At 44.6% G+C, this 72,089-nt stretch overlaps 1 protein-coding gene and 1 pseudogene across 2 annotated transcripts; both read left to right on the top strand.

Annotated features, from left to right (window-relative positions):
• Window positions 1-20,826: 20,826 nt before the first annotated feature.
• On the top strand, window positions 20,827-24,003 carry LOC309665270 (WW domain-containing adapter protein with coiled-coil pseudogene; annotated as a pseudogene). Its single transcript has one exon. The product of its transcript is annotated as a WW domain-containing adapter protein with coiled-coil pseudogene (transcript).
• Window positions 24,004-27,156: 3,153 nt separating this feature from the next.
• Window positions 27,157-43,492, top strand: LOC309665276 (NUT family member 2G-like; the record flags this gene model as incomplete). The annotated part of the gene is made up of 8 exons (XM_082478912.1): window positions 27,157-27,251; window positions 32,954-33,730; window positions 34,684-34,812; window positions 35,859-36,031; window positions 36,485-36,615; window positions 41,280-41,420; window positions 41,812-41,928; window positions 42,450-43,492. The coding sequence occupies 8 exons, from the start codon at window positions 27,157-27,159 to the stop codon at window positions 43,242-43,244; spliced, it is 2,358 nt and encodes a 785-aa protein (XP_082335038.1). The 3' UTR covers window positions 43,245-43,492.
• Window positions 43,493-72,089: the final 28,597 nt, after the last annotated feature.

Raw genomic sequence — 72,089 nt, 5'->3', positions numbered from 1 at the left:
TTGTATATGCTCTGAATTGGAGTCCAATATATGGTCCTCTTTCTTCCATAGCCAGCATTCTCGGGTCCAGGAATTTTAAGGGACAAAAATGAGAATAGTTATTTTCAACTCTTCAGTATTATCCCTAGTGACCCACTATCAACTTTTTGCTTTTTGTTCCTGTGACCTTATGCTCTGCTGGTCTGAGTTCCAAAGGGGAAAATGCTTCTACCAGGAGACACAGCAATGATTCCAAAGAATGGGGAGTTAAGACTAACACCCAGCTACCTTGGGCTCCTCATGCCTCTGAATCAACAGACAAAGAAGGAAAGGAAAGTGTTTTTTGATACAAGGATACTACCTGCGGACTACTCTTCCACACGGAAGTAAGGAAAAGTGTATCTGGATATAGTAGATCGCTCAAGGCATCCCTTAGTATTACCATGTTCTTTGATTAAGCTCAGTGGAAAACTACAACAACCCAGTCTAGGCAGGGCTACTAATGACCCAGACTATTCAAGAAGGAAGGATTTGGTCACCCACCAGGGAAGAACCACGATCTGCTGAGGTGCTTGCTGAAGATAGAAAGAATACAGAATGGGTATAAGAAAGTAGTTACAAAGACCAGCTATAACTGACCACTTACAGAAACGAGGACTGTAATTGTCATGAGTACACCATTTTTTTTTGCTATGAATATATTTGTGTTAAGTGTGTATTTGTTTTTTCTCTCTCATATTCCCTTATTATGTAACATGAGTTGTATTGATTTTATATCATAATATGGAAGTACTCTTAATTTTACATTATAGTACTTTAAGTTATATCACAAGGATTTACCTCCTCTTCTGGGGATAGGGTTAGTGTATTTTGATTGGACTCAGAATTGTTGTATCATATTAAGTGGAATTAAGACCTTGTTATTGTCTTATTTGGGGATTAAGTAAGATTTGAGGAGCTGCATATGGGTGTCATGTTGACACAGGGTCGACTTGTGATGATTAGTTTCATGTGTCAACTTAACTGGCTATGGGGGACCCAGATTAAAAATTATTTCTGGGTATATTTAGTGAGGGAATTTCCAGGTGAAATTAGCATTGAAATTGGTGGACTCAGTAAAGTTGATTGCCCCCCCCCAATGTGGGTGGACATCATCCAGTCTGTTGAGGGCTTGAATAGAACAAGAGCTGGGGGAAGGAAGAATTTGCCCCTTTTTCCTGCCTCATGGTGTGAGGTGAGATATTTCATCTTCTCCTGACCTCAGACTGGAATTTATATCACCACCTCCCCTGGTTCTCAGGCCATTGGACTAGGATTGAATTATATCACTAGCTTTCTGGGGTCTCCAGCTTACAGATGGCAGACTGTGCGATTTCTCAGCTTCCATTATCATAAGAGCTAATTCCCTGTTACAAACACATGCATGTATTCTATAGGTTCTGCTTCTTTGGAGAATTCTGACTAATACAACATGTATCCACCACTGTAATATCACACAGAATACTTTTACTGACCTAAGAATCCCCTGTGTTCCACCTATTCAACCTACTCTTCCCTTCCTCCTCCCAAACCCCCAACAACCACTGATCTTTTTATGGTCTCCATAGCTTTGCCTTCTAAAATATCATATAGTTAAGAATTATACAGTACGTAGCCCTTTCAGATTGGTTTATTTCACCTAGTAATATGCATTTAAGTTCCTCCATGTCTTTTCATGGGTAGTTTATTTCCTTTTATTGCTGAATAATATTCCATTGTATGAATGTGGAACAGGTTTTTGTTTGTTTGTTTGTTTGTTTTTAATCCATCCATCTATGGAAGGGCACCTTGGTTGCCTCTAATTTTTGGCAATTATGAACAAAGTTGCCACAATCATTCATGTGCAGGCTTTTGTATGGACATAAATTTTCAGCTCTTTGGGGTATATACCAAAGAGCTTGATTGCTGCATTTTATGGTAAATGTATATTTACTCTCTTATTAAACTGCCAAACTGTCTTCCAAAGAGTCTGTACCATTTTGCATTCCCTACAGCAATCATGAGAGTTCCTATTGCTCTGCATCCTCACCAGCATTTGGTGCTGTCAGTGTTCTGAATTTTTGTCCTCTTCATAGCTGCATAGTGGTTTCTCATTGTTGTTTTAATTTGCAGTTCTCCAAACACATAAGGTGTTGAGCATCTTTTCATATGCCTATTTGATATTTTATATCTTCTTTACTGAGGTGTCAGTTTAGATTTTTTGTCCACTTTTAATCAGGTTGTCCTCTTTTTTTAGTGGTAAGCACTAAGTGTTCTTTGTATATTTTCATACCAATCCTTTATCTGATTTGTCTTTTACAAATTTTTTCTCCCCATCTATGACTTGACTTCCCATTCTCTTGATATTCATATCTTTTTTAAGTTTTTTTTCTTTTCTTTGTGTGTTTATTTTGAATAATGTATATTGCTTTTTGTTCAGTTAACTAATTCTTTTCTGCAATGTCTAATCTACTGTTAATTCTATCCAATGTACTTTTAATCTCAGCTATTTTAGTTTTAATCTCTAAAACTTTGATTTGCTTTTTTAAAAATACCTTCCTCTACATGTCCAATCCCTCCTGTAGCTTCTTGAAAATATGAAATATAATTATAATATCTACTTTAGTTTTGTTGTCTACTAATGCTTTAATTTTTCTATTTCTGGGTCAGTTTTAATTAGGTTTTTTTTCCCTTCATTGTGGTTCGATATTCCTGCTTCTTGATATACCTGGTAATTTTTTTATTGGATGACAGTCACTGTAGATTTTCCTTTTCTGGTGCTAAATATTTTAGTATTTCTGTACATATTCTTGAACTTTGTTCTGGGATGCAGTTAAATTACTTAAAAATAATTTTATCCTTCTGAGTCTTGCTTTTAAGCTTTTTAGGTGGAACCCAAGTAATGTTTAGACCATGTTAAGTTTTTCCCCACATTTCAGGATTGAAAACTATTCTGAATACTCATGTATTAAACAGTTTTCCATTCTAGCTGGGAAGACCAGGCTTTCTTTTTTTTTTTCCCTTTGTGAGTGTTAAGAACTTGTTCCTTCTGATACATCCAGGTGGTTCTTTCCCTGCCATGAGTAGTGTTCTTACATGCATATGCCCATCTGTACTCATAGGCCTCTGTAACCTACTTTCCATTCACCTATCCTGCTTCTCATCCCTTCATTCACTCTTCCACATTCACAGTGGGGCTTGTTTAATTTCTAGAACAAGCCTGGCTCTTTGCACACAATTTTTATTGCTTCTGCTTAGAATGTGCTTCCTCAGCCTGGCTTGACTGGCTCCAAAATGGCATTCAACTCTGAACAGGAATATCACCTTTTCTTATGCAAGTAAGGTTCCCCAATTTTCTCTCAAACACTGTTTCTTGCCTTCAAATCATTTTGAGATTCAAAAAAACTTGTTCATGTGTTTTGTAAAATTTTGCTTTCCTAGGCTATCTTACCCAGGAGTTGATAACTACATGGGGACAGAAACTCTAGAAAAGAGATAATTTAATGATGAGCTTTCTTTATTCATCATATTTTATACTGTTAGAAGAATGAGGCTAGCAACTGAATTCTGTCCCCCCAAAATTCATATATTCAAGCTCTAACAAAGTGATGATATTTGGAGATGAGGCCTTTGGCAGGTAATTAGATTAAATGATGTCATGAGGATTAGGCTCTATTAGTGCCCCTGTAAGAGGAAACCAGAGAGTTTTTTCTGTCTCTCTCCACCATGTGAGGACACAGTGAAAAGACAGTTGTCTCCAAGCCAGGAAGAGAGCCCTCACCAGGCACTGAATTGGCCAGCACCGTGATCTTAGACTTCCAAGCCTCTAGAACTGTGAGTTGTTAAAGTCACCAAGCCTATAGTATTATGTTATGGCAGCTTGAGCTATAAGAGTACTAAATGGAAGAGACATGGAGGAACCCTAAACACATATTGCTAAATGAAAGAGGCCAAACTGAAATGGATACATACTGTATGATTTCAGCTATATGACATCCTGGAAAAGGTAGGGCACTTAAACTATTCTGTATGATACTGTAATGGTCAATGCCTGTCATACATTCATCAAAACCCATAGGATATGCAACAGAGTAAACTGTAATGTAAACTATGGATATTAGTTAGTAGGAATGTATGAACTTTGGCTCATCAATTGTAAAAAATGCCCCACACTAATGCAAGACGTTAATAACAGGGGAAACTTTGGTTTGGGGAATAGATGTGAGGGGGTGTATGGGAACTCTATACTCTGCTCAAATTCTCTTTAAACTTAAAACTACTCTAAATATAGGCTACCAATTTATTTAAACAAAATAAATCTAAGTTGCCTCATCATACTGTGAGGTTATTACCATCTTACAGTTTTTCTATTTGACCTACTTCTTTAATGTTCATTTCTATCTTCTTTTATCCTTGTAAAAAATATATCAAATGTTTTGTACTATTTCACCTCCCAGCCTATTATCTTTTTAGTTATATGTCTTTCACAAACTGTCATTGGAAACTACATTAGATATCCTTGACTTATTACACTCTATGCCCATTACTATTTTCACCACCTCCCTAGTAATGCTTGAACCTTGGCTATGACCCATTGTCATATCTGGACAAATAGTTTCTGCTCTATTTTCTGTCTTCTGTCCTTCTGGGCCACTTCTATCTACCATCATTACCCAAAGAACTGACTTTACAGATTCTATATGCCAGTGTGTAAGACTTGCAGTGTTTTAAGAAGTATCCCAACTTCATGATGATGATTTGGGGTCATTACCAAAGCACTCGGGATCATACATACTATCTTAAGGTAGTTTTATAGGACAACGCACATTGGTATTTTCCTCCTATTAACAGAGTAGGAAACTGTGGGTTGATCTGCAGCTATTTTGATTAAGAAAGCAGGATATGAACTCTGCTTCTTTGCTGGGGTACTTGGCACTGCTCCTTCTCTTGCTGGGACATATTTTGCGCCTTTACAGCCTGGCATCTAGGCGTCCTGATCAGACTAATGTTTGGCTTCATTGGATACGTTGACCAGTCTGATTGATATTCTGGTACATACAGGGTACTTGGTCATGGTTGCTCACCTCTGAACCTCAGCTTCATCACCTGCAAAGTGCAACTAATAGCACATCCGCTTTGTGGGGTTTTTACGGATTTGGCAAGCGTCATAGTGCCTGGCACGTGCTAGAGACTCAGGTGATGCAGTAATTACCCAAATTTGCATTTTCAGTGGATCCTTCCCACCTGGAGAAGGTGACTCACGGCCTTGGGGGAGGAAGAGCAGGACAAACAGCAAGGGCAGCAAGGGCCAAGGCAAGGAGGTGAGAACTGACATGCAGGGGGGCCTCATGCTGGTATCACCAGAGGGCCCAGAGTGAGCCAGGATGTGGGGAGAGACTGGCCGGTCAGTAAGACCAGGCCAAGAAGGGCCGTGTGAGGGGGCTTAGCTTTTACCTTGTGGTAGAGGGCATCCAAAGGAGAAAGTGGAAGATGGGTAGGTATAGACTTCTCCCTTAGGAATTGTCCTCGGGGTCTGTTTATCTCTTGGCAGGGTCCGTTCAATGAGTTGGCCCCTCCAGCACATTCTAGAGAGGACTGGCCATGTCTGACCCTCTGGAGATACAGCCCTGACCTCCTGGCCACCTCACTGAGGAGAGGGCTCACGGGGGAATCAGCCTCACTCTGCATCTGTCCACCAGTCCTGCACCCTGGACTCCAGGACCACTCACTTGCAAGAGACACATCCAGCTGCCAGAGGAAGTGACATTTCCTGACTCATCTGGCTAAGAATGAGCAGAGTATTGCTGACCATTCCAGGGGAGTAGCTGCCACAGAAGATCAGGATGGGTACAAGCCATAGAAGGTCAGAAGGAACAAAGTCAGTCCACGTGGGAGTTCACATGGGCGCCTCACAGTCACCAACATGCCCTCGAGTTTCCCTTCCAGCCCAACACACACTCCACCTGCCCACAGTCGCCTGTGCCACCATCACACAGCCCCACAGAGCTCCAAACATCCTCAAACACACAAACTCCCTACCTATAAGAAGATGCCTGTGTGCCCAGAACCCTCCTGCTCCAATATACATGCACTACAAACCCCAATAAAATCACAGCCACAGTCTTGAATACAAAAACACACCCCCAACGGCCCCCGATAATCAAACACCTAAATCCTCATATCCCACAAAAATCCACCCAACCCCATATAACCTCCCAATGCAAACACACAAACCCTTCAACAATAGCCAAATACATTCAAACCAAACTCACATACTTCTTAATATAAGACACAACCCCCCAAATCCAAATATAACACATACAGTCCCCCCACAGCTGTGAACATCCACGTATGTACAATGCCTCAGAAGCTGAGACAAACACAAAATACCATCAGAGAGACACAATGTTTCCAACCTTCTCCTAAATACTCCCCCCACAACACATGATGAACTCACACCCCCAATACAAACATACACCCATCTCCCTCTTGAGATACTATAAACAGCCTCTGTCACATCCCCTGATTATACACACACAGCTAGCAACCCCAATTTACACTGACAACCCCAGTCTCTGCAAATTCCTCCACACCAAAAATACACTCCCTAAACTCTTACCCTACAGGATGAGCATATGTATAACCCCTATACTCCGAATACACACAGATCCAACACACAAAATATTAAAATGCATACCCCTACCTCTTCTCAAATGCCTGCATACACAGCCTCAAAACACCCAGAACCAGCCCCACCACCCAGCCGCACCATGCTACACCAACCGTACACTCATAAAGGCACTCAGGCCCCTCATCTCTCCCCAGATCACACATACACAGTCTCTACACAGCTTTACTATTACCCCAAACCGTCCTATACCCCAAACATACATCCATGAGTTCCCCACACAGCCCTAACCCATGACAGAGGCAGCTCTACCAGGGGCATCATGGCACCCCGAGCGGGCAAATGCCGCTGAGGTAAGTGCCTCCTATGTTGCTGCAATTCTTGCTGCTGTTGCAAATCATCCCTTGACCCCACCGAGGCTGACTGGGACACCCTAAACGGGAAGTGGCAGCATATGAGTCAGGGAAGAGGAAAACTCCCTTCCAGGTATTCCCTGTCACCATCCATTGCACCAAAACATCGGATGACCAGCATGAACAAGAAACAGAGACATGTAACTATACCATGATAGAAATGCAAATTTTTCTAGAAAAAATTTCTCCAAGGGAAGGGGGAGAACTGTGTTCCCCCTAATTATAAAGCCATGCTGTTACAATTCAAAGAAACGTCAGATACAGTACAACAGGCATTGGACTGCATCCATGTTGTAGCTAGATATGAGAAAGATAATTTTTCTGAAGCCCCAAATCTCACTTGCCAGTAAAGGCACATGGGCCCCGCTGCCCCATCGGCCAGGAACCCAACAGAGGACCCCTAAGGGATATAGGGGCTTCTGGGGCTCTTACTGGTCTCCACAAAGGGGTGGTGCTTCACACAGCTCCATCCTTCATGGGATGACTAACAGACCTCCCTGTATTGGCAGCTCTGGAGATCGGGGTCCCTAATGACGTAACCCTGGGACAGCCCAAGCACAAGGTAGAAATTTTTGCTCAGGCGTTACAGACTCTTTAGCAGAATGGAGTGATGGGCAGCTGTCACCTCTCCGAATCCTGTACCCTGACCTCTGCCAAGGCCTCTGCCTTAGGGACCTGACAGATCCCTGGAGCGTGGCCCTCCTCTGGGACAACTGCCCATATACTTCTCTAATTATCCTTGGGACACACATAAACAACTTTTCTTATGGCTCTCATTGACAACTGGAGCTCAAATTACAGTGCTTCCTGGGAAACCCTTCAATTATAAGCAAGGGCCACACGTTAGATTACAACGCATAATAGTCAGGGGAGTAGAAAGCATTCAACTTCCATTGAATGTCACTACTGAAACAATCTTTATTAAAAATCGTTTAGTGGTGGTAGCCCCTTTGGCCCTACCCTTTCCCGTTACAGCTATGGATGCCCTGATGTACCGCAACGCCATTTGGAACAAACCCAAATCCCTGGTCTTCCTGGTGGAAGCTGAATATTGGGAGCCCATAAGACTGCCATCTAAGACAGCAAATATCCCCCAATAACATGTATGACAGGGGGCTGTGGGATTGCAGCCCAAAATTCAAAATTTATGGCAAGAAGAAGTCATTAAACACACCATTTCTCCTTTTCAATTCCCCCATTTGGCTGCTATTAAAGCCTGCTATTAATGAGTGGTGCCTTATAAGCAACTACTGAAATATCAATGCTGATCCCCACTATTAAGGCTCCCATTTCCAACACTGTCCAGTTAATTAAGGATATCCAAAGGGCTCCAGGGAATTACTTTGCTGTGACAATCTAGCTATTATGTTCTATTCAGTACCAGTTATTGAGAAGTCCCAGCTGCAGTCTACTTTTACTGCAGAAGGCACCCAGTGTGTTTTAACCTGTCTGCCTACTGGCTATCTTAACAGCCCAGCTATTTCCCACAGTCTTTGCTGGCAAGACCTGGTGTCCCCTTGCACCGTCTGGCAGTATACTGATGTTCTAATCCAGAGCCCCTCAGGAGATTGGTGCACGAGGCCCTAACATGGTTGGTGACCCATCTATAACATCCAGGTGGGCTACTGCCCCACAGAAAATTCAAGGGCTCTCCACAACTATTACATTTCTGGGCATTAACTGATCCTCTAAAAGCCAGGAAATTCCTCTTGCAGCTAAACCTCAGCTGTTAACTATTCAGCCCCCCAACACACTATAGCAAGCCCAACTCGTCTTACTTAGGTCTCTTCACACTCCGGAGGCAACAAATACCACACTTGTCCATCATTCGTAGACCCATTTATGCAGCCACGTACAAACCCTCCATATTTTACTGGTGAAGAGCTAAACAATAAGCTTTATAGCAGGCACAAAGGTCAATTAGTCAAGCCCTCCCACTGGTTCCCCCTGGCTGCTCCTTCTGGGCTGAGAATGGACTATGTGTCCCTTTGGACTAACACAGCTCCTCCTAGCTGCCTGTGGGCTTCTGGACCAGACGGCTGCTCCCTACACCACTACACCCCCTCAGAAGCGATTTGGGAACTGGTTCGTTGGTTTTGGTCTTGGTTTGGTGTGCACTGATGCCAGAGTTTGCTTGCGTCTTTTGCGTTTTGGTGTACACAATGGGAAATACTCCATCTACCCTGAAGGAGAGCCCTTTGGGGCCTATATTAGATAAATGGGTGAAACGTAGCCCTGAGCCTATGACTAAGAAACACATGATATACTATTGTAATAGGGTGCGGACCCAAAATATAGGATCAGAAGGGCGGTAGCCCCTGAATGGCTCACTCAACTTTTATAGAATCTGGCAGTTACAAGTGTTTTGCAAAACAGCAAGCTGAACCGGCAGTTGTTCCAACTGCCCATCCTCCCCCCATGCCGCCATCATATTCACCACCTCCTGTTTCCCCTACCCACGGGGATCAAATAGAAGTTTCTGTGTTAACCCCCAGAGCACAGGAGCCGGATTTAGTATCACCATCTAAGACTCCACAGGCCACCCAATTTGGACCGGGAGCCACTTCCACAGCAGGGCAATTTCCCTTGTGCTGACAACCTATAAGAGGCCTGGCGACGCCCTTGGACTTGAGGCGTCCGATGCTAATTTCCCCACAGGAGCCCCAGGGAACTTTGACAGTGGGGAACGAGTTGATTGACTCTCCAATAGATACCACTCCCCAAACCCTCCCTGTTTATCTTAAGAGGCTTGTAAATATTAAACAAAGGGGAAACAAAGTCATCCTAGGAAAAACTTGCCTGTATCTTTGAGATGCAAACGTCCTTTCTGGTCTTCTCCGGAACCCTCATCTCTGTCATCTTTTTAAAATGCATCTTTTTAAAAGAGGGTAAAGTAATTTAGAACTTGACTTATCAAGGATAAATAAAAAACCTAAGTGTCTTTTCTGTAAAAATTCAGCCATCTAGACAAGTGAGTTTGATTTTTTCCATCTGTCAGAAACCTAATTTGAATCCAACCTCTTTTTGTAAACGGAGGGGTTTCACGTGGCTGTACCTGACTCCCTGCTGAAATTTGGAAATGACAACTATGACGTCTCTGTATGTTTGTGTCCTCGTATGTGTCTTTGTCTTTGGATAACATTGCTGAGGTTGATTTGTGGATGAACTCTATTTAATTGGCTTAAAGAAAAGTGAGCACTTACAAACCAAACTATTCTAAATACAAGAGAAGTTGAGCTAAATGAGCTTCAGGTTCATGTGAACTGGGAAATATTCAGTATTAATTAAGACCTGGTACTAACGTTCGTTTGTTGATCTAATTAATATAGACATGCTGTTAGAGTCATCAACATTAAGTATAATACTTTTATTGTGCCTAGGTTTAATATAAGCTAAATAAAATCTTGTTATATCTATTGCAAATTTGTCAGCAAGGAAATAACCTGATGTGAAGAAACTTTTAAGGAAAGAATATGCAAATGAAATAAGAGCTTTAGGTGAACTTTTAAAAATACTTATCTTGGCCTTCCCTGGTGGTGCAGTGGTTGAGAATCTGCCTGCCAATGCAGGGGACACGGGTTCGAGCCCTGGTCTGGGAAGATCCCACATGCCGCGGAGCAACTAGACCCGTGAGCCACACCTACTGAGCCTGCGCGTCTGGAGCCTGTGCTCCGCAACAAGAGAGGCCGTGACAGTGAGAGGCCCGCGCACCGCGATGAAGAGTGGCCCCCACTCGCCGCAAATAGAGAAAGCCCTTGCACAGAAACGAAGACCCAACACAGCCAAAAATAATAAATAAATAAATAAAAATTAAAAAAAAAAAAACTTATCTTTTAGGAAGGTCTATCTAAAATTAGTCTCTCCAGATATTTGACCACTTGAAAGTCAGAATTGTGCTAAAATAAGTGACAGAAGGTTTATGGAAAGTGGACCCTGAAAAAAAGAGTTCTGTACGTGGTCAGGATTGACTAAGTTTAAAATAAGTTTAATTGAGTCAATAAATTTTAAAAGTAAGCTGGTGCAAAACTTGAATTTCGCTTTTCTCTCTGTTAAGAAGACAAGGTTTCTTAAGATTTTGGACTGCCTTTGATACCAGATTTTAAGTTTTTCTACCTTTTAAGAGATCTGTTCTGTACTTGCCTTTGAAATCTTTTATTGTTACTTTGGCTAACTGAATAACTATTGTTTCACAGTGACATGTGATCCTATCTGACTGTTTTAAACCCTTTTCTTATTTTTCGGACAAAACTTCCCAAATCAAATTATAATGAAGTTCCTTGGAGCTCTAGCTAACTTTGGGGTGCTTCAAAGGGCCCCTGAAACATCCCAAAGAGAGATATTAACTAATTCGGTTGACTTGGTATGTTGAATTACACGGGAAGTGCTGTCAAATAAGCAATAAATCTTCTTAGGTTACATTGTATGCCAAATGATACAGGTATTCTACAGATTATATGTAGTTCCTAAAATTTGGTATGTCCTGGTAAAATGTTACCAGTCAGAATTCTCTTTATTATCGGAAAGTGTTGCATGTCACCGCAGTAACCACCTTACTTTGTCAATTGCATCGTAATCAGATTTAAACGTGCCTTCTCTTTGTTTCTTTTCAAGTAGCTAAATGTATGTCTCAGCCCACTCATCTTTGTAAAAATAGACATAGAAGTCTTTCAAATGCTGTTTTAGCAGGAAGTTACTGATGTGTATGTGCCGTTTACAGTGATTCTGTATATACTCCCCAGCTTCAAAAACACTTAGAACTGCTGCTGTGGTTTCTGGAAGAGTCAGTTGTTGGTTCCTCAATTACACCTGTGCAGCTCGGGTCTGAGTTTTTAAAGAATAGTTAACTTTTAAAAGAGTTTCTTTATCAAAAGAGCAGTTTGATTATATTCATGGTTTTTGCTGGGTTAACATTGGCTTCAGTTAAATCGATTCAATTATAAAGTAAGTATAACTATGGTGAAGAAGCTTGTCTCATTTTAAAATGCTGAATCACATTTTATTTCTTGAATTAATGCGATAGAAACGTCAAAATTCCGGACCACTGGAATATGCCAACTTTTTTGTTTTGGGGTTGTGTGTATAGTTTTTGTTGTGCTGATTTGTTTGCTTGTTTTTTAAAGAAACTGAAACTGCTATGTCTGCTATTGGAAAAAAATGCTTTGTTTTGCTCTGAAGATTCTGAAATTATTCAGGCATATCGTGGTTCATAGATTACAAGGAATAATGCTAGTTAAATGCCAATGAACTATTTTTACTCTTTTTATACAAAATGTACAAATTTCCGGGGTGGGGGGGGTGATGGTGGCAGCGGTGCCTCTTAACTACCTTATGTAAAACACTTGAACATTTTCATCAATATTGCCATCATCTGTTTAATACTCCGAGTATATTTTCTCAACGTGTTTACCTAAAGTTGTATGGAATGACATAATAAGCAATAAAATCTGAATTACACCCCCCCCCCAAAAAAAGTGCCTTTTAAGTCTTTCGTCATTGTACACAGTTATGGTTTCACTCTGATGCTTTTGCAAAATTGCTTCCTCTTCAAGAAGATTTATAGAAGGGACCTTCGGATAAATACAAGTTTCTGGTTTTCAGACCATAAAGGTGAACTGGGTAAGATCTTGAAGAATTCTAATGGGAAACCTGATGGCTTCATAAAGCTGTTAACAAAAACGATTAGTTGCACATAACTGGGTAAACTGGTGACTATGGTTATAATTTTTATGGTTTCTATCTGAAAAATGACTGTTTTAAATCTGTGTTTTCCAGGTGTAAGCAAAAGTCTCCCCTTAAACTAATTATGACTTACAGTAATTTGTTAAATTATACCCTTGTAAGCAGAATTGAAACATTTATCTTTTTCTCTCTACCTGGTTGATCCTGCCAGTAGCGTATGCTTGTCTCAAAGATTAAGCCGTGCATGTCTAAGTATGCACTGCTGGTACACTGAAACAGCAAATGGCTCACTAACTCAGTTATGGTACCTCTGGTCGCTCGCTATTGCAATTGGATTACAAGTAGTTATACTGATCATTGTTCTTTGTTTCCAGATTGTTTGCTCTTTGTGTCTCCCTGCTGCACTGTGTCTTTGTTAACGTTACTAGCTGCATTACTTATATCCTGTCTATTTTATAAGATTGGTGTCTCTTACAGTACCCAGTATGTAACCAGGCCTCCAACAATACTTCTATGGCTAAACATCTTGAGGAAATAGATCACATTTATAACATAAAATAATTGTAATAGTGTGATTCTAGGTATGGGAGGAAGCAACAAGGGAAAATGTCTCCTGGGTCATAATTAGATAGAGGATCCAGAGGATCTTTAATTATCAATAGGGCCTAATCCAAAAACTAGCACCTGGAGTGGCATATCAAGAATTCTCCCCTGACCTGGGATGAGCCTCCCAGCACCGTGGGACAAAATTTGATCCTGAAATGTCTCCCAAATATTGGTCAAAATCCTGACCAAGAGGAGAGGATCTGAGAAATGGAATATTGCCTGACACATCAGTCATTAGCGATTGCAGCCCTCCAACGTGAGCCGGTGAGCCCTGACGAAACTCAGGATATGAGAATATAGGATACAGGCCCCGGGTAGCTGAGGTACATATCAAATGAATGATTTCAGTGAGCCCAGACTCTTGCATCTTCCCATACATAGAAAACTGCTAAATTCCTTAACTTGAGATGCTGCTTTCCAGGCTTGAAGCTCTCAAAATTCCCGTCAAATAGATCGTAACTCTCAACTTTTAGGCTGAGAATATTTTTTTAAGGCTACAGGTGTAAAGGAGACACTTTCCAGAGAGGAACGACAACAACAAAAAAAAACAACGTTTGGAACACTGGCACCGATGGTGGACACTCCCGGAAAGTTCCATCTGACGAAGCAATTAGAAGGGCCGTCACCCCTTTTTCCACAAGACTGTGGAATGGACATTGACAGTAGGGAATTGGAACAGGGAGGAGCCAAATCTGACTACACGTTGGATCTGTTTCTTTGACTTTAACCTTTGCCTTCCGCTGCTTTTGTTCACTAAAAGGATACTGTCTGTACATAATGGCCTGCCTCGGGGAACCCTGTTCCTCTGCCTGAATGTTAAACCAAAGTGCCTTTGTTCAGGGAAACACACGGACTCTGTCCACCTGTGGATGGCTGCAATTAAGAAGAAATTAACACATCCCCTCCGTGAGGCTGGCCATTCCAGAGGATATTCGCAAAACTTATGGCCCTTTTACTTTACCTCCTCATCTCTTCCCCATCTCTGTGCTATAAAACAAACTGGCATCCAAACCCCGATAAGATGGTTATTTTGAGACTTTAGTCCGCCGTCTTCTCGGTCTGCTGACTTTCCGAAGAAAGTCATATTCCTTGCCTCAACACCTCATCTCCGACTTATTGGCCTGTCGTACGGCAAGCACAGCAAGCTTGGACTTGGTAACATCTTTACTCAGGACACGGTGTCACAAAATGGGACATTGTTTTCTGTTTGTTTTGTTTTTGTGTTTTGTGTTTGTTTTTGTTTTGGGCTGCGCCACGTGGCTTGTGGGATCTTAGTTCCTCGACCAGAGATCGAACCCGCGCTCCCTGCAGTGGAAGCTCGGAGTCCTAAGCAATGGCCTACCAGGGAATTCCCATGGGACACTGTTACCTTGCAGTCATGGTCCTCACCTTTGTGAGACAGAGGTAGTAGTGTAGCAGGATTGAGAACGTTGTAAAGTTTAAGATAAAGATTAGGTGGTGAAAGCAGGATTTCACAGGAAGTGAATCTAGTGACACTTGCAGTGAAACGTTGTCAATTCAGAGTTAAGAAGACTGTGGACAATGTGTGGAGTTTGCAAATAAACTTCATTTTCTAGAGTCAAATCTGCCAAGGCTTCCACCAAATTTGCAGTTGTGGCTATAACCTTAAGACAACTGAGATAGGCATAAGCAACTGACTCAAGTTGCATGCTATAATAGGCAAAAGGCCTATGTTTACTACCATGCTCACATAGTTCCGCGGGGCCTGATTATGCCATTCATGAACAAATCAAGTAAAAGGTTTTGAATAACCTAAAGTTAATCTATTAGGTAGAGATCTCTTTGCTAACTTAAAAGGGCTAATATATTTTGCCTCCAATGGAGATCTCACCTTAAAGTTTCCGGATCAACCTGAACCTGATCATTTGGGTAACCCTAAGGCAGGCAGCTCTTGCAGTGCTTGTTTTAGCCTTATAAAAGCCTGCTTATGTTTATCTTCCCAAGCAAAGGATTCAGGGACTAAATCTTTAATAAGTTCATAGAGTTGAAGAGGTAACAGAGAAAAATTTGGAACCCAGAGCTTGCAATAACCAGCTAAACCTAGAAATCCACAATGCTAGCACTTAGTTTTGAGTCTAGGAAGTTCCTGTATCAGCCTAATTCTCTCTGGAGATAGCTGAATTCCTTCAGTGCTTAGATTATGTCCTAGGTAATGAACAGTGTCTAGAGATAATTGTAATTTTTCCTTTGTGTTCTTTCTCAGCTAACTGTTGCAGCAAATAAATAGAATCTTTTATGCATGCCTTATGGAATCTTTACAGTAGCAGAGTACAGCAGGAGGTTATCTCCATATGGTAAAAAGGTTGATTTCTCAGGGAACTAGAGGGTACTTAAATCTTGGTGAGGTACTTGGGAGAAAAAAGAAGGGGTCCCAGTGAACCCTTGAGGCATAAAAGTGCAGGTATATTGTTGATTGTTCCAAGTAAAGGCAGATAGATATTGGCTGTTGGGTCTCCGGGATGCTGAAGAAAGGTGAACAAAGGTCTCCAACAGTACACCATTCCAAGTCAGTTGAATCTTGTGACAGAAGGGTGGCTAAGTTTGGAACAACAGGAAAACAGGGAATAACTATTTTTATTAACAGCTCCCAAGTCCTGGACAAATCGCCATCCTGCCAGGTTTCCAACCAGGCAAGATTGGCATGCTGCAGGGACGAGTACAGGAATGACTACCTCCCGGGAAATTAAGTTTTCTACAATAGGTGTGAGACCTTGTATGACCGCAGGCTTTAATAGTTGTTGAGGAAACCTAGGGAGAGGTTTAGCTACATCTATCTGAATCTTTATAGGTTTGCATTTTTTTTATTCTTCTGATGTTAACACTGTCAGAAGTAGCCCCCAAATTTGCAGGCATCTCCACCAAATTAGAGAACTTGTGCTGAACTTCCTCTTTTATGTCCAGGACAGATTGTAAGGAACATAAATAATCAGGTTCAGGTTGATCAGGAAATTTTAAGGTGAGATCTCCACTGGAGGCAAAATGTACTGGCCCTTTTAAGTTAGAAAAGAGATCTCTACCGAATAGATTAACTGGGGCTATATTGCATAGCCAAAAGGAATCTTGGTTGAGATAAAAATTCTCTCTGAACTTTATTAGGTACTCCCACTATGGAAACATCCTCTTGACTCAGAGGGACCTGTTGTTCTTTGAGGGTGGGCTTTAGAATAGAAAGCACAGCTCTGGTTCGGGCTAGGGATAGGGTGTTAAAGGGTTAGGTAATTATGTTTACAGTTAGGGTTAGGGTTTAATGTAGATTTCAAAGTAAAATATGAGAGTGGGGTTTAAAGTAGAAAGCATAGCTCCAGTATCAACTAAAATTTGGCAGTTTTTCATCAATTTTCATTCTATTTTCCTCTGGGCTGTTTCAGGTAATTGCTGGTAATAGTTTACCAGAGAACGTCTGGAGTTCTGCCAACTAGGGGAGAGGGTCATGGGGGGGCCCTCCCTTTGAGACAGATACGAGAGCATTTGTGAAGAGTTTGCACAGGACCTTTGAGGACACCTTTTTTTCTAGCGTCCTCACTGATTACAAATGAAACATCAACTTTGGGTCATCGAATTGATCATGGACCCCTAGGAGGTTGTAATGGGGGAGGCCTAGGTGTTATTTTGTGTCTCTTGCCTTAGAGCTGTTGTAACTGTAAGGCTATGAGCTTGGTGGATTTCTGTTTGTGATCTTGCTCCAAGGTCCTTTCAAAATGCTCAGCTATAGTCAGGAGTTCAGTCAGGCCTACAGCCTCCCAGCCTATTTTCTGCCCTTTTATCAATCCACTAATCTCAGAAGATAATCCATTTACAAAGAGGGCAGTTAAAGTAGGCTGAGTGGCCTTTTTGTTGCTTGCAACCCCAAATGCTGTAAAAAGAGAGCCTACAATCTGGCTCTAAAATCTTCCACAGATTCACCCCTCTTTTGTTTGTATGAGTGAATAACAGGCCAATCATTATTAGGCCAATTAATAATAGACCAAGTGTGAGCAGGGAAGATTTTAGGAATAGCTTATAAAAGGTTAGTTGTTATTCTGCAAGCCTTTTTAGGTTGAGGATCTTGAATATCATCCTAGGGATTATGTCATTTTGCTTCCCGCGTCCATTCTGGGGCTTCCCCCAGTCCTACCAACATGTGTACAAGCGGATAAAGATCTAGCAGTTTGGGGACATAGGCCGTGACAGTGACTCTAAATTCTTCAAAAAATGTTGGGGGTTCCTCCCTAGGTTTAGAGAATTCTTTGACTATAGCTCTCAGTTCAGTCTTTGACCAAGGGGTAAAGGACACATGAGGGGGCTCACCTGCAACCTCAGCTAGTTTGACTTTAAATGGCAATTGTTAAATATTCTCTTGGGAATAGAAAAGTATTTCAGACAGAAAATGAGTAAAACAAGAGTACTCAGGTGAAAAAGGAAAGGGGGGGACAGTAGGAGTTAAATCTGCAGTCACATCCGTCCTATGGTCTTTTGTTTCAGGTACCTTTTGTCTCTTTAATTTTTCATTAGCTTTCTGTTCTAAGTCTCTAAACGAAGCTATGTTGGAATCTTGAAACCTTCTGTAAACTTTTACATACCAATTAAAGCAGGCATCTCATTCTCCCTGTCCAATTTGGGAACCCTTGCTCTCCAGTGTTTTCCTCAAATGAACAATCTTGTCTAACTGGAACATTCCCCACAATGACCATTGTAATTCTAGATCAATATTAGAATAACTTTGCCATCTTTCTAAATATCTACAGCTTCCAGGACCATAGTTCTCAAATATAAAATAAGCAGGTGTGGCAGAAGCTGGCATTCTCAACTCTTTGGTGATAAAGGATCTCATTTCCTTAGCTAGCCTTTGTCAACCCAAAAGAACACACAAAAGAACTGCGCCTTAATATATCAGCAGTAACAAAGAGATGTTACTATGTCCTGGCCAAAAGAAGGCCTGGTATGCACCACCACCAATTCCCAGGGATCCCTGGACTGAGGAAAAAGATCCAACCAGCAAATCCCAAGGAATGGGGACTGCAAACTGATGCCTAACAAAATGGAGAACTATAGCCGCCACCAACAGTTCCAAGCATGGAAACTGAGGGCTGATGCCAAACAGATGGGGAAGTGCAGATTACACTGCCAGCAGTGCCCGATGTGGAATCCAGGGAACAAAATTAGGGGCTAGGGTTTACCACTCAAAAATATACTGGCAATAACCAAGAGATGTTACTGTGTCCTGGGAATTTCCATCTGAAAGGCTAGGGGTTTGGCCTCAGGGAGAATCCTCTACCAGCCAAACTGACCTGCCCTGTAAAGGAAAGCCAATTAGATTGCGAGCACAAACTCAATCAAAGAGAATGGAGCTCAAACCAAGAGGAGCTTACCAACAACCTTCAGGGATGGCAAGAAAGACAGTGAACTCAAAGCAGTTGTGGGCACCACACCTGTTTCTCCTTGTCCCAAATGTTATCAGAAATTTGCTTCAGATCCCATCACTGCCACCAATATATTTATCTTTTTCTTTTTAAAAAGATAAGCATTTAATCATAAAATCATCCTGTTAGCAAGAGGAATCATAAGAGTGGATTTTAGAAAAGTGCACATACATATTTTTATACAGAACATTTCTGGAGGGATACATATTCAACTGTTAGTGGCCACCTCTGAATGCCACCAATGTATTAAAAAACAAAATTTAACTGAGTAAATTTGAAGATTTACTTTGAAGTTTGAATAAATTGGCTTTATTAAACGATTCATGAATCAGGCAGCATCTCATCTGATAGAAAGGGAGATACTCCAACGGGTTACACAACATGGAAGGCTTTTTGTTTTTTGGCCACGCCACATGGCATGTGGAAATCTTAGTTCCCCGACCACGGATCGAACCGATGCCCCGTGCATTGGAAGAGCAGAGTCTTAGCCCCTGGACCACCAGGAAAGTCCCAGAAGGCTTTTAAAGTAAAGAGGGTGGGACAAGGAAAGAAAGTCATCATCAAGGGAAAAAATGAAAGTTCACTGGAGGAAAGTGAAACTTCAGGTGACAGTGGCTTCTCATTGGCTAAACTGCGGAATATTCTATTAGCTATTTCTATTTTCTATTTCTTGTTGCTGGCCAGGAAGGAAGTCTTCCCTCCTCCAGCTGGGGTAGTAAAGTGGTTGCACTTCCTGTTTGGGGTCAGTGAATGACCTCTTCCTGTTGGGGTAATTGATGATGAGTGACACGGCATGAGAGCTCCCTCTACGGGCCTTCCAGACTCCAATTCTAGTTGAGGTTTCCTTTTGTTAACATTCACAGCATGTTTTATTGGCAGGAGGATTCACAATGAGGGAGAAAAGGCCACAAGACTCACCATAAAGAAGGCTCAGAAATTCCTGGGTGGGTCCAAGGGAGGCACAAGGTGGCTGTGGGGTCAGCTGGTGGCCACAATGATCACGTGGTTCCATCTGATGGGTTTGCAGCTCGATGTGGAATAGTGAATAAAAGGGTCAGTTCATCCTATCAGAGAAACATGAAACTGAGATAAGCTTCCCACTGCTAGAAGCATCATGAGCCTTCAGAAAAGAACAGAGAACATGTCTAAAGGGTTTGGGAACATCAGAGCCATATCTCCTCAGAGTGGGACTCCCCAGGCTCTCCAGGTCTCAGTCCCCAACTCTCCCTCAGGGACAAAGCCTCCTCACCTCTGTCCTTGTCAGCTCACTGATCCCTAGAGGTCCTGCCTATCCCTGAGGACTTAGGTTTCCATGGAGACAGGTTGGTTGAGACCTAGTGATACAGTTGACCAGCCTGATATGCAACAGTTCCCACCACCCTGGGGCCGTTGCGCTCAGGGACACGTGGCTCTGGACCCCATGTGGAGGGTGTCCTTGCACGTCAGCTGTGCCCCAGAAGAGCCAGTAACGCCTGTAGCTGTCCAACTGATTCTCAGGGTATTTTCCTGGGAGAGCCCTTGGTCATCTGACCTCCTATCCAGGAAGCCCCGTGACTTTCTGACTGCTGCCTGTCACGCCAACAACACACCTGTGAAGGTTCTGCTCTGCATGGCCATCTGTCCACCAGGCCCCCCCTTCTAGGGACCCAGATGCTAGGACCACACAAATGCTGAAGGAGTGTCCACCTGCCTAAGGTACAGACACCCTTGTATCCATCTGCATGATTTCTACTGGGAATCAACAACATTTATGGGGATTCTTTGGCCCTAAAGAACAGACCAACCTGATAGGAGCAATGCAATGATTCACGATTACCAGGGTCAATGCACATATACAGGGGCCCATAGCCCCAGATGCCCCACTCACAATTCACATGGGTGTCCCATACGTACCCACCGATGCCCAAATATTCTTGCTTCATACATACATACATCCAAACACGCACATCAGTGGTGTGCTGGTAAGTGCTAAAAAACTCTCCGAGAAAGGTGGGAAAGACTTCACCTGTGCTATCTACGTGGTATAAATATTCCCAGCATGGGAGGAGGACGAGGCGGCGGAGGAGGAGGAGGACCCGGCGGCGGCGGCGGCGGGGTGAGGAGGCGAGGCGGCGGCGGAGCGGGAGGAGGCGAAGGCGGAGGAGGCAGTCGCTGCGCGCGGGGCCGAGCCGGACGCGTCTTGGTGCCCCCTCCCCCGGTTCGCCGCTGCCCGGCCTGAGCCGAGCCGAGCCGAGCGTGAGCGTGGTGCGGAAGGAGGGGATGGCCCGGGAGCGCCGGCACCAGTGACGGGGAGGTGCTGAGCGTCGCCGAGGGCGCGCCGGGCCCTGCGCCGCCCGCCGCCTGCGCGCCCGCCCGCCGCCCGGCTCCGCGGCCGCTCCCTGTCCCCGACACACGCTCACAGGCCGGGCATTGATGGTAATGTATGCGAGGAAACAGCAGAGACTCAGTGATGGCTGTCACGACCGGCGGGGGGACGCGCAGCCTTACCAGGCACTTAAGTATTCATCGAAGAGTCACCCCAGTCGCGGTGATCACAGACATGAAAAAATGCGAGACGCCGCAGATCCTTCACCACCAAATAAAATGTTGCGGAGATCTGATAGTCCTGAAAACAAATACAGTGACAGCACAGGTCACAGTAAGGCCAAAAATGTGCATATGCACAGAGTTAGAGAGAGGGATGGTGGGACCAGTTACTCTCCCCAAGAAAATTCACACAACCACAGTGCTCTTCATAGTTCAAATTCACATTCTTCTAATCCAAGCAATAATCCAAGCAAAACTTCAGATGCACCTTATGATTCTGCCGACGACTGGTCTGAGCATATTAGCTCCTCTGGGAAGAAATACTACTACAATTGTCGAACAGAAGTTTCACAGTGGGAAAAACCAAAAGAGTGGCTTGAAAGAGAACAGAGACAAAAAGAAGCAAACAAGATGGCAGTTAATAGCTTCCCAAAAGATAGGGATTACAGAAGAGAGGTGATGCAAGCAACAGCCACTAGTGGGTTTGCCAGTGGAATGGAAGACAAGCATTCCAGTGATGCCAGTAGTTTGCTCCCACAGAATATTTTGTCTCAGACAAGCAGACACAATGACAGAGACTACAGACTGCCAATAGCAGAGACTCAGAGTAGCTCTGCGCCAGCCCAGCACCCCATCAAACCAGTGGTCCCTCCAGCTGCTGCCCCAGGCTCTGTGCCTTGTAGTCCATTCACGCCGCAGTCTGATCACCAGCCAAAGAGATCATTCGATGCTAACGGAGCATCTGCTCTCTCAAAACTGCCTACACCCACATCTTCTGTCCCTGCACAGAAGACAGAAAGAAAAGAATCTACATCAGGAGACAAATCGGTGTCACACTCTTGCACAACTCCTTCCACGTCTTCTGCCTCTGGACTGAACCCCACGCCTGCCCCTCCAGCCTCTGCTTCAGCAATGCCTGTCTCTCCTGTCCCACAGTCACCAATACCTCCATTACTGCAGGACCCAAATCTGCTCAGACAGTTGCTTCCTGCTTTGCAAGCCACGCTGCAACTCAATAATTCTAATGTGGACATATCCAAGATAAATGAAGTTCTTACAGCAGCTGTGACCCAAGCCTCATTGCAGTCTACAATTCATAAGTTTCTTACTGCTGGACCATCTGCTTTCAACATAACTTCTCTGATTTCTCAAGCTGCTCAGCTCTCTACACAAGCCCAGCCGTCTAATCAGTCTCCGATGTCTTTGACGTCTGACGCATCATCCCTGAGATCGTACGTGTCTCCGAGAATAAGCACACCTCAGACGAACGCAGTCCCTGTCAAGCCTTTGGCTAGTACTCCTCCTGTTGCATCACAGCCAAAGGTTAGTACTCCGGTAGTTAAGCAAGGACCAGTTTCACAATCAGCCACACAGCAGCCTGTAACTGCTGACAAGCAGCAAGGTCATGAACCTGTCTCTCCTCAAAGTCTTCAGCGCTCAAATAGCCAGAGAAGTCCGTCACCTGGTCCAAATCATACTTCTAGTAGTAATGCATCAAATGCAACAGTTGTACCACAGAATTCATCTGCCCGTCCTACGTGTTCATTAACACCTACGCTAGCAGCACACTTCAATGAAAATCTCATCAAACATGTTCAAGGATGGCCTGCAGATCATGCAGAGAAGCAGGCATCGAGATTGCGAGAGGAAGCCCATAACATGGGAAGCGTTCATATGTCAGAAATTTGTACTGAATGAAAAAATTTAAGATCTTTAGTCCGAGTATGTGAAATTCAAGCAACTTTGAGAGAGCAAAGGATACTATTTTTGAGACAACAAATTAAGGAACTCGAAAAGCTAAAAAATCAGAATTCCTTCATGCTGTGAAGATGTGAATAATTGCACATGGTGCTGAGAACAGAACTGTAAATCTGTTGCCCAGTCTTAACATTTTTGAGCTGCATTTAAGTAGACTTTGGACCCTTAAGCTGGGCAAAGGAAATGACAAGGGGTGGGGGTCTGTGAGATTCAATTCAGGGGAAAGATACAAGATTGATTTGTAAAACCCTTGAAATGTAGATTTCTTGTAGATGTACTCTTCACGTTGTAAATATGTTTTGTAGAGTGAAGCCATGGGAAGCCATGTGTAACAGAGCTTAGACATCCAAAACTAATCAATGCTGAGGTGGCTAAATACCTAGCCTTTTACATGTAAACCTGTCTGCAAAATTAGCTTTTTTAAAGAAAAATTTGGGGGGTTAATTTATCATTCAGAAATCTTGCATTTTCAAAAAATTCAGTGCAAGTGCCAGGCGATCTGTGTCTAAGGATACAATTTTGAACCATATGGGCAGTGTACAAAATACCATGAAACAACCGTTTCCACACTTGCACCTGATCAAGAGCAGTGCTTCTCCATTTCTTTTGCAGAGAAATGTTTTTCATTTCCCGTGTGTTCCATTTCCCTCTGAAATCCTTGATCTGATTTTATCCATTTTTTAAGGCTCCTCTTTTCCTCCTTTCTTAAGGCACTGTTGCTATGGCACTTTTCTATAACCTTTTCATTCCTGTGTACAGTAGCTTAAAACTGCAGTGATTGAGCATAACCCACTTGTTTGTGTAAATTATTGAAATCCATTGGCACCCTGTAAGAATGGACTTAAAAGTACTGCTGGGCATGTGTGCTGAAAGTACATTGATGGCTCAAATATAAGGAAATGGCCCAATGAACATGGTTGGGAGGGAAGAGGAAACAGCTAGTCAGATGTGAATTGTATCTGTTATAATAAACATGTTAAAAAAATATTCCCAGCATGACCAATTTCAAGCTACCCACCTGACATCACTGAACACAGAGCTGGGAAGAGATATGCACCATTGACTATCCCAGGATAGTATGAACCAGTTCCAGCACATCCCGTACCTTTTCCTATGAATTTGTGCACACAATCCACTTACACCCCAAGTAGAACCCTCAACTCCCATCACAGATATATAACTAAAAGGATACCACATACACATATGTGTTTGTACATATACATATATATATATATATCCTAAACACGCACGTACATTTCTACCCTCACCCTGAATAAATACACAAACAGCCTACCTCTTACTACCTAAATTTTTACAGACAAAACCTTACTCACCCTGAATATTCACATTCCACTCTCACAACTATATATACACACACAACATGGGCCTGAAAACAAACATGTGCAACCAATATGCCATCCAGATGTACACACTGAGTACCTAAACACACAGGCTCACCAAGTACACAACTGTCTCATGGGCAACCCAAAAAAGACCCATATGCAATCCCACAGCCCTAAAATACATATACTCCAGGATTCCTGCACACACACATAACCTACACCGTCTACTGGTTTCCAAACACACAAACTAAACTCTCACATCCCCCAGAGTACATACCCCAGAAGCTCCAGGAGCTCAAAAACACACACAGCCACAAATAACCTATTCTTATCAAATACAGCTGACCCTTGAACAACTTGGGGGTTAGGGCGCCAACCCTCCATGCAGTGGTTCTGCATCCATGGATCATGTAGTAGTCCTGTAGTATTTACTGGAAAAAAAATCCAATAGAAGTGGACCCGTGTGGTTCAAACGTGTGTTGTTCAAGGGTCAACTGTACATATAAGTCCACCTCACTAATACTGAGAACACACAAACAGGCAACACCACTAATTTCTTCAGGCATTACATTTTGAAATAGACACATAGAGGACTCTAAGCCTCCTGATATACTCACAAATCACAAATACACACACCCACAAACTCCTCATGAGTATACCCCCCAAATGCTCAGACACACTCAAAACAGAAAAACACCGACAACCTCTGCAGTCTTACTAATATACATACACAATTCTCACACACATATGGACACACACATGCAAATATTCCCAAGCCCTGAACATACAGATCCCCTCCCAAACACTATACATTATGCTACCTCTCCAGAATACAAGCTCCCCACCACTACCCCAACATATAAACTGTATATGTGTGTGGGGGTGTTTATATATATATATATTTCTACCCTCACCCCGAATATATAGACAGACCACCTCTTACTCCTACCAAACACATGTATAAACACCCTAGCATTCTCCAAAGAAATACACTTTGAATACTCCTAACAACTCCATACCTTATGAACAAACTTTGATAATGCATGAACCTGATGATGGACACACACACAGATTAGAATACACAAGTAAGATACATGGAAGTGTCTCCAGCAAACCATTTATGAAACAACTTCCATATATCAAATTATCCCTAGCTATTAGGAGCCAGCTCACACATATGCAAGTACTAACAAATACCCGTATCACATATTTCTAATACATAGAAATGCAATTGTCCAACTTCCCTGTAGAGACATAGAACCCCACCTCTTTATCAGATACACATATACTCACTTCCCAAAATACATAAGCTTCAGAGGCTCCTACTGAAAATTACAAATGCACAGCCTCAGCAAACATTCCTCCAAGTGGCCATGCCCCTTGAATACACACACAAACTCATTTAACACATAACTCTCCACAAGTCCCAAATGCAACCACAATTACCCAGAACACTGCAAATATGCAATAATATCATCCTATATGCCCTTTGTTCCAAATACACATACAGTACCACACTACTGGCATATACATAACCCCACATTCCCAACCTCTCACACAGAATTAACTCTGCCATCTTGCAGAATACAGAATCATACAAACACAACATATCTACATATACAACATCCACCAGTCCCAGAAAATAGTCACAGACTTGCCCTCTACACATCCAAATATACATAGACGGCTCCTGAAAATGCACACACACAAACACCCCATAACCATACAACATGCCCTGAATACACAAATGATCATCCTACATTCCCCAAATATACAAAATAAACAGACTGGACGCCCAAAGTAATATACACCACTACTTTTCCTGACATTGCCCTTATGCATATGCAGATAATCCTTCCAAATCCACCATTAGAAACACATAAATCCCCAAATTCATGGGTGAAAAAAACACATGTAAACATATTCCCCAAACACCAAATTACAAACACCTAACCACCAACTCCTTGAGTATGCCTGCGTCACATCTCAACACCCTCCAAGTACAACACTCACTCTTACACACTCTCACAAAAACACAGGCATGACCTCCCTTCAGACACAAACATCCACAGACAAAACCAACCCACACATTTGACTACATATCAGATTCCCACCAACCAATTAAATATGTACAGACCCCATCTATGCTTGCAAATCAATCATGATTTGACATCAGACTACAAATACATGTTTATTACCACATTCAGCAAAGTTGTTCCCATCACTGACAAAAGAATGCAGTTTGAACATAAGTGGTGATTGATGTTTTTATGATAAGAAGGAAGACACTAGCGAAACCATGAGTGTGTTCCTTCGATCTTCACTCATTTTCCAATCACCTGAGCTACACCTTTGGAACCAGATGAGGGTTTTCAACTCGCAAGAACGTCCCTCTAGCTTTTGTACTCTTCAGAACGCGCAGCCTAGAACGGCACCTGGGCACCTGTTTAATAGCTCACACACACTATTTACCCCCCATTGTAGGCCCCGCAATCACTGAACCCTTCATGCAGCCGGCTCCCCAGCGGTGCCAATAACCCTGGGGTAAACCCCTCAAGGGAATCGAGCTCTATGGGGGCGTGAATCCACATTGTGGGGAGTCTCCTTACACGGACAAGGGCACAAATAACCCACAGGGTGAACACCAGCGCAGAGCGGTGACACCTGAGGGGTGAAAAGTCCCCGTACCCCTTACCTCAGGGTTCCTGGAATTGACTCTCGAGGCCACCATGACAGGCCCCACCCCCGCCAGACGGCCGTTGGGGCCCCACCCTCCGCGCTCGCGCATGCGCTCCTGTCTTCCGGAGCCGAGCCAACTGCCCCAACAGACGCCAGGAGCTGTTGGAGGACGGCGGTCCGCGTGCCCGAGAGCCCCGCCCCAGTGGGCGTGCGCAGGCGTGCAGGCGCGGGGCACGCGGGCATCTGGTCCTGCAGCTCTCTGCCAGAGAGGAGAGCGGTGGAGTGTCAGGCACGCTGCGGAGCGTCTCTGGCGACACTCCTCGCCGGGAACTTTTGTGCTGGTCTCTTCTTAAAACCAGCTCTTGTGAGATGTGCACTTGTGATTTTTCTATTGCACACGTGAAACCCATGCACTTAGCTACAAAGAGTTCTGGAGAGCTCCGCTCTAAGCACAGTAGCCTCAAATTGGGGCAAGTGCTTTCATGCCCTTTGGACTGCAGTTCCTTGGTTCTTGTTTATGCCTTTCAAAAAACAGTAGGTCCTTTTTCCTAGCAAGCCTGAAGTTTCCGTTAAAGAACAATTCTAGCAAAGAATTCAGACCTGGGAAACACTCTTAAGATACTGTCTCCTGACTCCGTTCCTAGAGGTTTTCCAAACGCATTTACTCTACTAGAATATTTTTTCTCAGTGTATTTAATACATGGAGGTTTTTCAATAAATGTTGATTCACAGGTGTTTCCTTTGTACGTTTTTTTTTTTTTTAAATAACTTTGAGAGAGAGTGGACAATCTGGGCCAATTTCAACACAGCAGGTAGTATGGGAACAAATTTACTTTCCCTCCCTCCTTTTTTGTAATATCTTGCAGACTTTCAGTTGGCATTAAAAACAACAACAACAACAAAAATAGTAGCGGGATCAACTTACTGACCTGACTTTGTAATACTTCCCAAAGAAACTTCAATCATCAGATCCTCTTTCTGGTCAATTGCAAGATTAGAGCATTTCTCACTCAACAGGATGCCCCTGAAGACCCCTCACATCTAACAGCACTAAGCGCCTCCAAGTGCCCAGACTTGAAAACTCCACAAGACACAAACATGGTATCTCTTCGTTTCTTTAATGTTTCGTGACTGAGTGGAAGATGAACTGTCTTCTGAGGCTTGTGATGCATGTCCAGAGTTGTTTTTTCTCAGTAGTCAATGCCTGCCCGCAGCCTCTGTGCAGGAATAGTCAGAGATCATGATCCAAAGGACTTTTAGATACTCCCTTCAATGACTGCTCTACCCAAATTGCATTTGGGCTAATTTGATTATCTCTGTCCCTGGGGTGTAGGATTTTGAAGTATTACAAAAGTGATTGCAGAATTGGGACTGGCTAATTTTTGCACAGTGCAATTTTTGTATCAGTGGCCTTGAGAAGAGTCCTTCAAATACTGTATCAGAATTATGAGTGAGAATCTTGTAAATAATTGGTTGAATGACTGAACAAAGGGAGGAAGCAACAAGGAAGCCTGCCTTTCTCGAGTGCCTGGGTACAATATTTTGCCTCACCATCCCTCTAGTATGAAGTTATTGGTTGAAAATCATCTGAGTTTTCCTTCATTGTAAAAGCTCCAGTACTGAGCGATATTCCCAAACTGTTTATTTTTTTCAGTCCCCGACAGGAGTTTCTTTAGATATAAAGTTCATTTAGAAACTTTATGTCTAAAGTTTCTTTAGATATAAAGTTTCACCATGATGTTGCTTGAAATATTCTCACCTTATCTTCTCATCTTCTTCTGAGTCAGTTTTTCCTGACAAGGGGCAAGGAACTTCTTAAACACCAACAGGAGTCTTTTTCACACTGTGGAACAGTCCTTCTAAACCTCTGTTTCCTTCCCCAACACCCCACAATCAGTTGGAGTTCTACTGCAGCTACAGCAGTGAGAGAATCTCATCTCCCAAGAGATTTGGTTGCCATCCTCTGAGGTTTTCAGCCTTCATCTCCCTTGACAAGTTTCCTAACAGTCCTCTCTTCTCACAACACAAAACACGAATACTCTTTCATATCATTTTGATAGTGGTAAACTGACTGACATGGATTCTCAATATGAAAATAATAATCAAACAAGTTTTGCAAAAGGAATGCTACCATGATTCCCATGCAGATGGGGCCATATGCAACGATGAGCCTAGATTGTAAAGAGCAAGTGTATGTAATGCAGACAGGAAATTAACAAACTTGTAAGCAGGGCTTGCAGGCTAGGATTTCGATGGAAGTGGGCTTGTCTGAATGGGGATTGGACACTGGTGGATAAACTCTTGGCATTGTGTCAAGGTGCACATCCATCTCATGGGTAGTGGACTTTTAACACCTAGAAAAACCAGGGCTCTAGGATGTTTAGTCCCTTTAACATAAGGAAAGAGAAGAAGATTTTCTGCCTTCTTGTTCCTTACTTCTGTCCTTACCCCTACTAAGCCAAGATGTCCAGTGCTATATGATGGCTCTTCCAAATCCATTTCATCCAAAGAGCCTGCAGATTTTGTGTATGTTTACAGTTGTGTTTTCTGTTGGAGCCAAGGTGCACACTTGAGTCTCATCCCTCCAAGTTCTCTTTCTCATAAGGATGAGTAACTGATAATAGCTTAGTATGTTCTGATTTTTTGGTAGTGTTGCCAGATAAAATACAGATTTCGAGTTAAATGTAAATTTCAGATAAACAGGGAAAGACTTTGCAGTAAAACTATGTCCAAAATGTTGCATGGGACAAAGTTGTACTAAAAATGAATTCATTGTTTATGTGAAATTCAAAAGTCAAATTCAGTTAGGCATTTGTTACTTTTCTTTACTAGATCGAGCCACCCTATTCTTTCAGGTGCTTTGAAATTTAAGAGACTAGAAAGTCTTGTTCTAGGAATCTAGTGCAGAAAGAGAGGAGCCACGATACCCGTACAAAGACAATCATTGGAAATATCCTCAGATATATTGGAACATATATGAATTTTCATCTAGAAAAAAAATGAAGGAATTTTAAAAAATGAAAACAGATTGCCTTCGTTTTTAGTTGCATGACGTATCTCTGGGAAGATTTTTGTGAAAGAGATAACACTGGTTTCCTCCGGGAAAGAGGATTGGGTTGACAGGGGAAAGAGGTGGGAGGAGGACTCGCCACTGCATATTCCATTTTGCACAATTTAATTTTGAACCATGAGGAGGTGTTGCTCGCTTAAAATATTATACTAAAATCATTTAAAAGGTAAAAAACTCAATCTTTTACAACCATGGAATACTATGAGAAAGACATTTAGTGAATTCTGGTCTTGGACATGGGGGCTGCATGACGGTTTTTTGATGGACGGGGGCTTTCCAGCACAAAGGATCATTAGTAAGGCTGGTCCTGCTGGATGTTGGTTGGAGCACAAGGACCACTCCCTTAGGAGTGATGTACATACAGCAGTCAAAGACACTGGATCTGCTGAGACAATCCTAATTTCAAATACTCAGTTCCATGTGGCCATAAATACCCAAGTGTTTATCAGACTAACAGTTCTGAATTTTGTTCAGAAAGTCTAGTCTCTGTTGAAGTAAGTCAAGAGCCAGGTAGGAAGCAGAGTGTGTTGAGGGACACAAAACTAGGTTGATGGAAAAAGAAGTGAAAGGAAGGGAACATCAAGTCCAACCTCAGTGCCGTGAATCAAAAACAGTCTATAAACTGCGTAAAGAGGCACATGCCAATTGTGTTGCCACTGTGTGAGGTGGAAGGAACTTCCGGTTCTTGCCTACCTGCCAGAGCCCTCGTGGAATGTCTCCCTACCCCCACCCTACCCAGACCCACGTGCCCTCTGCCCCTCCCCCACTGCAGAATGTTTCAGCCACATTCTACTGTTATGACTCAAACCTGCCCCTCCTTCAGTTGGATCCTGAGCGTCTGTTGAAGCAGGTCACTCTCTGGGTCCTGGTCTTGACTTTTCTCATTGAGGCTACCAGGCAGCAGTAGTCCGTGCCCAAGCCTGCAGGATGGCTTCAGAAGGAGGTAAGCCTATAGGCTGGGGGTGTGTTCTCAGAGACCCTGCCATCCCTCACATCCTTTGGGTTCACACGTGACACTTCACGGTGGGCACACAGTTGGACTGACGTAGAGGGAGAAGAGAGCACTGGACACACGAGGACATTTCACCTGGGGAGACTGGGGAGCCTGAAGAAACCTGAGACTGCACTGGGGAGGAGGGGTCATTGGAGGCGGATCAAGAGGAATTGCCCTGGCTATGGAGAAAGGATGGCAGCAGGCAGGTTGATTCTTTCTAGAAGGGAGACAAGCCACTTTGAAACGTGTGTGTAAGGATGTGTGTGATGTCCTGGTGGTGACACAGGGAGGGTCATGAGGAAAGCCTAGACGTGTCTTGTGTTCCTGAGGCACCTGAAGCTTGCCTCACCATATCTTTCTAAGGGATTTGAACAGGAGCATACTGTATCTAAGGGGGCCGTGGGGAGAGATGGTCTTGGTGAGAAAACTATTCAGTGGGGCTGTGTGTGGCCACACCTGCAGTGAAGTGCCCTCTCCGAGAGCTAGGCAGGAGGTTACTCTAACTGCCGCAGCCCACACCTCGTCCACTCCTCCCAGCCCAAAGCTCACTTCTCAGTTCAGGCAACTGTTGCTTTGGATTCAACAGGGGATGGGCAACCGTGTAACTTCAGCCAAAAGAGGGCTCAGGTTCCTGAGTTGCTCTGAATTGTTCTTCCTTTTGTGGAATCGCAGTACTTCAGACCTACTTCACCTCGTCCAGTATCTCATGGTGGACCCTCAGGCTGCCTTGAGAGGAAGAGTTTGTTCATATTTCCTGTCACTCCTTCATGGACAGGGGACAGATGTGGAGTGGGGTTGTTTCGGGTGGAATGTCTGTGAAGGCTGCTTCCTCTTTTAAAGGGGGAAGGAGTGTAGCCCAGGGGCAGGAAGACGATCTTCTGTGTTATTATTAAACGTCCTATGACACCTGTTCTGGTTAATTAGGTGCACCGTGGTGTGTACCTTGTTCTCATGAACAAGGATGTGATCCAGACAACTTGATCGCCATGGCAACTGGCTTCTGCCTGCTTCTCAGATTGTCTTTCCGTTATTGGGAGCTGGAGGGGGAAGGACCACAGGCGGTCTGTACTCCCATGACCAATGTAACATGACAATTCCCTGGCCCTTGTCTAATCCTCTGCAGCCATCACTGGCTGTGAAATGACAGAATCTAAGGGACACGCGCCAACTTCTCACACACCACTCCCCCCACCCCCGCCTCTTAGGAACAAAACCCCTGAGTGATGACAGTGACTGGGTACTGGGGAGGGGGTGGCAGGACCTGGCCCATGTTACGTGTCTGCTGTGGGTTGTTCTGAGATGCAGGTGCATTCTGGGCAGGTGTTATGGGTTTGTATCGGGATTCCATTAGAGAGATATTTTCCAGCATTTTGTTTTGTTTTGTGAGGCTAGGAAAGAAAGAGGGGATTTCTACTGAGCATCAGGAAAAGGAGGACTGAGGAGGAGGTGGGGCCCTAATATTTTACACAATACCTGTCCACAAAGGGCTTTTGGGTGCCTAGAACTTACCTTGGAGAAGGTCCCTACCTGCTAGTACGCCGGCTGAGGGGCATTTCTCACAGAGCAGATGTCCACACAGTTCCAGATCTTGGGAGACAGCCTGTGAGGCTTAGGTGCCAGGGGGTGCCTTAGGGAGGCTCTCCAAGTCAGTGCTTGCTGAGGTGATTTCTTCTCGGCAGACAGGGGTCAGGGACCTTGGTGGATGGGTGCGGGGTCACCAGTGGAATAATTCTCAACTGGAGGTCAGGGCATGAAAATCACTTGAAGACCTTTGCACGCTGCACAGTTTCCCTTGTCCAAGTGTCCCTCACCTGTGGAGATTTACACTCTGATGCCACAGAAAGCCTCAGTCCCACTTGCCCATTCTCCTCCTCCATTCACTCCTTTCCTTTGCCTCAACAGCATGTCCAGTGCTGGGAACGGATGTGACCATGAACCCCGGTGCCTCCTTGTCTACTTTCACGGCAGTGCCCTTCCCTCCACCCATTCCTGGCGCCCAGCACCGGCCACCCTGGCAGCAGCACCTGCCACGTCCCATCACCCCAGCATTCCCTCCTGGCAGCAGCCTGCTGCTGCCAGCTTTCCCCAGGACGCCTATGGTGGCTAATGGTGGCCGTGGCCCCAGTGCCCCTGGGGCTTGCAACCTCACGGTCCAAGTGAGGTCACAAGGGAGGACAGTGGAGGCCCCCCAGTCTCAGACCTTTGTCGTTACTCAGGCCCCCCTCAACTGGAGCGCTCCAGGGGCCCTCAGCAGGAGTGCTGCATGTCCTGCACCCGTATTCATAGCAACCCCTGTGATGGGGACCGTTGTGACTGCTTCAGCTGTTGGAGTTAGTCAGGCTGGCAAGGGAGGCTGGACCCCAGGCTTTCCTCCTCAAGCTCCACCACCAGCTGCCCAGCTGGCCCCTATCATTCGCCCAGGGAACTCTGGGCCATGGCCACATGGAACTTCCAGGGAGGGCCGGCTGGCCACCGACCAGTCCAACGCCTCGCAGGATGGCTCCTCTAACACCCAGAGAGAGTACAGTAACTTCCTACGTTGGCAGCACATCAAGCCCCTGGCCCGGAGACACTTTCACCTGAGTCCTGATGCAGAAGCTTTTTCCTGCTTTCTCATGTGAGTGAACGCTCAGAGGGTCCTGAGCTTATGGGAGCTTTTAGATAAAGAGGAACTGGGGATGGACTCGCACGTTAGGTTTCTAGGGCTACTGGAAGGAAGGTGTGAGGGCGATGTCCATGCTATGAGAAGGCACATTGTCGGTCACATGGGTGGGCCTGCCAGTCCGTGACATCAGGACTGAAATGTGCCCTATCTCAACTGGCCCCACCACCCTGTGAGTCTGGCCAGCTTGCTCTTCCATGATTCTCATGGTAATATGGACTGAAGACTTGCAGTCAGAGAGGGTCGTGGTGTAAGGTGAGGAGCCAAGGAGTGGATGCTGCACTCTCCTGTGGTGCCGTGTCCTTCATACAGGACGTGAGCGTACATGGCCAGGGGAGGTCACTTCAGAGGAGGGGGAGGAGCGCGGGGCCCAGGAGAGCGCTTTATGCATGCCTCCACTTCGTTGTGGAGAAGTCCACTAGGAACAGGGTGATGGTAGAGCTCTCCTAAGGGCGTGGGCTCTCTCCCACTAGAGTTGTGAGCCTGGCAGGCATTTCCATCCTAAACCTCCGGTCCCTCGTAAAAAGGGGACAATTACACTTCACTCAGAGGACTGTGCAGAAGACGCCTTGGGCTAATCTATGAAGTGTGAGCAGATTGCTTGGCACATGCCACGCCTCATTGATGATAGTGATTTTTATGATGAAAATGCAGCCTTGAGGAGGAAAAGAGCTCCCCAAGGCACAATGTCCCAGCTCTAGCCTGGGAGTGGATGGTCGTCCTTGAGTGAGTGTGAGGCGGTGACAGCAGTGGCCGGGAAGGCTTGTCTTTGCCCTCCCAGACGCCCGCCTCTCACCCTCCTGTTGCTCAGTCATGCTGGGTTGAGAGATGTGTGGTCCACATGGGCGGGTGGGGTCAGGCAGGTGGGGGCTGGGCTGGGCCCGGAGACTGACCCCGAGGGCTTACAGCCCAGTGCTTCGATCCGTGGCCCGCCTGAATCCCAACATGCCGCTGGAGGAGGGACTGTGGAGGGCCGTGCAGGAATGGCGGCGCTTGAGCAACCTTGACCGGATGATCTACTACGAGAGGGCGGAAAAGTGAGTCAGCGTCCTGGGCCCAGGGGCTGCGTGGAGGGTGAGGCGAGTGGGTGAGGGCAGGGTCTGGCCATGGGGATGCTCATCAGAGAGGACAGAGGAGAAGGGCTGTCACCCAGCACAGGGGCCCCGCAGCCCAGGGGCCCTACTGTCCCCCAGAAACCCCTCCCTCACCTTGAGAGTTTGAGACTTCTGTCCTTCCTCCACCAGGAGCTCTGCCCTCCCCTGATTTTGACCTACCCTTGCCTTGACATGAAGGTCTCAGGACGGGGCAGGGTGAAGCTGTGAGTCCAGTAGGGGTCCAACTCCGGCCATATGGGCTGGGCCGGGGAAAGAGCTCCACCCGCCAGCCTGCTGCTTCCTTAGTGGTGGGTGGCTGGCGGCCACTAACATAAACTTGGGACCACCTCTTCTCATGAAAAGTGCCCTGTGTGGGTACCCTGGCATCCCTGAAGAGGCTGGGGAAGCCAGCTGTCGTCAGCCCAAGGGTCTCCGGCCCTTCCAGTGTTTGCTCCATGGTAATCCCCTTGGTTTAAGAAACAAAAGCAAACAAACGAGCGCCTCTCAGAGGAAGGGAAGGCCTCTCCTCTAAGCTCAGCATCCACATCGTCCAGCCTCTCCTGGGCCCTGTCTCCAGGTCTATGTTCCAGGACTCTCAGTCCTAGCCCAGGGTCCTGGATTCGGTCAGGGACCCCTGTGGGGAACACATGCCTGTTCCAGCCTCTGGCTGTCAGCCCTTCATGTGGTTCTGGACGGGGACGGGGGCATGAGGAGGGTGGCCCCTGGGTCAGCCATGTGTCCAGTTGACCTGGTTCAATTCAGCGACCTGGGTCTATGCTGTTGAATGCCCTCCAGTGCTGGTGAGGCAGGAAGGGTCCCAGATCTTGTTATCACTTCCAGGAGCAGCTCTCTGCTGTGGACAGCACCTCACAGGGCCTTGACGGCCCCAAGGCACAACCTCTCCCAGTGCCTCATTCTTGGCTGCCTTTGTTGGGCTCCAGAACCCAGGCCTTTTTCTCAGGGTGGCCTGTGCCTCCGTCACCCCCCAGGTTCATGGAATTTGCGGCCGAGGAGGAGATGCACATTCAGCATTTGCAGTGGATGCAGTGCGCGCAGGACCTGCCTCCTCCAGCCCCACCGAAGCTGGATCCTCGGGGGCCCCCAGCCCCGAAAGTGGGCCTTCAGCCAGGCACCCAGGTTCCCACTGGAGCTGAAGGCACAGGTAACAGGGGCCTAGGGTTGGCCACCGTCCCCATGTGGATCCTTTTCTTTCAAGACAGGGGCATTGGTCTTTCAACCAAAACAGCCACCGAGGCGGGGGGTGGGGGGGTGGGGTCTCAGCTGCCCTTTGTCACTACGGGGTATTGACTTGGTCAGTTTTGTAACTCCTCTCACACCTCCCTGTCAAAGGACCCCACACGAAGTCTGCCTAAGAAGTGGGCTTGATGGGGAGACCCCTAGAAAATTGGAGGTTCCCCACTTCCTTACTTGTGACTCTCTTAGATGACCCCCTAACCTCCCCTCTCCAACTGTGCATGAGGCTTCAGATGGTCCTGACCCCTCCCACAACCACATCAACGTCCCCCAAACAATGCCCTCACCAACGTGCGCTCCGTGGTCAGGAGGTGGACCGGGAGTCCCTCACCTTCCTTCCCTTCCTCCTGCTCTGCCTCAGCCTGTGCTCCCAGGATGTCCGGCCCCAGGGCCCAGCCCTCGCACCCGAAGCCACACAGATCCCAGCGGACCCCGGAGACCAAGGCGCCCAAGGAGATTCCCCCTGAGACTGTGAGGGAGTATGTGGACAGGATGGAAGCGATGGTGGGGCCCGTCCACTCAGCCCCAGGCAAGTCACATGCAGAATGTGGAAAGGACGGAAATGAGCTGAAGCAGGAAGAGGACGACACCTACTTGGACCCGTGTCTCTTGAGCTACACTGACGAGCTGCGTTCCCGGGAACACTCTGTCACCAAGGTAGGCTGGGCCTGGAGCCTGGGGTCTACAAGATGCCAGGGCATGGAACTCTCAGCACCCAAGATCTGGGTTCTGCTCAGGCCGATGGGACTTAAGCTCAGCTCCTTGTTCCTGAGCCTGGTGTTAGGGGAGGTTTACGCAGATGTATGTGTGTATATGTTTGTGTCTGTGTGTATGCCTTTGTGTGTCTGTGTATGTGCATCTGTATATGTGCTCTTTTGTGTGTGACTGTGTATGTGCATGTGTGTGTGTGTGTGTGTGTGTGTGTGTGTGTGTGTGTGTGTGTGCTGACCATCCCCGCCTTGTGGAGGAGAGTGGGGGTGGGTCTCTGCTTTTCACTTTCCCTCCTGGTCTTCTTGTGTCACAGGCCACTCCTGGCCAAGGATGCTCACAGCCTCTTCTTTCTGTCCAAGGTGGAGGCAGTCATTCACCGTCGATTCCTGGCAGAATTGTTTTCCCCAGACCCACAGTTGGATGTCTTGGCCCTTGCTGAGGAGCTGAAGCAGGAGGAAGGACTCACCCCTGAAGAAGTGAGCCAGGGGAGGGAGAGGGACACTTAGGGTGCCAGGGGACTCCAGGGGAGGGGGGACCCCAGGTGATCCAGGGGACAGGGGAAACCAGGTGGCCCAGGGGAGCCAGAGGAGGGAGGGATCGTAGGTAGAACAGGGGAGACAAGGGACACCCAGGAAGACCAGGGCACGGAGGGACCCCAGTGAGCAGGGGAGAGGTAGTGCCCCAGAAAAGGAGGCCCACATGGCTCTGTCCGTCCCTTCCCTGCCTCGGAGGCCTGGCATGGGGAAAGGCCCTCTCTGGGGTGGGTGCAGCGCAGGGTGATAGGAAGGAGAGGATGGGGAGCCGGGAGCGGAGGGAAGGACACACAGCTGGGAATAAGGTGCAGGAGGATGGCAGGAATGCCACCGTGTCTGTATTTGGAGTCTAGTCCTGGGGTCCCCCGTCCCCTCCTCCCCCCCAGGGCCATTGTCCCACTGCCCAGTGCTCCTCCTCTCACACGTGCGAGTGGAGCCGTCACTGTCCTCCTCCCTCCTACCAGCTGGTGCAGAAACGACTCCTGGCCTTGAAAGAGGACGAGGGTGGGCCGGCAGCCCCGAGCCACAGTGCACCCGGAGTGGGCTCAATTCCATCTGAGTCCCACGCCGGCCAAGGTGCCCAGAGGCACGACCAAGACCGCCATCGAGGGGTCAGTGATGAAGCCTGCCCACCAGAGATTGATGTTGAGGCTCTTCATAGGCCCATCCGAACAGACACTGGCCCGTTCGTGCTCAGAGTCTTTGTTCCCTCTCGAGGACGTCAGGCTGGCAAGGGAGGCTGGACCCCAGGCTTTCCTCCTCAAGCTCCACCACAAGCTGCCCAGCTGGCCCCTATCATTCGCCCAGGGAACTCTGGGCCATGGCCACATGGCACTTCCAGGGAGGGCCGCCTGGCCACCAACCAGCCCAACGCCTCGCAGGATGGCTCCTCTAACACCCAGAGAGAGTACAGTAACTTCCTACGTTGGCAGCACATCAAGCCCCTGGCCCGGAGACACTTTCACCTGAGTCCTGATGCAGAAGCTTTTTCCTGCTTTCTCATGTGAGTGAACGCTCAGAGGGTCCTGAGCTTATGGGTGCTTTTAGATAAAGAGGAACTGGGGATGGACTCGCACGTTAGGTTTCTAGGGCTACTGGAAGGAAGGTGTGAGGGCGATGTCCATGCTATGAGAAGGCACATTGTCGGTCACATGGGTGGGCCTGCCAGTCCGTGACATCAGGACTGAAATGTGCCCTATCTCAACGGGTCCCACCACCCTGTGAGTCTGGCCAGCTTGCTCTTCCATGATTCTCATGGTAATATGGACTGAAGACTTGCAGTCAGAGAGGGTCGTGGTGTAAGGTGAGGAGCCAAGGAGTGGATGCCGCACTCTCCTGTGGTGCCGTGTCCTTCATACAGGACTTGAGTGTACATGGCCAGGGGAGGTCATTTCAGAGGAGGAGGAGGAGCGCGGGGCCCAGGAGAGCGCTTTATGCATGCCTCCACTTCGTTGTGGAGAATTCCACTAGGAACAGGGTGATGGTAGAGATCTCCTAAGGGCGTGGGCTCTCTCCCACTAGAGTTGTGAGCCTGGCAGGAATTTCCATCCTAAACCTCCGGTCCCTCGTAAAAAGGGGACAATTACACTTCACTCAGAGGACTGTGCAGAAGACGCCTTGGGCTAATCTATGAAGTGTTAGCAGATTGCATGGCACATGCCACGCCTCATTGACGATGATGATTTTTATTATGAAAATACAGCCTTGAGGAGGAAAAGAGCTCCCCAAGGCACAATGTCCGAGCTCTAGCCTGGGAGTGGGTGGTCGTCCTTGAGTGAGTGTGAGGCGGTGACAGCAGTGGCCGGGAAGGCTTGTCTTTGCCCTCCCAGACGCCCGCCTCTCACCCTCCTGTTGCTCAGTCACTCTGGGTTGAGTGATGTGTGGTCCACATGGGTGGGTGGGGTCAGGCAGGTGGGGGCTGGGCTGGGCCCGGAGACTGACCCCGAGGGCTTACAGCCCAGTGCTTCGATCCGTGGCCCGCCTGAATCCCAACATGCCGCTGGAGGAGGGACTGCGGAGGGCCGTGCAGGAATGGCGGCGCTTGAGCAACCTTGACCGGATGATCTACTACGAGAGGGCGGAAAAGTGAGTCAGCGTCCTGGGCCCAGGGGCTGCGTGGAGGGTGAGGCGAGTGGGTGAGGGCAGGGTCTGGCCGTGGGGATGCTCATCAGAGAGGACAGAGGAGAAGGGCTGTCACCCAGCACAGGGGCCCCGCAGCCCAGGGGCCCTACTGTCCCCCAGAAACCCCTCCCTCACCTTGAGAGTTTGAGACTTCTGTCCTTCCTCCACCAGGAGCTCTGCCTTCCCCTGATTTTGACCTACCCTTGCCTTGACATGAAGGTCTCAGGACGGGGCAGGGTGAAGCTGTGAGTCCAGTAGGGGTCCAACTCCGGCCATATGGGCTGGGCCGGGGAAAGAGCTCCACCCGCCAGCCTGCTGCTTCCTTAGTGGTGGGTGGCTGGCGGCCACTAACATAGATTTGGGACCACCTCTCCTCATGAAAAGTGCCCTGAGTGGGTACCCTGGCATCCCTGAAGAGGCTGGGGAAGCCAGCTGTCGTCGGCCCAAGGGTCTCCGGCCCTTCCAGTGTTTGCTCCATGGTAATCCCCTTGGTTTAAGAAACAAAAGCAAACAAACGAGCGCCTCTCAGAGGAAGGGAAGGCCTCTCCTCTAAGCTCAGCATCCACATCGTCCAGCCTCTCCTGGGCCCTGTCTCCAGGTCTATGTTCCAGGACTCTCAGTCCTAGCCCAGGGTCCTGGATTCGGTCAGGGACCCCTGTGGGGAACACATGCCTGTTCCAGCCTCTGGCTGTCAGCCCTTCATGTGGTTCTGGACGGGGACGGGGGCATGAGGAGGGTGGCCCCTGGGTCAGCCATGTGTCCAGTTGACCTGGTTCAATTCAGCGACCTGGGTCTATGCTGTTGAATGCCCTCCAGTGCTGGTGAGGCAGGAAGGGTCCCAGATCTTGTTATCACTTCCAGGAGCAGCTCTCTGCTGTGGACAGCACCTCACAGGGCCTTGACGGCCCCAAGGCACAACCTCTCCCAGTGCCTCATTCTTGGCTGCCTTTGTTGGGCTCCAGAACCCAGGTCTTTTTCTCAGGGTGGCCTGTGCCTCCGTCACCCCCCAGGTTCATGGAATTTGCGGCCGAGGAGGAGATGCACATTCAGCATTTGCAGTGGATGCAGTGCGCGCAGGACGTGCCTCCTCCAGCCCCACCGAAGCTGGATCCTCGGGGGCCCCCAGCCCCGAAAGTGCACCTTCAGCCAAGCACCCAGGTTCCCACTGGAGCTGAAGGCACAGGTAACAGGGGCCTAGGGTTGGCCACCGTCCCCACGTGGATCCTTTCCTTTCAAGACAGGGGCATTGGTCTTTCAACCAAAACAGCCACCGAGGCGGGATGTGGAGGGGTGGGGTCTCAGCTGCCCTTTGTCACTACGGGGTATTGACTTGGTCAGTTTTGTAACTCCTCTCACACCTCCCTGTCAAAGGACCCCACACGAAATCTGCCTAAGAAGTGGGCTTGATGGGGAGACCCCTAGAAAATTGGAGGTTCCCCACTTCCTTACTTGTGACTCTCTTAGATGACCCCCTTACCTCCCCTCTCCAACTGTGCATGAGGCTTCAGATGGTCCTGACCCCTCCCACACCCACATCAACGTCCCCCAAACAATGCCCTCACCAACATGCGCTCGGTGGTCAGGAGGTGGACCGGGAGTCCCTCACCTTCCTTCCCTTCCTCCTGCTCTGCCTCAGCCTGTGCTCCCAGGATGTCCGGCCCCAGGGCCCAGCCCTCGCACCCGAAGCCACACAGATCCCAGCGGACCCCGGAGACCAAGGCGCCCAAGGAGATTCCCCCTGAGACTGTGAGGGAGTATGTGGACAGGATGGAGGCGATGGTGGGGCCCGTCCACTCAGCCCCAGGCAAGTCACATGCAGAATGTGGAAAGGACGGAAATGAGCTGAAGCAGGAAGAGGACGACACCTACTTGGACCCGTGTCTCTTGAGCTACACTGACGAGCTGCGTTCCCGGGAACACTCTGTCACCAAGGTAAGCTGGGCCTGGAGCCTGGGGTCTACAAGATGCCAGGGCATGGAACTCTCAGCACCCAAGATCTGGGTTCTGCTCAGGCCGATGGGACTTAAGCTCAGCTCCTTGTTCCTGAGCCTGGTGTTAGGGGAGGTTTACGCAGATGTATGTGTGTATATGTTTGTGTCTGTGTGTATGCCTTTGTGTGTCTGTGTATGTGCATCTGTATAAGTGCTCTTTTGTGTGTGACTGTGTATGTGCATGTGTGTGTGTGTGTGTGTGTGTGCTGACCATCCCCGCCTTGTGGAGGAGAGTGGGGGTGGGTCTCTGCTTTTCACTTTCCCTCCTGGTCTTCTTGTGTCACAGGCCACTCCTGGCCAAGGATGCTCACAGCCTCTTCTTTCTGTCCGAGGTGGAGGCAGTCATTCATCCTCGATTCCCGGCAGAATTGTTTTCCCCAGAGCCACAGCTGGATGTCTTGGCCCTTGCTGAGGAGCTGAAGCAGGAGGAAGGACTCACCCCTGAAGAAGTGAGCCAGGGGAGGGAGAGGGACACTTAGGGAGCCAGGGGACTCCAGGGGAGGGGGGACCCCAGGTGATCCAGGGGACAGGGGAAACCAGGTGGCCCAGGGGAGCCACAGGAGGGAGGGATCGCAGGTAGAACAGGGGAGACAAGGGACACCCAGGAAGACCAGGGCACGGAGGGACCCCAGTGAGCAGGAGAGAGGTAGGGCCCCAGAGCAGGAGGCCCACATGGCTCTGTCCATCCCTTCCCTGCCTCGGAGGCCTGGCATGGGGAAGGGCCCTCTCTGGGGTGGGTGCAGCGCAGGGTGATAGGAAGGAGAGGATGGGGAGCCGGGAGCGGAGGGAAGGACACACAGCTGGGAATAAGGTGCAGGAGGATGGCAGGAATGCCACCGTGTCTGTATTTGGAGTCTAGTCCTGGGGCCCCCCGTCCCCTCCTCCCCCCCAGGGCCATTGTCCCACTGCCCAGTGCTCCTCCTCTCACACGTGCGCGTGGAGCCGTCACTGTCCTCCTCCCTCCTACCAGCTGGTGCAGAAACGACTCCTGGCCTTGAAAGAGGACGAGGGTGGGCCGGCAGCCCCGAGCCACAGTGCACCCGGAATGGGCTCAAGTCCTTCTGAGTCCCACGCCGGCCAAGGTGCCCAGAGGCACGACCAAGACCGCCATCGAGGGGTCAGTGATGAAGCCTGCCCACCAGAGATTGATGTTGAGGCTCTTCATAGGCCCATCCGAGCAGACACTGGCCCTTTCGGGCCCAAAGTCTTTGTTCCCTCTCGAGGACGTCAGGAGGTCTCTCCATTCTGGGCCGGACGGCTCTCCCCTCCCCAGGGTCAAAGGCGCACTGGCCCTCTACTGGGACCCAGGGATGCGTCTGTTCTCAGAGAGGCGTCTCCTGTTCCGGAGGCCCGAGTGCCCAGGGACGCGTCCAGTGAGGCCGAGGAGGCGCTCCCCAGCCTGGCCTCCCCCTTGACCTCTCCGCAGAGCCTGCCGCCTTGCCGGCTGTCCCAGAGTCCTGCCCCTGCCTCAGGCCTGGCCTCCCCTGGAGGTTGGGGGGCCCAGAGTGCTCCCCAGGCCCCCTCCCCTCAGAGAAGAGGCCCCAGCCCAACTCCACCAGCCGCTCCCAAGTCGAGGAAGCGGGCTCTGTGTGGGCGCCCAGCCGCTGCTGAGAAGCTGCCCATCCCCGGGGCTGGCCACGGGGTCTCTGCGAGGCCAGCCTTGGCTCTGGGGCTGGCTCGCCCCTCACAGCCGAGAAAGAGAAAGCGTGACCCTTTTGTCACAGGGAAGAGGAGGAAGAGGAAGAGGAAGCACTGCAGCCAGTAGGGAACAGCCGGGCCGGCCCTCCAGGGCGAGCCCCCCAGGGCGGCCCCCAGGGGAGCCTAGGGGCTCCTCCTCACCCCAGTGCTGATCCTGGGATTGTGGGGGGTTAGGGAGGTGGGGGAGGTGGGTGTGGGCAGGACCTTTGGAGTGATGTATGAAAATTGTGAATAAAGATAGTTTTGGTGGGAAATGCTCTCAGGCCACTGTCATCTTCTTCGTGTGGAGCTGCTCCACAGAGAGCGATCCTGAGAGGAAGGAAGGGTGAGGGAGGTCACAGGAGCTATGGATCTACAGGTGGCCAAACCTTTCCTCCACATAGACAAGGACTCCTCAGGCTGCCCCTGGGAACGCATAGCTCTCACTTTCCCCAGGGACCCCCTCATCATGCCCTTCTCTAAAGCCTGCTTGGCTAGGGGCCTTCTGGGGCATCTGTAGCATCTTCTGCATCCCTGAACCGTCTGGGGAGGGAGAGCTGCTTTTGTGCCTCTCAGCCCTCTGGACACTAACCAGTTTCTAGGACGGAGCCTGGAGACGGCCCTTGTCTTTATGGAGCTGCTCTCTGCTTCCCTGAAGTGGCCAGGCGATGGCGCTGGGGTGACCCTCCGCTCATCCAGGGTTTCCTGTGTGGGTGGCCTGACCAGAGAGGAAAAGTCTTGGCCATGGGGACAGGACTGTCTGCCTCGTCATAGCGGGAGCGTTCTCTAGTCCCACTGGGATTATTGCAATGTGGAGAGTGGTTGAGGCAGCTACCTCTTAATCCCAGTGAGGATGCAACGAGGGGACTGAGCGTGGGGAAATTCATGGGGCACCTGTTACAGGTGTGTCTAAGGGAAACGACAGTTGGGCCCCTTTGTGGAACTTGTGGGATTTCTGTGCAGCAGCATCTCGTTCAACTGAGGGAGGAGGACCCAGCTGGCTGTGGCTGTGGGGACTGGCCTTAGGGGCCTAGGGGTGTGCAAAGACACCCCAGAACTACTGTCCCTTCCCTTTCCACCCATGGCTGGACATGTGTGTGTATTGGTATCAACACTGATTTGTATTCCCATAGAAAACAGTTCCTCCTGACAAACTATGACGGTGTTTCACAAGAACAGCTTGCTCACAGGGGCAGCAGGGGTGGGGGAGAGGTGTCTGCGGCCCCAGATCTGGGTGGGAGCTGGGATCCATGCTGAGGAGTGTAGAGGCCTCAGTCACCGTCCTGCGGTTGCCAGCAGAGACTTTGAATCATCAGAGCAGGGGAAATGACCCGCTCATAAGGGTGAGACGAGCAAACAATGAGGGGCAGGGAGCAGACCCCTGCTGTCTCCCCGAACTGCCCCCCCTCCCAGTCTGCTTAGCTTCCGTCACAGCCTGTGCTGGCCCACCTCTGAAGCCCCTTCCTCCTAAAGCACTCAGATGCTCTGATCTTTTGTAGACCTGCTCTGGGCCTCACCCCCTTCCCTGCTGGCCAAAGGCTCTTCTCCAGGTTCTGAGTTCTGATTCCTTCCCCAGGACCCAGGCAGGGGTTAGGACAACAGGGACTCCCTGAACATGACCCCTACACCATCAGCATGCAAAACTGGGGCCGCAGGCTTCCGCAGGTGGCATGGCTCTCTGCTGGACCCTGCAAAGAGCTTGGAGAAGAAAGGGGCTCATGTCTCTCCACCTCCACTAATCTGTAGGTCAGCCTCACAGGTCCTCCTCTGTCCAGGTGGGCAGCACATATGTGCTCCCAGCCCTCCTTGACCCTTTGTGAAAGAAAGTTTTTGCAGCTCAGTAGTCTATTAGTCAAGGTGTCTCCGGGCTTGTTCCTTTTGAAGCCCTACAGGAGAATCTGCTTCCTTTCCCTTTCTGTCTTCTAGAGGCTGCCTGCATTCCTTGGAATTAGTCCCTTCTTCCATCTTCAAAGTGCATCACTTTAATCTCTGCTTCCCTCATCACATGGTCTCTCCAACTCTGACTCTTCCTGTGTCCCTCCTATACAAATCTTTGTGTTTATATATAGCCCACCCAGAAAATTTATGATAATCTCTTCATCTCAAGATTTTTTACTTAGTCACAGCTGCAAAGTCCTTTTTTCCATACAAGGTAACATTCACATATTGTCATAGGAGGGGTTAAACACGGACCTTTTTGGGGAACCGTAATTTACCCTACTAGAAGAAATCCACAAGAATACCTATCATCAGAATCCACATGAATAACAGACTATGACCAAGTGGAATTTATTCCAGGATGCAAGCCTGGTTCAATGGTAAAAAATCATCAATGTAATCTACCATATTGAGTCTAAAGGAACACATACTGTCACACCAATTAATACAGAAAAGGCAGTTAACGAAATTCAACACCCATTCATATTAAAAATGCTCAGAAAACTAGGAATAGAAGGTCACTACCTCAACCTAATAAAGAACGTCTACAAAAAACCTACTTCTAACATCACATGAAATAGTGAAAGAAGGAATGTTTTTCCCTGAGTTCAAAAACAAGGTTAGAATGTCCACTCTCATCTCTTAGTTTTCAATGTAGTACTTTAGATTCTAGTTAGTGTAGTACAGTAAGAAAAGGAAAAAAGAGGCATACATATTAGAAAAGAAGAAATATAATTGTCATTATTTACAGATGACATAATTGTCTACATAGAAAATTCCAAGGAATGTATAAGAAAACTCATAATAAATTATAATAAATTGCTTTAGCAGGATCTCAGAATATAAGATCTATACACAACATTGTAAACATTGTTTACATTACATTGTTTACATGTAAACAATGTACATTGTACATTGTTTACATTAATGTAAACATTAATACACAACATTGATCATATTTCCATATACTAGTAACAAACCGAACGATTGAAAACCAAAATTTAAAACATAGTAAATAGGTTCCAGTTCAAGGTGGCAACATGGGAAGATCCTGAACCCACCTCCTCCCACAAACACACCAAATCTACAGCTACATATGGAAAAATTTCCTCTGAAAAAAACTAAAAGATGGTGGAGCAACCCCTTCACATCAGGAAAACCAGAGGGAAACCACATCAAAACAGGTAGGAAAGGCTGAGACACAATTTTTCCATAAATCCCATCCCTGGTGTGGAGACACACAATCAGGAAGGAGCTCAAAACCTGGAGCTTCTCCCTGAGAGGTGAAGGGTTTGGACCCCACATTGGGCACTCCACCTTTTAAGGCTGGCACCTGAGAGATAGACCCCCAAAACATCTGACTTTGAAGACCAACAAGGCACATCCCATGAGACCCACAGGGCTGTGGTGAACTGAGGAACAGCTCTTAAAGGGCCTGTGCACAGACTCACCTGCCCCAGGGCCAAGTGCAGAAGCAGCCCTTTGAAAAGCACTCTGACTTTTTGTGAAAGAGACTCACTTCCCAATTTTAAAGCATTAATCTGAGGAACAGGGGCCTGCTGGAATACTCCCCAGGGACAGAGGCTGGCGGGTGCCATCTTCCTGCTCTCTCTCTGCCTTGATAAAGCTGAAAGGTGCCATCTTTTCCCCCCTTTTTCCTTTCCTGCAGGTGACAACGTTGTGCTCCACCCAGCTGGCTCCTTCTTCCCTGCTCTTCCTCTGTCTTGCTATATATATATATTTTTCTTCTTTTTCTTTTTTTCTTTTCCCTTTTCCCCTTCATTCAGATGGTGTCATCTTTGCACTCTTCCCAGCGCCTCACTCCAGCCAGTAAGCATCATCTTCACACTTTCCTTCTGATGTGCTCCAGAGAGCCAGAATCTCCAAGGTGGGAGATCCCATTTTTGTGGTCTCCACTCAGGGGATGCTCCTTGATCACCTGGCTCTGGAGGCCAGGAGGGATCTCTTTTCTGCATCCCATGGGACTGTAACAGTTGGAGAGACAGTTCTTGGCAGGATACCACCCCCAGGATGTACCACTACACATCAGACTGAGACACAGTCCCAGCCTTTACATGAAAAAGGCCTATTTGCTAGTAGGGACAAGACTTAAGAGCAGGCTTCAGGTTCAGCACACATCTAGAGGCTACGGATGTGCTCTCAAGGAAGGTAGGCTGGGGGTACCATCTTTCCACCCTCACTCTGCCTTACTACAGTTCACTGGTATCTCCCAGAATGGAGCTTGTACACTTATCTGAAGCCCTGTTTTCTTGTGGCTGCTCCCCAGGGAATATCTTCAGATTGCTTGCTTCTGGGGCCCAGCAAGGCTTACACTTGCAATCTCACAGGACCGAATATATTTGTATTCTTTAAAAGCTGTTACCAAATTGTCTGGTTTCCTATCAACCTGAATCTAGGTGCTGACTGAGATCCTCCAGTTTGGGATGCTCACTGGTCTTGGCACACCCTCAACTGCTGGGAGGGTGTGCCAAGTCTATTAAAAATAAACTGCTTAGACAATCACAAAGGTTTGAGAGGCAACCAAGAGTAGACAGTGTTAAATGGCAAGGTTCATCTGTCACACAGCTCTTCAAGACTGGGAGATGTGACTATTTCACTTAATGCATAGAAAACAACACAGAGAGTCAAGCAAAATGAAGAAAGAGAGGACTATACTCCAAAAAAAGAACAAGATAAAACCTCAGGAAAAAATCTTAATGAAATGAACATAAGTAATTTACTTGATAAAGAGTTCAAAGTTATGGTCATAAAAGTGCTCACTGAACTCAGAAGGAAAATGGATGAAAACAGTGAGAACTTCAACCAAGGAATAGAAGATATAAGAAAGTTCCAAATAGAAGTCACCGAACTGGAGAACGCAATAACTGAAGTTAGAAATACAGAAGATGAAGCACAAGAAAGAATAGGTGAACTCAAAGACAGGTCAGAGGAACTCATCCAATCAGAGAATAAGGAAGAAAAAAGAATGAAAATAATTAATATAGCTTAAGGGACTTATGGCACATCAAATGGAATAACATTCACCTTATAGGAACTCCAGAAGGAGAAGAGAAAAAGGGGCAGAAAACATTTGTAGAAATAATATCTGAAAGCTTTTCCTAACCTGGGGAAAGAAACAGACATCCAGATACAGGAAGCCCAGAGAGCTCCAAAGCAGATCAACCTAAAGAGATCCATACCAAGAAATATTAAAATTAAAATGTCAAAGTTAAAGATAACAAGGGAATCTTAAAATCACCAAGAGAAGTACAACTTGTTACATACAAAAGAACTTCCATAAGACTATCATCAGATTTTTTAGCAGATATGTTACAGCTCAGAAGGGAGTGGCACAATATATTCAAAGTGCTGAAAGAAAAATCTTTCCAACCAAGAATACTTCACCCAGCAAATACTTCACCCAGTTATATTCAGAACTGAAGGAGAGATAAAAGAGTTTTCCAGATGACTAAACGTTAAAGGAGTTCATCACCACTAACTCAACCTTACAAGAATTGTTAAAAAAACTTCTTTAAGCTGAAAAGAAAGGGCGCTAATTAGTAACAAGAAAACACATGAAAGTGTAAATCTCACCAGTAAAGGTAAGTGTATATAGTAAAGGTAGTGGATTAATGAATTATAAAGCTGTATGAAGGTTAAAAGACAAAACTCGTAAAAAGACTTATAATTAAAATAATTAGTTAAGGGATATACAACATAAAAACATGTAAAATATGTCATCAAAAACAAAAAATGTGAGGAGGGAGGAGTAAAAACTTTGACCTATAGAATGCATTCAAACTTAAGTTGTTATCAACTTAAAATAGACTGTTAAAATATAAGTTGTTATATGTGAGCTTCATGATAACCACCAAGCAAAAACCTAGAGTAGATGCACAAAAGATAACAAGAAAGGAATCTAAACATACAACTAAAGAAAGTCATTAAGCCACTAAGGAAGAGAGCAAGAGAAGAAAAGAACAGAGAAATCACAAAATTGCCAGGAAACAATTAACAAGATGGCAATAAATACATACTTATCAATAATTATTTTAAATGTAAATGGAGGAAAGGCTTCAATCAAAAGACATAGGGTGGCTGAACGGATTAAAAAAGAAGACCCATCTATATGTGGCCTATAAGAAACTCACTTCAGAGCTAAAGACACACACAGACTGAAATTGAAGGGATGGAAAAAGATATTCCATGCAAATGGAAACCAAAAGAAAGCTGGGGTAGCTATCTATAATTATATCAGAAAAAATAGACTTTAAAACAAAGACTGTAACAAGAGACAAAGAAGGACATTACATATGGATAAAAGGGTCAATCCAATAAGAGTATATAACATTTGTAAGTATTTATGCATCGAACATAGGAGCACCTAAATAAATAAAGCAAATATTAATAGGCCTTAAAGGAGAAATAGCAATACCATAATAGTATGGGACTTGAGTATCGTACTTACATCAACAGATATATCATCCACACAGAAAATCGATAAAGAAAGATTGGCTTTAAATGACATGTTAGATCAGATGGATTTAACATATATATATAACATTCCATCCAAAAGCAACAGAATATACATTCTTCTCAAGTACACATGGAACATTCTCCAGGATAGATCATATGTAAAGCTAAAACCAAATCTTAACAAATTGAAGAAGATTTAAATTATATCAAGCTCCTTTTCTGACTACAATGGTATGAAACTAGAAATTGATTACAAAAAGAAAACTGGAAAATTCACAAACATGTGCAGAGTAAACAACAAATTCCACAATACAGTAAAATGGTCATATAACATGATCCAGTGAGATTTATTCCTAGGATGCAAGGATGGTTCAATATCTGCAAATCAATCAATGTGATATACCACATTAACAACTTGAAGAATGAAAATCATATGATCCTCTCAATAGATGCAGAAAGACTTTTGAGAAAACTCAACATCAATTTATTATAAAAACTCTCAATGAAGTGGGTATAGAGGGAACATACCTCAACATAATAAAGACCATGTATGACAAGCCCACAAATAACATCATGTTCAACAGTGAAAAGCTGAAAGCTTTTCCTCTAAGATCAGAAACAAGACAAAGACGACCACTAAAGTCCTAGCCAGGGCAATTATGCAAGGAAAAGAAATAAAAGGCATCCAAACTGGGAAGAAAGAAGTAAAACGGTTACTATTTGCAGATGACATGACACAATATATAGAAAACCCTAAAGACTCCATCGAAAAACTGTCAGAACTAATAAATGAATTTAGTAAATTTGCAGGATATAAAATCATTATACAGAAGTATGTCACATTTCTACACACTAATAACAAACTAACCAAAAGAGAAGTTAAGAAAACAATCCCACTTACAATTGTATCATAAAGAATAAAAGAAGAATAAATTTAACCAAGGAAGTGAAAGACCTGTACACTGAAACTATAAGACATTGATGAAATAAATTGAAGAAGACACAAAGATACCCCATGCTCATGTACTGGAAGAATTGATATTATTAAAATGTCCATACTCCCCAAACAATCTACAGATTCAATAAAACTCAATCAAAATTCCAGTGACATTTTTCACAGAAACAGAACAAACAATTCTAAAATTTGTATGGAACCACAAAAGGCCCTGAAAATCTTGAGAAAGAAGAAGAAAGCTGGAAAATGCATGCTCCCTGATTTCAAACTATATTACAAAGCTATAGTAATCAAAACAGTATGGTATTGGTATAAAGGGAGACACATATCAATGAAAAAGACAGAGAGCCCAGAAATAAACCCATTCATATATGGTCAATGAATTTACAACAAAGGAGCCAAGAGTATACAATAGATAAAGGACAGTCTCTTCAATAAATGGTGTTAGGAAAACTGGACAGCCACATACAAAAAATGAAACTGGACCAGTATCTTACACCATACACAAATTCAACTCAAAATGGATTAAAGACTTGAATGTAAGGCCTGAAACCATAAAAACTCCTAGAATAAAACATAGGCAGTAAGCTCCTTAATATCAATCTTGTCAATGATTTTTTTTTTTTTTCTTTTTGGGATTTGACACCAAAAGCAAAGGCAACTAAAGCAAAAATAAACAAGTGGAAGTACATCAAACTAAATAGCTTCTGCACAGCAAAGGAAACCATCAATAGAGTGAAAAGGCAACCTAGTGAATAGGAGAAAATATTTGCAAATCATCTATCCAATAACGGGAGGGGTTAATATCCAAAGCATGTAAAGAATTCATACAACTCAAAAACAAACAAAAAAATTCCAATTAAAAAATAAGCAGAGGATCTGAAAAGACATTGTCCAAAGACGATATACAATTGGCTAACAGGTACACAAAAGGATGCTCAACATCATTAGTCATCAAGAAATTGCAAATCAAAACCACAATGAGGTATCACCTTATACCTGTTAGAATGGCTATTATCAAAAGCAAAGAAATAATAAGTGGTAGCAAGGATAGGGAGAAAAGGGAAACTTTGTGCACTGCTTGTGGGAATGTAAATTTGTGTAGCCATTATGGAAAACAGCATGGAGTTTCCTCAAAAATTAAAAATAGAACTACCATATAATTCAGCAATTCCACTTCTGGGTATTTAGCCAAAGAAAATCAAAATGCTAACTTGAAAAGATATATGCAACCCTATGTTCATTGCAGCATTATTTACAATAGCCGAACTATGGAAACAACCAAAATGTCCAGTGATGAATAAATGGATAAAGAAAATGTGAGGTATATATATATATATATAATGGAATATTATTCAGTCATAAAGAAGAATAAAATCTTGCCACTTGTGACAGCATGGATAGACCTTGAGGGTGTTATGCTAAGCAAAATAAGTCACACACAGAAAAACAAACACCGTATGATCTCACATATATGGAATAATGAAAAACAAACAAAACAGACTCACAGATACAGGGAACAGTTTGGTGGTTGCTGGAAGTGGGGCGTGAGGAATGTGGGCAAAAAGGCTGGAGGTAGTCAAAACATACAAACTTCCAGTTATAAAATAAATATTATAAATCATGTGGATGTAATGTAAAACACGGCAACTCTAGTTAAAAATACTGTACTGCATATTTGAAAGTTTCTAAGAGAATAAATCTTCAAAGTTCTTATCACAAGAAAAAAATTGTAGCAATATATGATGGTGGATGTTAACTAGACTTATTGTGGTCGTAATTTTGCAACATATAGAAATATTGAATCATTATGTTGTCCACTTGAAACTAATATAATGTTGTACGTCAGTTATACCTCAGTTTAAGAAAAATAAAAAGTGCTACAAATAAATATAAATAAATAAATGTATACTATAACTGCCTTCAAACTGAGATGTTTAATATAAATGTTTAAAAAATGTAGATCTGTATAATGAAACCTACAAAACTCTGATGAAAACAATTAAACAAGTGGTAAAAACAAAGTACAGAGGCATATTATTTTCATGGATTGGAAGACTCAATATGGTAAAATATTAATTCTTCCCAAATTGATCTGTAGGTTTAAATGTAATTCCTATCAACTCCCAACAGGTTTTTTTTTTTTGTCACAATAGACAAGCTTATTCTAAAATTTATATCAAAAGTTAAAGGAAGAAAGATGGCAGCAAAATGATGGTCTAGGAAGTTTCAAACTCTCGTTTCCCTACAGAAACATTCAAAACAAAAACCAATCAGAAGCTTCTAAACCAACTCTGTAAAAGCTCTGGAAAATCATCAAAGGTTTCCACAACCAAGCAAATGCCCAATTGGAAAAAATCATCTCCAAAGAGATAGGAAAGTTGTGTGGCCATTTACCTACTCTTGTTCCACTCCTCCCAACATAACAGTGGTCTTAGTCTTGAGCCAGCAGCAGCCTGGTTTCCAGTTCTCCAATTCCAACTGGTTGGAGCAGAGTAGACCTTATTTACAAATTATTGTGTACCACTATTCCAACCTGTCAGGGGGAAACCCGAAAGCCTGAAAGCCTGAAGCAAGATGCTCTTGTCTGTTTTGCATAACACAGAACACAGAAAAATGGCAGGTGCTACTTGTAAAGCTACAAGGCAACTGTAAATGAACTGATGCCTGGGTCAAGAGATTCTGGGTGGAGAAATATAATAGACCATTTAAAGCCCAAGGTAGAAGCTGGAAGTGAGACTATTTGGGAAATTAGGACTTTCAAAGCAGCCTGTATGCAGGGGAATTTAGAAAGCCACATGCAGGACCAGGCATGACATGCTCAGAAAAGTCCTGAGAAGACCTCAAGCTTTCACCTCAGGCTAATCCCTAGGCTCAGAGCAAGCCTAGCTAAGTGGTGAACAAGGACCCCAGCACAGAGCCAATCTGCCGTAATTGGTGGTGGCTGTTCCCTCTTTTTACATGTTTTTATTTATTATTTCAGCTCCTAGACTTCAAGGAAATCTCCATCAGAAAAAAAGCTGGGGGGCTGGAGTCAAGGTGGCAGAGTAGGAGGATGCAGAGTTGGCGTCTCCTCACAGCTAGGACACCTACCAGGTGTTGGTGGGGGACCTCGGACACCTAAGAGGACTGGAGGAACCCCTGAGTGACCCAGTAGGACATGGGGGGAGGGAAGGGGAAGGAGAAGTGGAGGCCAGATGGGACTGGTGCCCCTGAGGGGCAGCTGGAGGAGGGGAGGGATTCCCATGCACAGAGGGGCCCATTCACAACGAGGGGAACAACAGGGACAGGGAGAGACCCTCAGGGGATTGGAGGACCAGAAGGAAATGCGGCCTGCATTTCCCCCCACCCAGTGGGCCTCGGGGAGCCTGCAGATCCCAGGCCTGACGCTCCACACGACAAGGCCCGTTCTGGTCACACTGAGCCTAGGCCCAGCACACACCCCCACACACACCCAGGGCCTTTTCCTTTCCCATGTTAGGGAAGTTTTCAACTATAATCTCTGCAATATTTTCTCAGACCCTTTCCTTTTCTCTTCTTCTTCTGGGACCAGTATAATTAGAATGTTGGTACGTTTAGTGTTGTCCCAGATGTCTCTGAGATTGTCTTCAATTCTTTTCATCCTTTTTTCTTTATTCTGCTCCTCAGGAGTTATTTCCACCATTTTGTCTTCCAGATCACTTATTCGTTCTTCTGCCTCAGTTATTCTGTTACTGATTCCTTCTAGTGTATTTTTCATTTCAGTTATTGTGTTGTTCATCTCTGTTTGTTTGTTCTTTAGTTCTTCTAGATCTTTGTTAAACATTTCTTGTATCTTCTCAATCCATACCTCTATTCTATTTCCATGATTCTGGATCATCTTTACTATCATTACTCTGAATTCTTTTTCAGGTAGATTGCCTATTTCCTGTTCATTTATTTGGTCTTGTAAGTTTTTACCTTGCTCCTTCATCTGTGACATATTTTTTTGCTGTCACTTTTTTTTTTTTTTTTTTAATGAGTGGGATTTTGTTCCTCTGTTATTGATTGTTTGGCCTGAGGCTTCCAAGACTGGAGTTTGTAAGCTGTTGGGTAGAGCTGGGTCTTGGTGCTGAGATGAGGACCTCTGTGAGACCGCACTCTGATGAATATTCCACGGGGTCTGAGCTTCTCTGTTAGTCCAGTGGTTTGGACTCAGAGCTCCCACTGCAGGAGCTTTGGCCTGACCCCCGGCTCGTGAACAAAGATCCCACCTTTGTGGTTCTTTTGTAAATAAGGACACTCCAAACCTAAAAGGTCATTATTTTCTGCTGGGTTCTGCCTCCACTGGGTTCCACCTCTGCTGGGTTCTGCTGGAGCAAACTATCTTTTAATAGTTTTGGTGAATTTAGCATATGACTTCAATTCCTCTCCATTCCCCAAACACAGACTCACTCCCTCTGCTCATCTCTAGAGAAGTCTGCAGACCTTTTGTGCTGCCCATCAGGTCTGGCCCCACCCCCTGTCCCTTTGGACTCACCACACCACACATGGGCCCATGCTCCAGGAACCTAGGGTGGCCTGCTCTCTGCTCCTTTTGTTTTAATTTGCATCAGATGTCAGAGGATGGTGCTTTTGGTTGCCTTACAACTCTCTTGGGGGGTGCTTCCTTGTCTAATTTCATTTAATCTTTACAATAAGCCCACAAGTTTAGAAATCACTTGATTGCAAGTGACCACAATCTCATGCACACTGTCTGAAGCCAAAAGCAGAGGGGTTTCCTAGGAGACAAAGTGACAGAGATAGCCTGCCCATGCTTGGAGTAGCAGAATGATGTCTCAGACCTAAAGGTACCCTCTCTGTACCTTCAGAGCTGCCTGAAGCACCATCTCTACTTCTCAGAACAGCTGCCACTTCCTCCTGGTTCCACGTGTTCCCTTTACTTGCTCATGACCCCAGCAGGACAGTCCCTAAAATGCAGCCTTCACTCCAGGAGTTCCTTAACTTTCTGGTTCTGACCATCTCGGTCCTGGTATCTCTGGTTCTAGATTTTGGTGTCTCTAATATGTTCAGCCTAAATAAGGTCACACTTCCTCTGAATACATGTGCCCTGATCAAGTCATCTGTGTCTGGAGTAGAGGGAGAAGTGTTTCATGTTAAGAATAGGGAATGTGTTAGTGACAGCTGAATTTTCTAAGGAATGAGAAGCACCAAGATGTACGTGTGTAGGAGGAAAATATAAGTTCTGTTCAGCCAGTGAGGTAGATAGTGCATTTATTCTTAGTTTATAGGTACAGAAACAGACTTAGAAGGTTCAGTAGCCAACCCAAAGCCACTACACAATGGCTTAGCCTTCATAGAGACCAAGAATGTACGTGTATACGTGTGATTTAGGGAAATGGAGATTTAGGTGTGTTTAGTGTACAATACATATATATGATATATATCTATATATGTATTCTATCTCTAAGGCTTTCTTTGGTCTACCTGGATATGCAGATAGGCAGAAGGGCTCAGGGGCTGCAGAGAACTGAGTGCTCCATGCAAGTACAGGGAGAGAATTTCATGGATATGTTTCTTCTTGAAGGGAAAGTATGTTCAATGCTTTTGACATTGGCCGATTGCATGTGGTTCTAGAAAGGAAAACAGGCTGGGCAGCATAGTGACTATGAGCCTGGGTTGGAAGCCTGATACTGCCCTGGGCCAGCTCTGTGACTTCAGAAAAAAATACCTAATGTCTGTGTGCATCTATTTCCTCAAGTGAGCATGAGTAACATAATGCCTAGACCACAAAGATTGTTAATGCAGACTAAACAAAGTAATATTTGCAAAGTACTTAGAACCTTGCCCAGCACATAGTAAGCACCATAAGTGTATGCTGAAGAAAACCAGAGCAAAAGATATCTTTCCTTCTCTCTTTGTCTCAGGAGAGATTCATCTTCTCTTTCTGTCTCATTTAATGTTTGAAGTTCATCCTACAATCTTACAAATAACTTTTTAACCTGAATCCCTCTTCCTAGTCACGATAACCCTTTGATTTAACATTCTTACTGGGAACTATAATAGAAAACGTTTTTGCATTGGGATAGGTATATTATTTTTCGTGTACTACCTCTTTATTACATTTTGTTTCTATTATTCAGAAGTCAACATGAGTAGACTGAGAAAGAAAGTTCTTGTCTACTATCCAAAAGTAGCTTAGAACTGAATTGTGTTCCACGTCTAGTTAACATCTCAATAACTCAATAACCTTATTAAGCCAATCTTTTGGGTTTTTTTTGTTTTGTTTTGTGTTTAAACATCTTTATTGGAGTATAATTGTTTTCATTGTTGTGTTAGTTGCTGTTGTATAACAAAATGAATCAGCTATACTTATACATATATCCCCATATATCCTCCCTCTTGTGTCTCCTTCCCACCCTTCCTATCCCACCCCTCTATGTGGTCACAAAGCACGGAGCTGATCTCCCTGTGCTATGCAGCTGCTTCCCACTAGCTATCTATTTTACGTTTCGTAGTGTATATAAGTCCATGCCACTCTCTCACTTCGTCCCAGCTTACCCTTCCCACTCCCCGTGTCCTCAAGTCCATTCTCTACATCTGCATCTTTATTCCTGTCCTGCTCCTAGGTTGTTCAGAACCATTTTTTTAAATTAGATTCCATATATATGTGTTAGCATACGGTATTTGTTTTTCTCCTTCTGACTTACTTCACTCTGTATGACAGACTCTAGGTCCATACACCTCACTATAAATAACTCAATTTCATTTCTTTTTATGGCTGAGTAATATTCCATTGTATATATGTGCCACATCTTCTTTATCCATTCATCTGTCGATGGACACTTAGGGTGCTTCCATATCCTGGCTATTGTAAATAGAGCTGCAGTGAACACTGTGGTACATGAATCTTTTTGAATTATGGTTTTCTCAGGGTATATGCCCAGCAGTGGGATTGCTGAGTCGTATGGTAGTTCTATTTTTAGTTTTGTTTTTTTTAACATCTTTATCGGCGTATAATTGCTTTACAATGGTGTGTTCGTTTCTGCTTTATAACAAAGTGAATCAGTTATACATAAACATATGTTCCCATATCTCTTCCCTCTTGTGTCTCCCTCCCTCCCACCCTCCCTATCCCACCCCTCTAGATGGTCACAAACCACCTAGCTGATCTCCCTGTGCTATGCAGCTACTTCCCACGAGCTATCTATTTTACGTTTGGTAGTGTATATATGTCCATGAAACTCTCTTACTTTGTCACAGCTTACCCTTCCCCCTCCCAATATCCTCATGTCCGTGCTCTAGTAGGTCTGTGTCTTTATTCAAGTCTTACCCTTAGGTTCTTCATGACCTTTTTTTTTTCCTTAGATTCCATATATATATGTTAGCATACGGTACTTGTTTTTCTCTTTCTGACTTACTTCACTCTGTATGACAGACTCTAGGTCCATCCACCTCACCACAAATAACTCAATTTCGTTTCTTTTTATGGCGGAGTAATATTCCATTGTGTATATGTGCCACATCTTCTTTATCCATTCATCTGTTGATGGACACTTAGGTTGCTTCCATGTCCTGGCTATTGTAAATAGAGCTGCAATGAATATTTTGGTACATGACCCTTTTTGAATTGTGGTTTTCTCAGGGTATATGCCCAGTAGTGGGATTTCTGGGTCGTATGGTAGTTCTATTTGTAGTTTTTTAAGGAACCTCCATACTGTTCTCCATGGTGGCTGTATCAATTTATATTCCCACCAACAGTGCAAGAGGGTTCCCTTTTCTCCACACCCCCTCCAGCATTTATTGTTTCTAGATTTTTTGATGATGGCCATTCTGACTGGTGTGAAATGATATCTCATTGTAGTTTTGATATGCATTTCTCTAATGATTAATGATGTTGAGCATTCTTTCATGTGTCTGTTGGCAATCTGCATATCTTCTTTGGAGAAATGTCTCTTTAGGTCTTCTGCCCATTTTTGGATTGGGTTGTTTGTTTTTTTGTTATTGAGCTGCATGAGCTGCTTGTAAATTTTGGAGATTAATCCTGTGTCAGTTGCTTCATTTGCAAATATTTTCTCCCATTCTGAGGGTTGTCTTTTGGTCTTGTTTATGGTTTCCTTTGCTGTGCAAAAGCTTTTAACTTTCATTAGGTCCCATTTGTTTATTTGTGTTTTTATTTCCATTTCTCTAGGGGCTGGGTCAAAAAAGGATCTTGTTGTGATTTATGTCATAGAGTGTTCTGCCTATGTTTTCCTCTAAGAGTTTGATAGTGTCTGGCCTTACATTTAGGTCTTTAATCCATTTTGAGTTTCTTTTTGTGTATGGTGTTAGGGAGTGTTGGAATTTCATACTTTTACATGTACCTGTCCAGTTTTCCCAGCACCACTTATTGAAGAGGCTGTCTTTTCTCCACTGTATATGCTTGCCTCCTTTATCAAAGATAAGGTGACCATATGTGCATGGGTTTATCTCTGGGCTTTCTATCCTGTTCCATTGATCTATGTTTCTGTTTTTGTTCCAGTACCATACTGTCTTGATTACTGTAGCTTTGTAGTATAGTCTGAAGTCAGGGAGCCTGATTCCTCCAGCTTCGTTTTTCGTTCTCAAGATTGCTTTGGCTATTCGGGGTCTTTTGTGTTTCCATACAAATTGTGAAATTTTTTGGTCTAGTTCTGTGAAAAATGCCAGTGGTAGTTTGATAGGGATTGCACTGAATCTGTAGATTGCTTTGGGTAGTAGAGTCATTTTCACAATGTTGATTCTTCCAATCCAAGAACATGGTATATCTCTCCATCTATTTGTATCATCTTTAATTTCTTTCAGCAGTGTCTTATAATTTTCTGCATACAGGTCTTTTGTCTCCTTAGGTAGGTTTATTCCTAGATACTTTATTCTTTTTGTTGCGATGGTAAATGGGAGTGTTTTCTTAATTTCACTTTCAGATTTTTCATCACTAGTGTATAAGAATGCCAGAGATTTCTGTGCATTAATTTTGTATCCTGCTACTTTACCAAATTCATTGATTAGCTCTAGTAGTTTTCTGGTAGCATCTTTAGGATTCTCTCTGTATATTATCATGTCCTCTGCAAACAGTGACAACTTTACTTCTTCTTTTCTGTTTTGGATTTCTTTTTCTTCTCTGATTGCTGTGGCTAAAACTTCCAAAGCTATGTTGAATAATAGTGGTGAGAGTGGGCAACCTTGTCTTGTTCCTGATCTTAGTGGAAATGGTTTCAGTTTTTCACCATTGAGGACGATGTTGGCTGTGGGTTTGTCATATATGGCGTTTATTATGTTGAGAAAAGTTCCCTCTATGGCTACTTTCTGCAGGGTTTTTATCATAAATGGGTGTTGAATTTTGTCAAAAGCTTTCTCTGCATCTATTGAGATGATCATATGATTTTTCTCCTTCAATTTGTTAGTATGGTGTATCACGTCGATTGATTTGTGTATATTGAGGAATCCTTGCATTCCTGAAATAAACCCCACTTGATCATGGTGTATGATCCTTTTAATGTGCTGTTGGATTCTGTTTGCTAGTATTTTGCTGAGGATTTTGCATCTATGTTCATCACTGATATTGGCCTGTAGTTTTCTTTCTTTGTGACATCTTTGTCTGGTTTTGGTATTAGGGTGATGGTGGCCTCGTAGAATGAGTTTGGGAATGTTCCTCCCTATGCTATATTTTGGAAGAATTTGAGAAGGATAGGTGTGAACTCTTCTCTAAATGTTTGATAGAATTTGCCTGTGAAGCCATCTGGTCGTGGGCTTTTGTTTGTTGGAAGATTTTTAATCACAGTTTCAATTTCAGTGCCTGTGATTGGTCTGTTCATATTTTCTATTTCTTCCTGGTTCAGTCTCGGTAGGTTGTGCATTTCTAAGAATTTGTCCATTTCTTCCAGGTTGTCCATTTTATTGGCATAGAGTTGCTTGTAGTAATCTCTCATGATCCTTTGTATTTCTGCAGTGTCAGTTGTTACTTCTCCTTTTTCATTTCTAATTCTATTGATTTGAGTCTTCTCCCTTTTTCTCTTGATGCGTCTGGCTAATGGTTTATCAATTTTGTTTATCTTCTCAAAGAACCAGCTTTTTGTTTTATTGATCTTTGCTATCGTTTCCTTCATTTCTTTTTCATTTATTTCTGATCTGATCTTTATGATTTCTTTCCTTCTGCTAACTTGGGTTTTTTTTTTGTTGTTGTTCTTCTTTCTCTAATTGCTTTAGGTGCAAGGTTAGGTTGTTCATTTGGGACGTTTCCTGTTTCTTAAGGTACGATTGTATTGGTATAAACTTCCCATTAGAACTGCTTTTGCTGCATCCCATAGGTTTTGGGTCGTCGTGTCTCCATTGTCATTTGTTTCTAGGTATTTTTTGATTTCCTCTTTGATTTCTTCAGTGATCACTTCGTTATTAAGTAGTGTATTGTTTATCCTCCATTTGTTTGTATTTTTTCCAGATCTTTTCCTGTAAGTGATATCTAGTCTCATAGCGTTGTGGTCAGAAAAGATACTTGATACGATTTCAATTTTCTTAAATTTACCAAGGCTTGATTTGTGACCCAAGATATGATCTATCCTGGAGAATGTTCCATGAGCACTTGTGAAAAATGTGTATTTTGTTGTTTTTGGATGGAATGTCCTATAAATATCAATCAAGTCCATCTTGTTTAATGTATGATTTAAAGCTTGTGTTTCCTTATTTATTTTCATTTTGGATGACCTTTCCATTGGTGAAAGTGAGGTGTAAAAGTCCCCTACTATGATTTTGTTACTGTCGATTTCCCCTTTCATGGCTGTTAGTATTTGTCTTATGTATTGAGGTGCTCCTATGTTGGGTGCATAAATATTTACAATTATTATATCTTCTTCTTGGATCAATCCCTTGATCATTATGTAGTGTCCTTATTTGTCTCTTGTAATAATCTTCATTTTAAAGTCTATTTTGTCTGATATGAGAATTGCTACTCCAGCTTTCTTCTGATTTCCATTTGCATGGGATATCTTTTTCCATCCCCTCACTTTCAGTCTGTATGTGTCCCTAGGTCTGAAGTGGGTCTCTTGTAGACAGCATATATATGGGTTTTGTTTTTGTATCCATTCAGCCAGTCTGTGCCTTTTGGTGGGAGCATTTAATCCATTTACATTTAAGATAATTATCGATATGTATGTTCCTATTCCCATTTTCTTAAGTGTTTTGGGTTTGTTATTGTAGGTGTTTTCCTTCTCTTGTGTTTCTTGCCTAGAGAGGTTCCTTTAACATTTGTTGTAAAGCTGGTTTGGTGGTGCTGAACTCTCTCAGCTTTTGCTTGTCTGTAAAGGTTTTAATTTCTCCATCAAATCTGAAGGAGATACTTGCTGGGTAATCTTGGTTGTAGGTTTTTCTCCTTCATCACTTTAAATATGTCCTGCCACTCCCTTCTGACTTGCAGAGTTTCTGCTGAAAAATCAGCTGTTAACCTTATGGGGATTCCCTTGTGTGTTATTTGTTGTTTTTCCCTTGCTGCTTTTAATATGTTTTCTTTGTATTTAATTTTTGATAGTTTGATTAATATGTGTCCTGGCGTGTTTCTCCTTGGATTTATCCTGTTTGGGACTCTCTGTGCCTCCTGGACGTGATTAACTATTTCCTTTCCCATATTAGGGAAGTTTTCAAATATAATCTCTTCAAATATTTTCTCAGTGCCTTTCTTTTTCTCTTCTTCTTCTGGGACCCCTATAATTCGAATGTTGGTGCGTTTAATGTTGTCCCAGTGGTCTCTGAGACTGTCCTCAGTTCTTTTCATTCTTTTTTCTTTATTCTGCTCTGCAGTAGTTATTTCCACTATTTTATCTTCCAGGTCACTTATTTGTTCTTCTGCCTCAGCTATTCTGCTATTGATCCCTTCTAGAGTATTTTTAATTTAATTTATTGTGTTGTTCATCATTGCTTGTTTCCTCTTTAGTTCTTCTAGGTCCTTGTTAAATGTTTCTTACATTTTCTGTATTCTATTTCCAAGATTCTGGATCATCTTTACTATCATTATTCTGAATTCCTTTTCAGGTAGCCTGCCTATGTCCTCTTCATTTGTTAAGTCTGGTGTGTTTTTACCTTGCTCCTTCATTTGCTGTGTGTTTTTCTGTCTTTTCATTTTGCTGATCTTACTGTGTTTGGGGTCTCCTTTTCACAGGTTGCAGGTTCCTAGTTCCCGTTGTTTTTGGTGTCTGTCCCCAGTGGCTAAGGTTGATTCAGTGGGTTGTGTAGGTTTCCTGGTGGAGGGGAGTAGTGCCTGTGTTCTGGTGGATGAGGCTGGATCTTGTCTTTCTGGTGGGCAGGTCCACATCTGGTGGTGTTTTGGGGTGTCTGTGGCCTTATTATGGTTTTAGACAGCCTCTCTGCTAATGGATGGGGCTGTGTTCCTGTCTTGCTAGTATTTTGGCGTAGGGTGTCCAGCACTGTAGCTTGCTGGTCGTTGAGTGAAGCTGGGTCTTGGTGTTGAGATGGAGATCTCTGGGAGATTTTCGTTGTTTGTTATTATGTGGAGCTGGAAGGTCTCTTGTGGATCAGTGTCCTGAAGTTGGCTTTCCCACCTCAGTGGCACAGCCCTGATGCCTGGCTGGAGCACCAAGAGCCTGTCCTCCACACGGCTCAGAATAAAAGGGAGAAAAAATAGAAAGAAAGAAAGAAAGATGGTAAAATAAAAGAAAGTTATTAAAATAAAAAAAATTATTAAAAAAATTTTTAAAAAGTAAAAAAAAAAAAAAAACAAAACCGGATGGACAGAACCCTAGGACAAATGGTTAAAGCAAAGCTATACAGACAAAATCTAACACAGAAGCATACACATACACACTCACATAAAGAGGAAAAGGGGAGAAAATAATCTATCTTGTTCCCAAAGTCCACCACCTCAATTTGGGATGATTCGTTGTCTATTCAGGTATTCCACAGATGCAGGGTACATCAAGTTGACTGTGGAGATTTCATCCGCTTCTCCTGAGGCTGCTGGGAGAAATTTCCCTTTCTCTTCTTTGTTCGCACAGCTCCTGGGATTCAGCTTTGGATTTGAACCCGCCTCTGTGTGTAGGTCGCCTGAGGACGTCTGTTCTTCGCTCAGACCGGACAAGGTTAAAGGAGCAGCTGATTTGGTGGCTCTGGCTCACTCAGGCCCAGGGGGAGGGAGGGGTACAGATGCGGGCGAACCTGCGGCAGCAGAGGCTGGCGTGACGTTGCTCCAGCCTGAGGCGCGCCGTGCGTTCTCCCGGGGAAGTTGTTGCTGGATCACGGGACCCTGGCAGTGGCGGGCTGCACAGGCTCCCGGGAGGGGAGGTGGGGATAGTGACCTGTGCTCACACACAGCCTTCTTGGTGGCGGCAGCAGCAGCCTTGGCGTCTCATGCCCATCTCTGGGGTCCGCGCTGATAGCCGCGGCTCGCACCCGTCTCTGGAGCTCCTTTAAGCAGCGCTCTTAATCCCCTCTCCTCGCACACCAGGAAACAAAGGGGCAAGTAAAAGTCTCTTGTCTCTTCGGCATCTCCAGACTTTTCCCGGACTCCCTCCAGGCTAGCTGTGGTGCGCTAACCCCTTCAGGCTGTGTTCACGCTACCAACCCCAGTCCTCTCCCTGGGATCCGACTGAAGCCCGAGCCTCAGCTCCCAGCCCCCGCCCGCCCTGGCGGGTGAGCAGACAAGCCTCTCCTCCAGGAGAGTGCTGGTCGGCACCGATCCTCTGTGCGGGAATCTCTCTGCTTTGCCCTCCGCACCCCTGTTGCCGTGCTCTCCTCCGTGGCTCTAAAGCTTCCCCCCTCCGCCATCCGCAGTCTTCGCCTGCGAAGGGGCTTCTAGTGTGTGGAAACCTTTCCTCCTTCACAGCTCCCTCCCACTGGTGCAGGTCCCATCCCTATTCTTTTGTCTCTGTTTTTTCTTTTTTTCTTTTGCCCTACCCAAGTACGTGGGGAGTTTCTTGCCTTTGGGGAGGTCTGAGGTCTTCTGCCAGCGTTCAGTGGGTGTTCAATAGGAGCACTTCCACGTGTGGATGTATTTCTGATGTATCTGTGGGGAGGAAGGTGATCTCCGCATCTTACTCTTCCGCCATCTTCTCAAAAATCTCCAGTCTTTTGCTGATGGGCACTTGAGTTGCTTCTATGTCTTGGTTATTGTAAATAGTGCTGCTATGAACATTGGGGTGCATGTGTCTTTTTGAATTAGAATTTTCGTTTTTTCTGGATATATACCTAGGAGTTGAATTGCTGGATCTTTTGTAGTTCTATTTTTAGTTTTTAAGGACACTCCATACTCTTTTCTATAGTGGCTGCCCCAATTTACATTCCCATCTACAGTGTACAATTCCCTTTTCTCCCCATCCTCTCTAGCATTTATTATTTATAGACTTTTTGATGATATCCATTATCTTTGGCCACTTCTTAAAAAGGCATCAGGTAATATATCCTTATGCTTCTTGGAGTAATGAGATTTCTCAGCCAATTTCCTGCACATAGGTGGTTGGGGCACAAGGATTGTTTTATGTCTCAAAATAAATGCTTTTTTTTTTTTTAGCACAGGTTGATGACCTCTTTTAATAATTTGACTCTGACAAAAATCTTACTCACTTTAACTTTCTTTCCAACTTGATTCCAGTCAGCTCCATGTGTCAACAGACATGCCCATGGTAACTAGAAATAAATTTCCTCCCATACACTTACCTTTCTCTCATCTTATGTCATTCAGAATATAATCAGGAGACAAAAACACACCATTAATTTAAACATATATATATATGTTGTTATGTAAGAAAAAGAGAGTTAAATACTGAAAGGGTAAAAGAGTGCTAGAGCAAGGAGTGTGGTGCACAAAAATAGGACTGTGCTGTAGTGATCAGATGGTGTCCTCCCCAGAGCATCTTACTTTCAATGAACTTATTCAGACAAATAATTGGTTATGGTTGCAGTGCTTTCTTTTTGTGTTGGCGGAGGTAAACTGGCCAGATCATGCCCACACAAGTTACATTTAAAGGATGGAAATTAATTGGAATTCCGTACAGAAGACTAATTATTCCAGGAAGTAAAAAGCACTGTATTTGGGTATTTAAACATATTCACTCTTGATAGTTTTTTGTACTGTTTATTGGAAAGAAATATTGGTGATATTTCTAGAATAATGGCATGAGGAGCTTATCAAATCCTCTTCCTGAAAAGCAATGATAAAACTGGACAAAATTATCAAAAGCAACAATTCCAGGACTCTAAAAACTGACTATGGTATCAGTAAATTGAGAAGTACTTATTGAAGTAAAAACAAAAATAACAAAAAAACCCCTACTAAACCTTGAGCAATAACAGTGGGAGGCTGTGGCATTATTGCCTATGTCAGTTCTTACCAACACCCCCTTCCCTGGTTCCATGAGCAACAGTAGTTCTGCCAGGGTGGGGCAAGCTGTGAAAATCAGAAGTTTACTGCTGAAGAGGTCTGACTTGATTTGGAACAGAACTCTAGATACCCAATACCTTTGGTCATTGTCAGAAAGCAATTTTGGTGGAAACCAAGGAGGAATGGCAACATTGCAGGTAGTATGAAGTCATGATGTTAGTTGAGGTTAACAGCAGACTGGCAGACTAACCAAAAATTTCACGGAAAAATCCCCAAAATGAGACCACTAGGGTGGGCCATAATAAACTCCCACATGTCCTTGGTGGTCTGGATGTGTGAACACATGTGTAAGGCTGCATACATGCTGGGAAAAAATTGGAGACAACCTTAGCTATCTACACATTCCTGACTGAATGTAAGCTTATGTGCAGGCATGGGGGAGACAGGGTGGTGTCCAATAGAAAATAAAAGCTAGAAAGACTAGCAAAAGCTAGCAAACTTGAATTCTTAATACATTCTCCAACCCACATACAGATACATTGGGAAAGGGTGGAAACCTTACTGACGGAAAGTGTTTTAGTGTAAACATTTTCAATTGACTACTAAGCTATGCTGACACAGGGTTAACCCCTAAAAAGATAGGGTTACATAAAAATAAGAATTTTAAAAACTAAAAATCCGAACAGAGACATCAGCAGGGAGACAGATATCATATAATTGATTTAGGCATATTTTTGAAAAGAAGAGACAGCCACAAATCTGAGAGGTAGGAGGAGGCATATCAGAATACAGAATTGCTGTAATATTGTTTCTAAAATGCTTAATTTTCAACAAAAAACATTAAGAGACAAGAAATTGAAACCCATAAAATAGAAACTGCATGGGCTCTAGATATTGGATTTAGTAGACTAAAACTTGAAAACATCTATTATAAATATGTCTAAAAAAAACGAGAAGGGAACCATGTTTAAAGAATTTAAGAAAAGTATGATGGTAATGACCCACTGAATAGAAAATATTAATAAAGGGATAGAAATTATTTTTAAAAAGAACCAAGTAGAAAGTCTGTAGTTGAAGGCTTCCAAAATGAAAATTTGTAAATTCAGTAATTTCAACAGAAGATTCAAGATGACAGAAGGAAGAATAAATGAACTTGAAGATAGATTAATAGGAATTATCCAATCTGAAAAATAGAAAGAGAAATAAATGAAGAAAAATGAACAGACTCTCAGAGAGTCATCAGACATATTAATATATGCATAATGGGAATCCCAGAAGGAAAGCAGAGGAAGAAATGGGTAAAAAAAATTTTAAGAAACAACAGCCAAATTTTTTTCAAATTTGATGAAAAATAATAATATAACAAAACCACAATGAGGCATCACCTCACACTGGTCAGAATGGCCATCATCAAAAAATCTACAAACAATAAATGCTGGAGAGGGTGTGGAGAAAAGGGAACCCTCTTGCACTGTTGGTGGGAATGTAAATTGATACAGCCACTATGGACAACAGTATGGAGATTCCTTAAAAAACTAAAAATAGAACTACCACATGACCCAGCAATCCCACTACTGGGCACATACCCTGAGAAAACTGTAATTCAAAAAGAGACATGTACTACAGTGTTCATTGTAGCACTATTTACAATAGCCAGGACATGGAAGCAACCTAATTGTCCATCGACAGATGAATGCATAAAGAAGATGTGGCACATATACACAATGGGATATTACTCAGCTATAAAAAAGAAATGAAATTGAGTTATTTCTGAGAGGTGAATGGACCTAGAGTCTGTCATACAGAGTGAAGTAAGTCAGAAAGAGAAAAACAAATATTGTATGCTAACACATATATATGGAATCCAAAAAAAAAAATGGTTCTGATGAACTTGTGAGCAGGACAGGAATAATGAAACAGACATAGAGTGTGGACTTGAGGACACGGGGTGGGAAGGGTACGCTGGGATGAAGTGAGAGAGTAGCACGGACATATATACACTACCAAATGTAAAATAGATAGCTAGTGGGAAGCAGCTGCATAGCACAGGGAGATCAGCTAGGTGCTTTGTGACCACCTGGAGGGGTGAGATAGGGAGAGTGAGAAGGAGGCACAAGAGGGAGGGGATATGGGGATATATGTATACATATAGCTGATTCAATTTTTTATATAGCAGAAACTAACAAAACATTGTAAAGCAATTATACTCCAATAAAGATGTTAAAAAATTTAATCTAAAATTCAAGAGACCCAACATACACCAAGTAGGATCAAAGAAATCTGTATCTGGACATATCAAATCAAAGATAAAGACCAAGAGAGAATCTTGAAAGCAGCAGGAGAAAAAAGACTTATCTTACATAAAGGAACAACATTCCAATTAATAGCTGGCTTCTCATTAGAAAAAAAAGAAAAAAACTGGAGGACAGTGAGATAAAATACTCAAAGTGCTAAAAGGAAAAATCTGTCAACCAAGAATTCCATACCCAGTCAAACTATCCTTCAAAATGAAGTTGAAATAAGGGTATTTTCAGATTAACAAAGACTGAGATAATTCATTGCTAGCAATCTTGCCTTATAAGAAATACTAAAGAAAGTCTTTCCATATGAAAGAAAAGGATATAGGATGTTAAATCAAATTTACAGGAGGAAATAAAGAGCAAGGAAATGGTAAATATAAGGGTAACTGTAAAAGACTGCATAAATATATTTCCCTATCCTCTACTAACTGAATTAAAAAGGTTAAAGAATGTATAAATTTTAAATTAAAATATTGTATTGATGATATATCATAGAGATGTAATAAAAATGACAATAACAGCACAAAGGAGGGAAAGTTAATGGAACTATATTGGATGAGTTTCTCTATTACCAAACTTAATAATCTAAAGTAGATTCGGGTAAATTAAGATGCACAGTGTAATGATTATAGCAACTATGATGGTTAATCTTTGCGTCAATTTTACTGCACTACAGGGTGCCCAGATTAAACATTATTTCTGGGTGTGTCTGTGAGGGTGTTTCTGGATGAAATCAGCATTTGAATCGGTGGACTCAGTAGACTGCCCTCCCCAGGGTGGGTGAGCATCATCCAACCTGTTGAGGGCCTGAATAGAACAAAAGGCAGAAGAAGGAAGAATTTGCCTTTTTTTCTTTCTTATTTGCCTGGTTGAGTTGGGACATTGGTCTTCTTCTGCCCCTAGACTGGGATTTACACCATTGCCTCCCCTGGTTCTTAGACCTTCAGACTCAGGCTGAAATTATACCACCGGTTTTCCTGGGTCTCCAGCTTGCAGATGGCAGATCATGGGACTTCTCAGTCTCCATAATCATGTGAGTCAACCCCTCATAATAAAAATCACTCTCTCTCTCTCCCTCTTCTCTCCCTCTCTCCTGATTCCTATTGGTTCGGTTTCTCTGGAGAACCCCAACTAATACAGCAACCACTATGTAAGTAACTGAAAATACAGCTACAAAATCAACAAAGGAATTAGTAGGGCACAATAAAAAAATGTATATAGTGGAAAAGAAAGAAGTAGAGAAGTGAAAGTGTTACCGACCAGGGTTCTTGCCCTCCTTAATCAATAGAAAACGATAAGAGGCCAGACAAGAAATTCAAGCAAGGCTTTATTGGAGCCCCTGTTGCAGCAAGGGGGGAGCCAGAACAAACAACAGTTTCCCTTGTTAACCTGCTCCCTGAGGCGGGGGGGGGGGTGAGCTGGTTCCTTATATGGGGGTGAGGGTAAGGGTGTGTCCAGGGGTTGGGCCAGAGGGGTGGCTTAGGTGGTTTGCCCACCCCTTTGTGATGTTGTGTGCAGGGGGCATGCACAGTACCCTGTTTTTGCTCCCAACCCCCTGTTTTTTCTCCTGGCTCTTCAGAAGTGGCATTTGGGCTTTTTTGGTCTTTTTGTATTTTTTGTCCATAATTTGTCCCAACTGAGCATGCACGCAGTTATTTTTAGTCCCTTATAGTTTCTTTGTATTTTTTGGCTTGAGGAAATATTTGTCCAGATGCAAGCATTGCGGCACTGCTGCAAAGGGTCCCAGGTCCCAGCCTGTCTCATTTCCCCCTGAGAGACTCTACACCCTTATTCTTAAGGGGTGAGGGGCCAAAAGTCTCTTCTTTTGAAATTTCTTCCTGCTGGACAGGGTCTGCAGACCCTAGCCTACCCTAGAGGTATAGAAATCCCTTGCTGACTGTTCCAACGACCTGTAGGGAGCTGGGCCACTCTCCACTGGAATGGGCTGAATTCCTTGAGCCCTCATGAGTCTTACTTCAAACTGTTAGAGCCTAGAAGACACAAACTTAACCAAAAAGTTAAACAAACAAGGGCTAGAAAGAACAACAATAGCCACTAAAGGGTCTGGAAAGGGAAGGAACCAGGTTAACTTTGGGAGGGCTTCTTTTTTTCTTCTTCTTCTGTTTTAACTGTTGACCAGACAGTGGAGGCAATATCGCCCCTGTTGAAATTGTGAAGCCACTCTGCCTGGGTGTATATTTCCTTAATATTAACTGTTACCTGTCCTGTCACATTGATCCATGTGTAGCAGGAAGTATTAGTTAACCAAGTGCAGCAGGAAGTATTAGTTATCGCACAAGCTGCATCTTGTTCTGCAAGACAAAAGCCAGACAATTGTCAAGAACCGCATCAGCCAAGGAAAAAAGAGAGGTTCCAAGTCTTGTTAAGGCTTCAAATAGGAGTCCAACCCACTACATCATTTTACTTACCTGTCGATGGTGCCTATCTTTTGAATAGGTATCTCAGATTTTCCACTGACTCAGAGGTGTATTGTTCTTCGGTTGTGACCTGTGGGGTTTCTGGAGGTAAAACTTTAGTCTGGACAAATATACGCAACTAGATATATATCCCTTGAAGTTTGACAGCAGTAGGGGTGGCTAAAATTACTTTAGAAGGGCCCTTTCATCTTGGCAATTGTTGGTCTTTGGGGCACCCCTCTTTCCATGTTTTAAGAAGAACTTAGTCCCCAGGGTTTATTTGTGAAGGAACTGCTCCTTCCTCTATATCTTTAGTGGGAGCTGACAGTGCCTTGTGAGCATAATCCTGGATTGCCTTCTGAACTTGTTCTAGATTAATAATATATCTCAGGGTCTGGTTCACTTCCTCATCTGATAGAACATCAGTAGTAAGAAAAGGCCTCCCATAGGTCATTTCAAATGGGCTAAGCTTCAGACCACTCCTGGGGGCTACACAGACCCTGAAGAGTACAATAGGAAGCAAGTTGGTCCAGGGTTCATGAGTTTCTTGGCAGACCTTTGCTAAGGTTTTCTTTATTTTTTAAAAAATATTTATTTATTTACTTATTTGTTTATTTATTTATTTGGCTGTGCTGGGTCTTAGTTGCTGCCTACGGGATCTTTGCTGTGGCATGCAGGATCTTTAGTTTTGCAGCATGCGGGAATCTCTTAGATGTGGCATGCGGGATCTAGTTCCCCAACCAGGGATTGAACCCAGGCCTGCTGCATTGGGAGCAAGGAGTCTCAACCACTGGACCACCAGGGAAATGCCACTAAAGTTTTCTTTAAAGTATTCTTCATTTTCTCTACCTTCCCTGAAGACTGAGGGTGCCAAGAAGTGGCTTGTAGTCTTTCCCTAGGGCCGTTGTGAGCCCCTGTGTGATTTTGGCTATAAAAGAGGGCCCGTTATCACTCTGGAGGGACTTTGGAAATCCAAACTGAGGAATTATTTCTTCTAAAAGGGACTTACACACTTCCATGGCCTTTTCAGGTCGGGTGGGGAGGGCTTCAACCCATCCTGTGAAAGTATCAACAGACACCAGAAGATATTTATATCCTGATCGTGAGGGCATTTGCGTGAAATCTAACTGCCAGTCTTCCCTCAGGCATGTCCCCCGGCATTGAACTGGCCTGAGTAACGAAGTGGGGAGTAGATAGGTCTGTGGGTTATTAGGGGCACATAAATTCCAGGCAAGCATTACTTGTTTTATTGTTCTTTTAAGCTCCTTCCCTGAAAAAGCCTTTTGCATCAAGTCCCATAGTGCACCCCTCCCATAGTGGGTGGCATCATGTAAGCTCTTAGTGAGTTTCCATTGTTGGGCCTCAGGGATTAGCACCCTATCCTCCTTTCTATACCAGCCTGTGCTCCCTTGCTCATAGCTCCATTTCTCAGAATTTTCTCGTTCCTGTGGGGAATAGTGGGGGAGCTAGGGAGTTCAGGGGGCCAATCACTAGGGCCATAACTTGTTCAGGCTCCTGCAGTCGAGCTGTCTGTTTTGCAATTTGATCA

The sequence above is a fragment of the Balaenoptera physalus genome, assembly GCF_965194825.1.
Source record: "Balaenoptera physalus genome assembly, contig: SUPER_7_unloc_2, whole genome shotgun sequence".
Lineage (NCBI taxonomy): Eukaryota > Metazoa > Chordata > Mammalia > Artiodactyla > Balaenopteridae > Balaenoptera > Balaenoptera physalus.
This window is presented reverse-complemented; position numbering and strand designations above follow the sequence as displayed.